Source organism: Malania oleifera, chromosome 1 (genome assembly GCF_029873635.1).
Source record: "Malania oleifera isolate guangnan ecotype guangnan chromosome 1, ASM2987363v1, whole genome shotgun sequence".
NCBI classification, from domain to species: Eukaryota; Viridiplantae; Streptophyta; class Magnoliopsida; order Santalales; family Ximeniaceae; genus Malania; species Malania oleifera.
The window spans coordinates 62453090-62525178 of NC_080417.1; the positions used below are offsets into that span (position 1 = coordinate 62453090).

General features: G+C 35.8%; 1 protein-coding gene across 1 annotated transcript; it reads left to right on the forward strand.

The window, feature by feature from the left end:
- The first annotated feature begins 25365 nt into the window (after positions 1-25365).
- LOC131166904 (UDP-glucuronate:xylan alpha-glucuronosyltransferase 1) lies at positions 25366-49491 on the forward strand. The gene is made up of 5 exons (XM_058125533.1): positions 25366-25546; positions 26038-26142; positions 26880-27086; positions 27202-27830; positions 48198-49491. The coding sequence occupies exons 2-5, from the start codon at positions 26075-26077 to the stop codon at positions 49226-49228; spliced, it is 1935 nt and encodes a 644-aa protein (XP_057981516.1). The 5' UTR covers positions 25366-25546; positions 26038-26074; the 3' UTR covers positions 49229-49491.
- Positions 49492-72089: the final 22598 nt, after the last annotated feature.

Below are 72089 nucleotides of genomic sequence, written 5' to 3' on the forward strand. Positions count from 1 at the left end.
AGTTTAACTATCTCCTAAATATACAACTCTGTCAATTTATTCATGGAGTAGTTAACTTTGATTGGAATAAAATTGTAATAACTTGAACCAGGAAAATAAAATAAATAAAATAAAAAGGGAAAATAAATAAGGAGAAAGAAAAGAAAGGGAAAAGAAATTTAAAAATGGGCATCAAGTAAGGACTTGTCAACGAACTTGTTTTCTTCGTCGACGAATGTCCTTCTTGGTCTCATTGACGAGTACACGTGTCTCGTCGACGAGGAATTATCGAGAGCAAGGAAAATTTAGATTTTTAATGGATTTGACGACAATCCTAATGTTCTTGTTAACGAATTTCCTTCTTTGGTTCATCGACGAACCTTTTAGACTCATCAACGAAGCTTAACATATAAATAGGTCGTAGGTCATTTTCTTCCACGAGTTCTCTCTTCTCTCACTCTCTCTCTAGGGCTTCGGTTCTTCTACCTTATCTATTTGATTCTGGCTCGGATTTAGCCTGATTCGACAATCAGAAACCACCACGAGGTTCCTAGGGCGATTCTTTCCAAGTTAACCGGAGCAGAAACTTGATTTGGAGTTCTTGGGCACCACTTCAAAATTATGGTAAGTAAGATATTTTTAATATTAAATTAATTATTGGGAGTGTGTACGCCTAGGATTTTTTATCAAGGTTCGGCCAAAATTCCTACATCCCTGCCTTGGCACACCCGCTCAAGGATTACACTATAAGCTCACTTAACGAGTGGAGCTTTACAATCAAGTCAATTAGCACAGGGCTGACTTCAACCATTGCAACCTGGTTAATTAGTGGGGCTGACCTCAACCTAACCACACCTTACCAGGATGGTGTACTTAGCTTTCCTAATCCGGTCTAAGCCAATCCGGGACTATTCAACAGGGCTAGTCTCCCTCTTCAAGCCCACACCTGGAATACAACAGATATAAAATTTTGTACACGGAAATATGTTTCTTCAAAAGCATATATGTACACCAGTATAACTCAAGCAATAATGCAAACACAAATGATATGTAAATATGCTTAGTGCTCAAATATGTGTGCTAAACACTCAATCAAGTTTAGATAATCAAGCAAGATCAAGAGTTTATGTCAAAGCAATATTTGAAACACAATATTTGAATATCACAGTATGAGATCAATTTTTCAAATATGCTAACTAGATGTTTCAAACAACCTTAATAAGATGTTCTCAGTGTACTAAGCACAATGGATGTTTGAATGCAAGCTTTGAAAATGATTTTTGCACACAAAAATATAGGCTAAGGTAACTTGCAATGACAATGTAAGAATCACAAACCACTAATTCTTCCCACTAAGATTTATCAAATAAAATTGATGGGAGAACTTAAAGCTTTACTCTCAACAAAAATCAAACAATCAATATAGAAAATGAGAGTATGAGCTAGTGAGATTAAGCATAAGCACTTTTGAAATACTCACGACACTTAAAAGATCAAGAAGAATGAAGTGTATAAGTGTTTGGGAGTAGTATAGGCTAAAAAGGGATTTTTGATTTTGAGAGATTTTTTGCCTTAATCAATTTGCTAATACTCTTTAACTATTGCAAATGAACATGTATATATATATATATATATATATGCAAGGGCTGATTTATGACCATTGGGGACCCAGTGGGAATTATTAGAAAAGTTTAATAAGAGATAAGAAAAATTAACCCAGTTTACCCCATTTTATCTCAGTTAAAATTAATTCAACCCGAGAGTTTTGGGTGCCCGGTCCAAGATTCGGGTGCCCGAATAGACTCAATGCAAAATAGGTATTTTTGAGGTTCAGTCGCCTGAAATATGCTTCGGTTAGCCAAATAGAGGCGATTCCCCAAAAAGACCATAGTTCAAGTGCCTAGAGTACAATTCGGTTAACCAAACTCACAAGTTTTGTCGCCCAAGGCCAAAATGAATGTAAAGGTTCGGGTGCCAGGGATGGTGAAAAGTACACTAACACGGGTTCGGGTGACCAGGTACGATAGTTCAAAAATGTTTCGGTTTGTCGAACACAAGTCAACATGTTGACTTCTCCATGGTTTGGTTGCCCAAGGCATTTTGAACGCTACAAGTTCGGTCGCCTGACCTCTCACAATATTTTCATTTAAAGTCCAATTTGGCTTCATTTAACTCCCTTGATATAATAAGTGATGTTGGGGACTATGTGCACTATGCGTAGGTACCTAAAGTCAAATTAGGGTCGATTTGAGCATATCTACCTATCATGCACAATGCAAATTATTACAAGCCATAGGTGTACAGTCCATAATTAAATTTACATCCCAAAATGAAGAAGATGAATAGAAAATACAAATTAAAACACAGATTTCTTCATTCTTTGGCACGAACACCACACGCCATCATGATATATTGTTTGGTTCGAATACACGCATAAGGTGAACCTGTATGCAAGCCTTAGTACAACCATCAGTACCAAGAGTACTTGTCATGATCAAAATTGGGTGCGACCTATCAGGTCAACAATCTCCCCTTTTTGATGATGACAAATAATTTATACAAAAGTGGGTACAGCTAAGAAAGTCTCCCCTTGACTTTATGCATAAAGACAATTAAAGCTCAAATTAAATAATTTGTCAATGGGTAATTAAAATTAAATTGAAATTTATTAATGTACCCAATTTTGCCTCTTCTCTCCTATTTGGCAATAACAAAAAGGGCTAAGCAATCAAGCATGAAGGCAAAGGACATCATTTAGATACAAAAGGTATATTGGAAGGATTTCTGAAAAAAAAATATTTGGCAGCATACTGTTTGAAAGTAGACAACTCCCAATCATAACTTTGTATCTAAGTGACCTATTTTGAGTTTCAAAACGGTATATAGCACATTTCAACCAATCAACTCAAACTGTACATAAGTCAAAGGCTAATAGTATCATGCAACACAAAAGATTTAGCAATCTAAATTTCCTATTCTCCCCCAATTGATGATTATGCAAAGATGAAGATTAATTTTACATTTGGCTTTCACTCATCCTTTAAAAAAGATTTCAAAATTTAATCTATCATAATCATTTTTGAGTTTCATTTGCTAGCAAAAATATGCATTCCCATAAGATATAAAACAAGAAAAGATATGTGGGATTGATACCATTTGTTACAACTACATGTTATCTTGTTAGAAACCACTAGTTAAAAAAATGATACCACTTGTTATCTTGTTACCACTTGTTAGCTTTTTATAAAAATGATGCCAATTAAAATTTTACGAACGTGCACATTTACGACTTGTTAATGTATTTCCACAAGATATAGGATTAGAGTATAAAATACATTTTTATTTTCTCATAACCGTATGATTTAAAGTGAAGTGGCTCCCCCTAAGAATATGCATTTTCTTTAAAATTATCTTGAGCACAATGCAAGAAAGAACAACTCAAGTTTTAAGATATTCAACACTTAGAAAAGATATAGAATATGTGCAATGATTTTGAAAAATTTCGGCAACATTTTGTTTGAAAATATGACTTATCCCATAAAAGCCTGCCAATTTCAAAGCATTCAGATATATATCCACAAGCAGCTCCACAAGATTTAAGTTTTAAAAGGATCTAAGTGTAGATATTTTAAAATCCAAAACCAAGTTTTACATGCACATATATTTTCAATTTTGAAAAATATTTCAACATTTTTAAGAAAATGTCTACAAAAAAATTCAACACCATGCTGTCTATAAACATGACATTTCCCAAATTATCCTGCCTAAAAGGATTCTTAAACAAACAATATATCAAGAGTTTTGAGCATGCGAAAACCTAATTCTACCAGTAGGCAATTCTCAACCACTGCATCCGTCATGCAGGAGGCTTTCATCACAGACATGCATTTTAGTAGAATAATCAAGTAAATATACAAAACATGCAAGCCAATCATCATCAAATATATCTATATATATAAGTATGATCAAAATTACAATCACCTCATCAGAGTATCAGTATCTATTTGTGTATGTGTGTGGTGAATGTGTACTGCCGAAAAAGTAAAAATAAAAAGTTATTTAAAGTTATTACAACCCTAGATATATATAAATGTATGTGTATATAGATAACACATAAAATAGATAAAGTATAGATAGAGTATGGAGCAGTTGAACCTCACAGCGCATCTATAAGTCTCCCCGTCATCGTGATCATCGTCACTCATCTCCATCTGATCCTCCCCAATATCCTCCTCATCATTCATCTCTTAAGTGCTCACCGAGGATATGAAAGCTCACCTGCACATCGGACTGGAACTCATAGAACTCGCCATAGAGAGCATCAAGTCTAGCCTGGGAGGAGGAGGCCTGCTCTGTCATGGAAGTCCTAAACTCCTGAAATGATGCTGTGAGACCGGTGATGGCCACCATGACCTTGGCATTAGATGGCACATAGGGCAACTCCTATGGGATCTCCTGAGCACCTGGACCTCTCTCAATAACAGTAGGCAACCACATGTTGCCGACGAGCTCATACCCCATTAACTTCAAGGTAGTAGAGGTGAAGATGTCGAAGGGCTTAACCTTCTTAATTATAGCATATGTAGTCCTAGTGACCCTCTCCCTAACAAACAGCCTAGAAAGAATACCACCGTCGGGCAGTATGATCCTCTTTCCCACAGTCTTAATGAACATCCATCGGAGGATCAATCTAGAGAGATCTAACTTCTTCCTCTTGAATAGACACCACATCACGAAGTAATCCAAATAAGACACGTGATCCCTAGATCCCGAATTTTGCAGTATATTGTACGAAATCAGGTGGTGTATCACCTTTACCTCCAAAGTCAGAGATCTCTAACTAGGTGTGTGTGCTAGGTCAACTACAGGATGGGACATAACAAGGTTCAAGAAAGTTCTCATCGTAAAGTCCTACTCATTAATCCAGGTGGAGGTCGAATCAGGATAAACAAAGTTGCCACACTGGATGTCAAACACCTCTGCCAGGTATGCGTCATCAAAGCAGATTTTAGTCTCAAACACCTAAGAATAATTACCCTAGTCATCCTACCCAAGGTTGGCATAGAACAGTCGGACAAGCATAGGATACATGCCCCTAGGCTGGAAAGCGACGAACTCGTACCAACCCTAGTACCTGAACATGTCCAACACATTGTTGAAGTGAGTTTGCATGAATTTGATGTGTAGGATCTTACTGAGGATAGGATCCTTGAGGCAAAAAATTGTATCATATTTGATTCGTCTCTCAAGTGTACGGAGCCATTGATCAAGAAGAATGCCTGCTGCAACGCGTCTTTGGTCTTTAGACATAGTGGGAAGAAGTTTTCCTAAAAGGCACTAGGTTGGAAATGAAAATGGAGTGGTTGGAGTGAGGAAATCGGAGGAGCTCTCAAGGATGGATGAAAAATGACACTATTTACGTGGGTTTTCTATATTTAACAGCGCAGTTTGGGCACCCGTGCAGGGGTTTGGTCACTCGAACTGCAATAATTGCAAGGTCCCTTGTGTTCGCTTGGTTAAACCAACAACGGTTTGGTTGGTTGAGGTTCAAAACACCTTTTTAGAAAACCAAGGCTTGGAAGCTCGAACTCAAAATGAACTGCAGAGTTCGGTCGCCCAAAATTCAGATTCGGTTACCCGAAAAATGAATTTGGTTACCCAAACCAAGTTCGGTAGCCCGAGCGAACAATCATTTACATAATGCACAATCAAATTTGGTATGACCCTTCCATTTACATAATGCACAATAGGTGTGGGTGTATAGACCAGAAGAGGTACTAGCATAATCTTTGGACTCCTTTATAAGGTACCCCATGTCTAGGTTTTTCTTCTTTCTATTTCCTATTTTGTTGTAATATATACCTTCCCTATCTAAGGTCATTTTCTGTGATCCTAACAACTTATCAAAGTTGTCCTTAGCTCCAGTGAAAGTGTAGATGATCTTAGACTAGTCCTCAATTTTCTTTTCTAGCTCTTTCATTTTCAAATTTTTAAAATCCTTGCGTGTCTTGAAGTTTAATGAATTCCTTAGTCATATTGTTTGCTTTTTGTTCAAGTTCTGCAATCAAATGGTCTTTATTACTATCATTAGACATTTTAGATTTCAAGACAATCAATTTTATTTTTTTCTAATGATTTATTCTTGCTAACTAATCTTTAGATTTTCAGGTCATTTTCTCTTTCAATAAGAACTTTAGATTCACATTCTTTTCATGCATGCTTCATACTGTTCACTAAAATAGAATATTTCTTATTAGATTTAACAAGTAACTTATGAGTCCTAACATATTCAATTTTCAATATTTCATAAGTTGGCATACTTTCATCATCAGTACTATCATATGATTCACAATCAGATATATCATTCAAATCAACACATGAATCATCTCCAGATTTATCTACTAAAATAAAAGAAACAGAGATAACCTCATTGTTAGTTAAGGAAACGAAGCACTGGTTACCTCCTTCATGATCATTAGAGCTTGAGTCACATAGAGAGATCACTTTATTTTACATGGATGCTCCATATCTCCTCTCAAGTTCATCTCATATCTCCTTAGCATTGCTACTAGCCATAACCTCACACAAAATATTGGAATCTAAAGCATGTAGTAAGGTATTCATAGAATCAAAGTTTACCTGCACTAAGTTCCTATCATGATCATTTAATCCATATTCAGATTTAGGAACATTAGTACATCCATTGGTTTCACAGGCACACTATCACCCTGATCAGTGACTTTCCAAAATTTCTAATTCAAAGCTTTCACATACACAGTCATTCTAAATTTCCATATAGCATAGTTGTCACCACAGAATACTGGTGGGTGTGTGACCAATCTTCCCTCACATGAAGGGGACGCACTAACAAGAACCATCATGGTCTTTTACTAAATGATGTTTAAGTCTAAGTTACGAGGCTCTGATACCAATTGTTAGCTTTGGTGCAACCCCAAAAGGGGGGTGAATTGAGTATTAAAAAATTATCGCTTAGGTCAACTGGTTTAACAACACTATTATACAACCTATGGTCAGTCTATGCAATCAATAAATAAACATATATGTGTAGTAAAATAAGTTTGGTAAAGTAGGCAATATATGCGATATGTTATCAAGGTTCGGCCAAAATGTCTACGTCCTCACCTTGGCACACCCGCACAAAGATTACACTATAAGCTCACTTAACGGATGGAGCAGCACCATTTACAACCAGGTCAATTAGTACAACGCTGACCTCAACCTTTACAACTAGGTCAATTAGCGGGGCTGACCTCAACCTAACCACACTTTACCAAGATAGTATACCTAACCTTCCTAACTAGGTCTAAGCCAATCCGGGACTATTCAACAAGGATAGTCTCCCGCTTTAGGTCTATGCCTGAAATACAATAGATATGATATTTTGTACACGGAAATACACTTCTTCAAAAGTAGATATGTGCACCAATATAGTTCAAGCAATAATGCAAGCACAAATGATATATAAATATGCTCAATGCTCAAATATGTGTGCTAAACACTCAATCAAGTATAGATAATCAAGCAAGATCAAAAGTGTATATCAAAGCAAGATTTGAAACACAATATTTGAATATCATAGTATCAAATCAAGGATTCAAATATGCTAGATAGATGATTCAAACCACCTTAATAAGATGTTCTCAATGTACTAAGCATAACGGATGTTTGAATGCAAGCTTTGAAAATGATTTTTTAACACAAAAATATAGGCTAAGGTTACTTGCAATGACAATGCAAGAAACACAAACCACTAAGTCTTCCCACACATCATTTATCAAATAAAATTGATGGGAGAACTTAAAGCTTTACTCTCAACAAAAATCAAACAATCAATATAGCAAATGAGAGTATGAGCTAGTGAGATTAAGCACAAGCACTTTTGAAATACTCACGACACTTGAAAGATCATGAAAAATTAAGTGTATAAGTGTTTGGGAGTAGTATAGGCTAAAAAGGGATTTTTGAATTTGAGAGAATTTTGGCCTTAATCAATTTTCTAATACTCTTTAATTATTGCAAATGAACATGTATATATATATATATATATATATATATATATATATATATATATATATGCAAGGGCTGATTTATGACTTTTGGGGGCCCAAAGGGAATTATTAGAAAAGTTTAAGAAGAGATTAGAAAAATTAACCCAATTTACCCCATTTTATCTCAGTTAAAATTAATTCAACCCGAGAGTTTCGGGTGCCTAGTCCAAGATTCAGGTGCCTGAACAGACTCAATGCAAAACAAGTTTTTTTGAGGTTTTGTTGCCTGAAATATGCTTCGGTTAGCCGAAAAGAGGCGATTCCTCAAAAAGACCGCAGTTTTGGTGCCCAGAGTATAATTTGGTTAACCGAGCTCACAAGTTTGGTCGCCCGAGGCCAAAATGAATGCAAAGGTTCAGGCACTTGGGTTGGTGAAAAGTACACTGACACAAGTTTAGGTGACTGAGGACTATACATTCAAAAATGGTTCGGTCTGTCAAACACAAGTCAACATGTTGACTTATCCACGGTTCGATTGCCCGAGGCATTTTGAATGTCACAGGTTTGGTCACCCAACCTCTCACAATATTTTCATTTAAAGTCCAATTTGGCTTCATTTAACTCCGTTGATATAATAAGTGATGTTGGGGACTATGTGCACTATATGTAGGTACCTAAAGTCCAACTAGGGTCGATTTGAGCATACATACCTATCATGCATTATGCAAATTATTACAAGCCATGTATGTACAGTCCGTAATTAAATTTACATCCTAGAATGAAGAAGATGAATAGAAAATACAAATTACAACACATATTTCTTCATTCTTTGGCACGAACACCACACGCCATCATGATATATTGTTTAGTTTGAGTACATGCATAAGGTGACATGCATGCAAGCCTTAGTACAGCCATCAGTACCAATAATATTTGTCATGATCAAAACTAGGTGTGACCTATCAGGTCAACACTACTGCTTTCTTTGAAAATATAAAAATATTACCTGTCATCACACCACCAGCATTTTCTACATCTTTTGGAGTAAGAGAATAGACACATGCTTGGGCGGTGTTCCTCTGATAGTTACCTCAGGGTGCGTGATTGTTTATCTAGTATTGATTAGGAGTGGGTGCATTTTTCGACAGTACATGGCAGTCTCGTGCAATGTGGTCGTGTCTATCGCATCGATAATAGATAATTACTCCAACTTGACATTCACCCCAATGCTTGATATTGCATTTAGAAAAGCATACTTCCAAAATGCATATGATGGAAGAAAGAGGTAGTTATAAACAGCCCCGTCATCCCAAAAAAGGGAATGTGAAAAGGAATTTCAATTATGTCAAGAATCAAAATAAGAAAAATAAAGGTTCACACTTCCATTGTGGAAAACCTAGACACTACAAAAATGAGTGTCATTTTCTCAAGAAAAAGCAAGATGGAACAAATTCTAACAATTTTGTAGCTATGATTTCTAAAATCAATGTTGTTAAAGATGACTGTACATAGGGGATTGACTCAGATGCAACAAGGCATGTTTGCAAAGACAAGAGTTAATTCTCAAAGTATGAATAGGTGGAAGTTGGCAATGTTCTCTACATGGGAAATTCATCCACTATTGTAGTCAAAGGCAAAGGATATGTTACTTTTGAATTTACTTTTGGAAAAAGTTTAATTCTCACTAATGTATAGCATGTACCAGAAATTAGGAATAATTTAGTTTCTGGAGGCCTACTTAATAAGTTTGGCTTTAAGTTAGTGTTTGAATCTGACAAATTTGTACTCTCCAAGGGTGGAGTCTTTTTGGGAAAAAGTTATATGTATGCGATTATGTTTAAGCTTAATATCAATAAAGTGAATGTTTCTATTTATATTGTTGATTTACTTTTTTTATGGCATAATTATTTAGGACATATTAATACTACAAAATTGCATGATATGAATAATAGAAATTAATTCCTAGATATGTAAATGACATGGATGATAAGTGCACTGTATGCATTAAAACCAAAATAACCAGAAAACCTTTTCCTAACAAAACTTCTAAAATTTCCTCGTTATTTCAATTAGTGCATAGTGATGTATGTGACTTGCATGGTAGACCTGCCATAGGAGGCAAAAAATATTTTGTAACATTTATAGATGATTTTCTAGATTTTGTTATGTTTATCTTATGCATACTAAAATGAAGTAATTGACAAATTTAAGGTTTATAAAGTGGAAGTTGAAAACCAATTTGACACTAAGATAAAGTGTCTTAGATCGGATAAAAGAGGTGAATATTACTTCTGCGCCTATTGTGAATCTATAAGTGTGATACATGAAACTTCTGCAACATATTCTCCACAACAAAATGGAGTGGCAAAAAGGAAAAATTGAACATTGGTTGAAATGGTCAATGTCATGATGTCAAATTCATGACTAAGTAGTGGTTATTGGGGTGAAGGCCTACTAACTGCTTGCCATATATTAAAGAGAGTTCTTTTTAAGAGGACTAAGACTTCTCCATATGAGTTATGGGAGAAAAGAAAGTCTAATTTAAAGTATCTTAATATTTGGGGCTGTAGAGCAATTATAAGACTTCCTGAACCTAAAATAAGGAAATTAGGTGAGAGAAGAATAGAATGTGTATTCCTTGGCTATACTGAACATAGCAAAGCTTACAGATTCTTGGTAATTGAACCAAATGATTCTATAGGACATACAAAAGGTTAGTGATCAAAGTAAATTAGTGGAGACATTGAAATCACTTTGTACTAGTGGTGGACGTTCTGAACCTAGTGAACTTAGGAGTAAGAGGAAGAAAACAACAAAGTCTTTTGGACTAGACTTCATAATCTACCTAGTAGAAGGTACTAGAGTATCACACTCTAAACAAACTATAATTTCACTAAGTGTGGAATCAAATCCTCTTACTCATGAAAAGGCAATGAAGTCTCATGATTCTGCATTTCGGAAAGAAGCTATAAACGATGAAATGGATTCTATCATGGGTAACAAAACCTAGAAATTTGGCTGATTTACCACCTAGTTCAAAACCAATAGATTGTAAATGGATCTTCAAAAATAAAATGAAGGTAGATGGAACAATTGACAAGTTCAAAGTAAGGTTAGTAGCTAAAGGCTTTACACAAAAAGAAGGCATAAACTACTTTGGTACTTATGCTCGAGTTGCTAGGATTGCAACTATAAGAGTCTTGCTTGCCTTGGCTTCCATATACAAGCTCGAAATCCATCAAATGGATGTAAAAATTGCATTCTTGAATGGAGAATTGGATGAAAAAATTTACATGGAACAACCTAAAGACTTTATTATGCCTGGAAATAAATCTAAAGTATGTAAGTTGGTTAAGTCTCTTTATGGACTTAAACAAGCCCCAAAACAGTGGCATGAAAATTTTGACCAAACTATTCTTTCTAATGGTTTTAGAATACATGAAACTGATAAATGTGTATATAGTAAGTTCAATAGAAATAAAGGTGTAATTATTTGCTTATATGTTGATGATATGTTAATTTTTGGTACTGATATTGAAAGTGTTGAAAGTGCTAAGAAACTTTTGTCATCTAGTTTTGATATGAAAGATATGGGTGATGCAGATGTGATTATGGATATTAGAATAATTAGAAACAATAATAAATTGATTCTCACCCAATCACACTATATTGAAAAGATACTAAAAAAGTTTAATCATTATGACTACAAACCTATTAGCACACCTTTTGATGCAAATTTGAAATTATATCCTAACACTAGTGGAGCAGCAAATTAGTTAGAATATGCTAGAGTTATTGGTTGCTTGATGTATGCTATGACTTCTACTAGATCTGATATTGCATTTATTGTAGGTAAATTTAGTAGATATACTAGTAATCCTATCAATTCACTGACAAGCTATATATAGAGTCTTAAAGTATTTGAAACATACTATGGATTACGACATACATTATGAAGGATATCCTAATGTTTTAGAAGGATTCACAGATGCCAGTTGGATAACTGATTGTAATGATCATACATCAACTAGTGGATGGATATTCACCCTTGGCGGAGAAGCTATCTCCTGGAGTTCAAAGAATCAAAGCCTTATAAAAGATTCCACTGTGGCATCTGAATTTGTGGCTTTAGCTTCTTATAGCAAATAGGCATAATGGCTTAAGAATTTGCTATTTGAAATTTTAATTTGGCCAAAGCCTATGCCACCTATATCTTTGCATTGTGATAGTGAGCCAACTTTGTCACAGGCATATAGTAATATATATATATATATATATATATATATATAATGGTTTATCCAAACATATTGGCCTAAGGCAGTTATGTGAGGTAGTTAATTACTGATGGTGTAATTACCATAGATTTTGTGAGATCAAATCAAAATTTGGCTGATCCATTAACAAAAGGACTTGCAATAGACATGGTCTGGAAAACATCAAAGAGGATGGGACATCCATAACCCATAGTCACCAATGATGGAAACTCAACTCAATACTTGAAAATTTTAAGCTCTTGAGTTCAATGAGCAAAGTACATTTTATGTAGTGACTGGAAGCACTAAAATGTATATGTGTCACATAATCCATCCCAAGGAAAATAGTACTTTGTACCTGTAATGTGAAAAAAGTGAAGGTTGAGCTTAAGCTTTTAATAGGCTTATAACAGGTTCTGTGAGGTACTTTAATTACAGGGGTACTTTTGATAAACCTAGCTATATGAGTGTTGGAAGTGGTGCCACTTCCTGAGAAATGGATTTATCTCTAGAGCACTTATTAAACTGGGATATAGATGTAAGGCCGATCCACGCGTCGGCTTTCGGTAACACCCAAAGATCTAATAATTTGTGTGTGATATGTATCCGTTTAATCAAAATAGGATTGCTAGTTCAAAGTTCGTCTACTATGTAATTCTGATTAACTTTGATATCTATTCACTAAGTGAAGGTTCAAGTTCTAAAAACACCTTTATTAATGAATAAATTTTCTTTTATTTGAATAAATTATTTTTCATCAATATTTTGAAGATGGTGGGGGAATGTTGAAATATTTTCTAAAATAAGCATTTAAAGCTATGTGGATTTCTCCCACACTGAAAAGAGTGGAAAAGGAAAAGTCATTGATAAATGATAAGGTGGAGTAATCTCTTAAAGTTGGTTAAGAAAAAGTGCTAGAGTGTACTCTAGTACACCCTAGGACGGTGTTTCGCAGCATCCGCACATGCACTCACGCACGTGGCATGGTCCGTAGGGTGCTAATGGGGAATTTAGTTGGCGCACAAGCACTTAGCACTTTGCATGCTTGCATCGTTGCAAGATCATGACTGTTGATCATGATCGAATGATTTAAAATTAATATTATATTTTTTAAGATCAAGTGGCACGACTAGGAGACCAAGTGTAACCTGGTCGACGGTACCATCAACTAAACATTAATAAATAATTGATTTTATAGAATGTCTTGACTAGGGTGAGACCAAGTCGACACCTACCGTGACCAGGTCGATGCCTGGTGTGACCAAGTCAACGCCTGTTGTGACCAGATCGACGTCTGGAGCGACTAGGTCGAATTTGCTTCAAGATTTAAACAAATGCAACCTTTCGAAAAAGGCATAATTCTTTCTATTTAAAGATAGAAGTAACTCCACGAAAGATACATAAAATTCATCATTCTCTCCTTCTCTTTCTTACATAAAGCTTCCACAAATTATATCTTTTTCAAATCTAGATTCTATTTTCTGTAGAAATAGAATTCCAGAAAATTTATTCTTGTGATCAGTTTTTGTTTGTGTATAACGTAAACTGATATCAGATTATATTCTGGGTTTCATTGTATCCCGAAAATGTATTTTTTGACTCAATACACACCAACCTAGTGGGGGCAAATAACGTTTTAAGGAAAACGACATTGTAACGTGCCTTGAACCATTTTCTAATCTACAATATTTTCCTATCTTATTGTTACAATTTTCGAATCTACATGAATTTTTATATCAAGAAGCTTCTCTATGTACTCAAGCTGTTCATATAAAACTTATTACTAAGATCAAGTTTTAAACAATATATCTCAAATATATATTCATGAAGGCGATATACATATCCTACACATATAAAAAAAGATACACTATTTGAAGGATACACAATTATTATGTGAACTCGTAGTAGGCCTGACCAAAACATAAAGGAATCAAATCACTTGTACTATTAATGAGGAGTATAATTGATCGATTGAGCTTTGTTCAAAATAGAAAATTGAGACCTACTCAGGTCGATTGAGTTGAGACCTATTCAGCTCGATGAAGAGGCCAAGTTATGTTTATATTGAGAAAAGAACGAGGATCCTATGTGACGTTGTTGACTTTTTGAGTCCAATCCAAGTTTTGATGCTGACAAAGCACTAGTTTCTTATATGTGTTTTCAAGTGCTTGAATAGGTTTACTATTCAACACACACATAAGACAAAAGGGAAAATGAAGCTAGAAGACTTAAATCTTACTTCAATTAGCGCATTCCATGGAGAGAAGAGCAATGAAGAAGAAGAAGAAGAAGAAGAAGACGACATTTAATTTTAAATTTGTATTGCTTTTAATTTTTAATTATTTGATCTGTAATAATGCATACATCTTGCATGATATGACTTGAATGCTCGATGACCATAGATTGACCTTAGGGATCACCATCGGTCGACCAACGTCGGATTTTTGGGATTAACTCAATGACCATAGATTTACTTTAGGTCCCCATAAACACTTCATGAAAAATCCCCTTAAACTTAAAGGTTATACCATATGTATCAAGTGTAAACTCTAGTAAGAATCAGGACCTAAAATAAAAATTGAAAGTCACTCAGTCAACTAAACCAAGCTAGTTATATTTAGCTCAGTCGACCAAATCATTCAGGGGTCAACAGTTTGACCAAGGCTCAATCGACTAAACATTTTTGAATGCATCTTCCACAGTCGACCAAACTGGCACGTGTCTAACACCCAATTGTTCAGTCGACCGAACTTCTAGTTCATTTATTATTGTGTTGACCGAACCATATGAATAGCAAACTGAATTTCAAATATAGTCGACCAAACCTCAAACGTTTTCAAAATCGCCTTAATTCAGTCGACTATATGTGTAGTTCAAACGTGTCTCAGTCGACCGTACTTATCAATATAGTCGACCGAACTTAAAACACAGTTGACCAAACCTTTTGGGTTGGAAATTTTTTAAGGGTTAAAATGTCATTAATTTTTTAATTAAACTTTTCAAAATACCGAACGTATCCCCAATGGTCATAATTTTTGGAAAAAACTATAAATACCACTTCATTACTCCAGAATAGCAACTTTGACTAGAAAATATTTTCTATCAGATATTTTTAACCTCTTAATAATCAAAGTTCGCCCAACTTATTTTTTATTGCAAAAACTATTTCTTGGGACAAATCTTTTACTCTCCAAAACTCTCTTTCATTTATTTGTAAATCATTTTTACAAAAGAATAATTTTTATAGGCATTTTGTTTTTCATTCAAGGCATTAACTCTCTCATTTTCTTTTCACTTTGAAAATCATTTTGGGAGTTTGCTTTGAGATTTCTCCATATATTTTCATGGTAAATATTATATTGGAGAAATACATTCTTGCTTTGATTTGCACATTGAATATCAAATGTTTGTATTTTTTGTTTTGTGCAAAATTATTTTTAGAAAAACACCCTTACTCTACTGAGCATAACTCATATCATATTAGAGTGCATGTAGTGACCCAGAGAATAATATTATTTTAATAATAAAGAAGGAGGAAAATGGAAACAGGAACAGAAAGAGGCAGTAGACTTCGTTGACGAACGTGGACATCGCATTTTGGAGATAATAATAATAATAATAATTTCAAGGAATTGCCTAGACTCGTCGAAAAATACAGGGGTTCGTCGATGAGTGCATAAGGAAATTCGTCGATGAATACAGGGTTTTTTCGACGAAGGTCTTCAGGTACTCGTCAACGAAGGCAAGATTTCGTCGACGAGAAACTACCGAGCGAAGGATGGGCTGCTCTGAATTTTTTCGACGAATACAAGGTTTCGTCGATGAATTTAATGAAGGACTCGTCGACAAGGTGACGTGTCTCATCGATGAATCTGGCTCTATAAGTAGTGAAGAATCAGATTTTTATCCATTTTCAATGCCGCTCTCTCTCTCTCTACATCCCTCTCTCACTTCTCTCTTTGTTTTCGGGCCTATTCCTCGCCGGATTGAAGATCTGAAGCCACCACGACGTTCCTGACGAAGTTCTCTTCAAGTTTGCTAGGACGGATCGTCGGTGGGATCGAGTTGGAATTCATCCCAAATTCAGGGTAAGGCCTTTTAGCCCATTTTTTTGCCTTCTGACAGTTATAGGAAATGATGTAGGCGAAGAAATACTGATATTCTATTCTGGAAAATGTTGTTTTTAGGGTGTTATGTAGGAGGCCTTGCGGGTGTTAGGCCAGTATACCATAGGGGCTTTCCAGTAGTCAAGTAAGGGAAATATGCTATGCTAGGTATTTTTAAAACATTATATAGTTTATTAAATTATGAAAATTATGTATTAAAGTATGGTGTGGCATGAGAATATGAATATAGTACAGAGTTATGTTTACGACCTTCAGTATCATGATTTTACATATTTTAGTACCATGATTATACGAATTCTAATACCATGATTATACGAATCTCGGTACCATGATTATACGAACTTCAGTATTGTGATTATGCAGTCTTCAATATTATGATAATGCAGTTTTTAGTATTATGATATATGAATTACAGTACAGTTTATGCAATATCATTGTTATTACGATTATTTCAGAATCATGGTAAATCAGATAGTTGTATACAAAAATATATTATATAGTATCAGACTCTGTTGGACTATGCAATTATAAAGCACGGTACCGTTGCTATAGATATTATGTTATGTTATGAGTGCAACCACCTATTTAGATAATACGTAGTAGTAGGTCGATCACCTAAGCCCTTGACATGGACAGGCTCCCCATCAGATATGGGTTGAGGTGGGCAGATCAAACCGATGGAGTATAGTGATTTATTCCTGGTTGGCCTGCCAAGGTAAATCCCGCCTACGGGCCGCACAACCCTGTCATGAGGGGTTAAATCATGACACATAGTTATCCATAGGGAAATTTTTCAGTTACTATTACGTATGTATAGTTTTACAGAAACAGGGAACATATTTATGTACACTAGAAGTATTTTGAATAGTAACCTACAATACTATTATGTTAAGCAACATAGAAAGGGTGGTGTATTTTATTACTTGTACTGTACTTACGTATCTAGTTATACATGATTATATGAAAACAGATTTTCATAATATTGTAACTTATTTTCCACACACTAGTAATAGCATATTTCATCTTACTGAGCGTTGGCTCATCTCAGTGTTGAATTATTTTTCAGGTGATCCAGGTAGGCGAGTAGACCAAGCTCACAGATAGAGGGGTTTTAGTAGTGCCCTATCAGTGAAGTGAGTATTGTGGAGGATTTTTGTATATCCCAGTATAGTTGAGGGTATTTTGGGAAATAGATATATGTGTATATTTTAGGGAAACATGTTAGTACTCTGGTATTGGTATTGTATATATATTTTCATATGGTTATGTCTATGTGATTTCTGCTTCTTGCTACTTAGGTTGATAATTGGGTTTAACTAGTATGGTATCAGAGGATGTTAAATATTATGGTATAAAAAAAAAACCATAGAAATTAAGTAGGTCGTTATAGTTTGGTATCAGAGCCTAGGTTGTTAGGTTCTATAGACTTTAGAGTGCAGCAAAAGCAATACCAGAGTATAGGAAAAGGATTTGAGGTTTGTTTTGTGTCTGGGTACAGAATTACCGTAGTGGTTTCTGTGTTTTTCCTAAGTGACGATTTTAGGAAAACCATAGTAAACTATTGTTGAGTTGTGTGTCTAGGTGACAGAACTAGATATTGGGTTAAGGTCAGGGAAGGTAATTAATTTTGAGTTGGTATAGGATAGGTTCGTATAGGAGATAAAGTGCTTAAGTGTGTTTCTTGTTTTCAGGATGGATCCAGGAAGCAGTGGCACGAATGCTAGGGAGGATAGGTCAGGACCTTCCAGCATAGGTGGAGGAGATACAAATGTTGTACTGCGTAGCATCACTCAGCAGATGATGGCTGAGATGGCCAGGAGCTCTAGGGAGCGTGGCTGTTTGATTGAGCAGTTTATAGGGATGAAGCCCTCATCTTTCACTAGAGGAGATGACCCGATTGTAGCTGAGAATTGGGTCCAGGATATCAAAGAGATGTTGGCAGTACTTCCTTGTACAAATGAGCAAAAGGTAGCATTTGCTGCATTCAAGTTGACAGGGGAGGCGAAGTGCTGGTGGAGAGCAGCGCGTCTGATAGAGGAGCAGAGGCCGGTTCCAGTTATAGTGACGTGAGACCAATTTAAAAATCTGTTCTTTGAGCAGTATTTCTCGACTATCGTTCGGAGTGCGAAGGCAATAGAGTTTCTGCATTTGGTACAGGGGCAGATGACTGTATCCCAGTACGTGGCTCGGTTTGTCGAGTTTTCGCTTTTTGCTCCACATCTCTCTATCTTATTTACTTTCTGCACTTTAATTCCATATGTGTATGCTTGTTTATTTACTGTTATAATTATTTGCATGCACACATTTGAGTTAAATGAGACAGTCGCATGTGTATGTTAAACGTATAACTTCATTATTTTTCACACATGCTATAATATTGAATGGAATATGAACTGTAGTGAATTGACATAAGTGTTTAAATTAGTCAAAAAATTTTAAAACCCAATTCACCCCCTTCTTGGGATCACACCAATTCCAATAAACGTTTAAGAAAAGATATTTGGATCATTGATATAAAATACTCTTAAGTTTGAAAGTAACTTCCAATGTTCAGTAGTGGTGATCGAGATAAAATCAACACCTTTTATATGAGTTGGAGAAGAAATCCAAAGGGCATCTTTAAAACCCATGAAGGTCATTAAATAATAATTATCATTACCCATCAATGCGGGATATTATGAAAGTATATCCAAAAACGTCAAGGGTCATTCCTCATCAATTTGAAATATTTTATCGATCACACAGGATGTAGTAACCCGAAAAATAATGGAATTTAAACAATGAGGGAGGGAAAATAGAAACCGAAATAGAAGGAGGCTGTAGACTTCGTCGATGACATTGCATTTGGAGAATAAAAATAATTTCAGGAAATTGCCCAACTTCGTCGACGAACAGAGGGTCTCGTCGACGAAGGTCTTCAGAATTTCGTCGACAAACACAGGGCTTCGTCGATAAGAAAATACCGAGAGAGGTTTCCGGCTACTCTGAATTTCGTCGACGAACACAGGGCTTCGTCGACGAATTTTATGAAAGTCTCGTCGACAAGGTGACGTGTCTCATCGACAAATCTAGCAGTATAAAAGGAGGGAAACCAGGATATTTTTCATTTCTTGCGCCGCTCTCTCTCTCCTCTCTCTCTCTCTCTCTCTCTCTCTCTCTCTCTCTCTCTACGTTTCCCTCTCCTTTCTCTCTTCGATTCCAGCCCCACCAGTCGCCGGATTGACGATCTTAAGCTACCACGACACTTCTGGCAGAGTTCTCTACACATCTACCAGAGCGGATCGTTAGGAAAACAGAGTTGGATTTCATCCCAAATTCAGGGTAAGACATTTTAGTTAGTTTTTGGCTTTCTGATAGTTATAAAAAATGATATAGACGGAAAAATACTGATATTATGTTCTAGCATATATTGGTTTCAGGGTGTTTTGTAGGAGGCCCTGCGGGTGTTAGGCTTGTATTCCCTAGGGGCTTTCTAGTAGTCAGGTAAGGGAAATATGTTATGCTAGGAAGTTTTAAAAATATTATACAGTTTATTTAAGGATGAAAATTATGTATTAATGTATCGTGTGGCTTTTGAATATAAACGTAGTACGAAGATATGTTCTATGATATTTTGTGTTCTGATTTTACAATATTTCAGTACCTTGAGTATACGATATTTCAGTAGCATAATTTTATGATTCTCAGTACCATGATTATACGAATTTCAATATTATGATCATGCAGCTTTAGTATTATGATTATTCAGTTCTCAGTATTACGTATGAATTACAGTTACAGTTTATGCAGCATCATGATTATTTCAGTACTTCAAAATCATGACAAATCATATATATATATATATTATATGATATCAGACCCTGTTGGACTTGCAGCTACAGAGCACGGTACCGTTGCTACAGATACTATGTTACTTATTTAGTGCAACCACCTATTCAGATAATACGTGATAAGGTCGACCACCTAGGCCCTTGAAGAGGTTAGGCTCCCCATCCAGATATGGGTTGAGGTGGGCATGTCGACTGACAGAGTTCAGTGATTTATTCCTGGTTGGCTAGTCAGGGTAAATCCAGCCTACGGGCCGCACAACCCTGTCATAAGGGGGGCAAGTCATAACACACAGATAGCCACAGGGAACAGTTTCAGTTACTATTACATACGTACAGATTTACAGTAACAGAGACTATACTTATGTATATTAGAAGTATTTGAATTATACCATAATACTGTCATGTTAAGCAATAGGAAAAAAGGGTGGTGTATTCTATCATTTGTACTGTACTTTTGTACTCAGTTATTCATGTGTATATGAAAACAGATTTCATGATATATATATATATATATATAGTTGCTCATCTGCCACACACTAGCAATAGTATATTTCTCCTTACTGAGTGTTGGCTCATCCCAGTGTTGATATATTTTTCAGGTGATCCAAGTAGGCGAGCAGACCAGACTCGCAAATAGAAGGGCTTCAGTAGTGCCCTGCCAGAGAGTGGGTATGTTTTTGGGAGTGTTTTTGTACATCTCAGTATAGTTGAGGGAATTTTTGGGAAAACAGATATATGTGTATATTTTGGGGAAAAACATGGTAGCACTGTGGTATTGATATTGTATGATATGGACATGTTTATTCAATTTATGCTTTTTGCTGTTTAGGTTTATGATTGGGTTTTTCCCCAATATGGTATCAGAGCATGTAAAATATTATAGTGTGAAAAGAAAAAAAAAACCCATTTAATTAAGCAGGTCGTTACACAGGAAGTATGTCTAAGGGACCTAGGGGCCATACAATAGGGCACACTATAAAATTATACGTAAAATAATTATTATCACACTTATTATATATTCTATCCCATATTGACTTGAGCATTGGAGAAGGCTTTTGAAAACCATCGGGGTTCTCACAAGCTCTTTATTCTTTCTTTAATTGCAAGTGATCGTTACAATTTGCGGATGGGGAGTTTGGGATTTGCGAATTTTTTAAGGTTAACACTTCCACTAACAAAATGTGCGAACTAGGAATATGCTTTGCTAGCTTATAAATTTATTATTTTTGAAAAAAAAAATTAGGTAATTTATCTTAGATATTTGTTGGGAAGACACATTAGTGCCAAAGTGGTCCAAAAGTGCATCAGATTAATTAGGGATACATAGGTATGTAAGGTGCCCATTACAGCGCACAAAGGACAGCACGTGGTGTAGATTGGTTAAAGGATACCATCATTGGTTTCCCTAAGAGAGAGATTAACTAGTCATGGCCTTCGATTCGGCCTAGCTAGCTCGCTTAATTAATACATCGTTTTACCAAGTATGTACACACAACTTCATACACGTTTGGGCTTCTCCCATTTTTATCTTCTTTTTTTTTTTTTTTAAACTTATTCCTACTAGTGTACAACTAACTTCTTCAATCTATATGATACATCTAGTTAGTAGCCTTGAGTGGGAAAAAGATTCCAAAAAAGCCACCATAGATTTTTCTTGCCACATCCACACCCTGTTAATTTTCTTTCCAAAAATGTTTAAGATTGATTTAAAGTTCAAATCTTATCCAAAGAAGAAAAGGCTAATTAAAATTACAAAAAACACATCCATCCCACGTTGGAATTTGATTGAAATTCATGCATTAAATTTATATAAAATATTGAAGGGAATTGCGAAATAACCCTAAGATCCGGCTGTAATGCATACGGATAACCAAAATAAAATTGATCATGCAAACCCTAATTACGTGATTAGGATTATACTTGCCAGATCTTTCTAGTTTGATCCCAAATCTGCAAGTACAAAAACGAGCTCTTGAAGATGACCAGGAATCTTCTACTGTATTCCTTGACACGTCTTGCTCCTGAGGGAGTGGCCTCATAAGCGGCTGCTAGGGTTTTTCTCTCTCATGAAAATGTCTACTTCTGTGAGAGTTCGCTTATCTAACCCTAACTGCTAAATGGAGCGTGTGTATATGGGTTACAGCAAGAACCTCTGGGCAAATATGACTAGAGCTTCTCACGTAATTAAGAATTCCTAATTCGACCCGAATTCATCTTTAATTATGTTAATTATAATTCATACCACTAAAGAATTATGATTACACTCCCTGTCATATTCAAAATTAAATTTCGAGCTCCTATTATTAAATGCTCATTTATCTTCCTACGTAAAGATTATAGATATCTGTCTATTAAATTAAATTACTGACAATTTAACTAATTGACATATTAATTTTCTAAGACCTTCCACTTAACTCATTTGATGTGTTGGATTCAAAATCCACCTGCAATGTTTGACACAATTAAAACTTATAAGTTTCCTCGATGGGGTATCATCAATCCCGATACCAGGGCGTGAATTCCATCAATAATTAATATTCACCATACACATAATGTCATCGTCCAACTTATTGAGTTTTTTTGACCCATAAAGAATCTTATTATTCTATGAATCAAAGTAATAAACACTATATGCACGTGTCCAATAATCATATCAGGATTAAGAGTATAAGCACTCATAATAATCATGAGATATTAATTGTTTTATATAGTCAGTATAAAAACAATTACCCCAAGACGATCCTATTCGATATGCACAAAGTGTACTAGCACAAGAAGTTGAAATAGTATAATTTCCAATAGTCAAGATAAACCTATTAAAACCTTGTGCTACAATCTTACCAATGATATGTCCAATTTCATTTAAGATTGTGAACAATAAACTTATATTCTATAAGAATTGATAATCTAATCTTCTGTGTATAAGTCGTATTCTACACACTAAATCACCTATTATATAAAATAAAAGACATACATGCATAATCATTAAATAATGTCAGGCAAACATTACTTGCAAAGATTCTCATTAAAATGAAATAACTGAAGTTATTAATAAATAAATACTAAAACCGATTACATAAAGCATATCTTTCAATGTAAATCTTTAACAAATATAATTTAAAATTGTAATAAATTTTATATTACTAAAAAAATATATAATGAATTTAGTTAAAATAACAGTTCCATCCTCGGTTTTATTATAGTTTTATAATAACGTATTTATTATAACAAATATAAAAATAGAAAATCAAAATGAAAGCAATCTAAGTGAGAAGGCCAGTTTGGGTGTTTGGTTGGTGCGTGCGTGCGTGCGTGTGTGTGTGTGAGAGAGAGAGAGAGAGAGAGGGAGGCATGGGATGCTGGTCCTATAGCTATTGGGCGGCGGGGAGTTGGGGGGAGTTTGGAGGAGTAGAAGGAAGTTCATACGTAGCGATAGGTGCACGGCTTTTATCGTACGAAGGAAAGTTCCATCAAGTCTTTGTTGCACGTTGACTCTGTAGGAACTGTAATGCCACGTGTAAGAGTTGGATTTGGTGATGGAAGTTAAAATTAAAGTTAATATTTGGTGTAAGTCGCCATGATGATTAATTAATAACTTGTCATAATAGTAATAATAATGCCTTGTTTGGCTAATTAAGCACCTTCCATCTCCCTTCGCTTTCTCGTTAATTAATTAACTTAATAACTAAATTTCATTGTTTTATTATTATAGGCCTTTGTTCTTGCGTATAATAGTTAGCGTACCGGCAAAGGAAAAAGGGATGGAGACGCAGGAATCCGGAAAAATGGATCGCTACCCAAAAGATATTATCCTACATATTCAATACTACTTTTTAATTGCATATAATTATTTTATCAAAATAAACAGTTTGAATCAATGATTTTAGTTTCGAAAAGAAAACGGAAAAGAAAATGAGGAAAAAATTCATCTTCCTCTATATTTTCTTTCTATACCTTAAAATGAAAATTTATTCAAATATAACAACTAAGAAAAATAAAGCATTAAAGATGTGTAAAATCAAATTTTTATTTGTTAATTTGGTACATTTTTTATTTTATTTCTCACTTTTCTAAACACCCAAAATGAAAAAAATGGATTCTTTCATATTTTACTTTCCTTTGCCTTGAGTTTTTTGAGTTTCAAATGGGACCTAAATATTTGAGGAAAAAAAGTATAGCAATAAAGGATATATATATAGAGGAATCCAATGCATAATGATCTACATACACTGTTGTTTAGGGAATATTGTAACAGTTTGAGATTGGGTTTTTTATGTTACAATTTCGAATTTGAATTTTGGATGAATGGAAAAAGATATAGGATGGGAGGTAAGCTACTTCTTGCTCTATAGCCTCAACTTACTTGAATCTAAAATAGATTTAAAAAAAGAAAAAAAGGATTCACAATTTACATAACCCAAATATGCGATTAAACTCATGTTAAGTCCGGTTGTATATACGGGGTGTACCTAATATTTCCTTCTATATAATTACATATAAGAAGAATTTAATGTTATATGTAGTTGCAAGTAGATATCATTATTGGGAGTTCGGGGCTTTACATGCATATTTGTACTATATATAACATACGCCGACCCACCTAGTGAGACTTAAGACTTGACTTTGTTGTTTGTTGTATATATATATATATATATATATATATAGTGGATGGCGGATACGAAAAACATAACAAAGGCAATGCAGGAGTAAAGAGAACAAAGTTTTATGGGGCAACTTTAAGACAACAAAAGCAGTTCTTATCTCAACTGGCTTAACTGCTTGTTGATCATCCCTTCTATGAGCTAGATTTTCAGGCATTGGAGGGCAATGGGTTGAAAATAATCACACTGTTTTAATTACCATATTTGGAAAAAAAAAAAAAGTTAAATTGATTGATAAAAGATATGACAGATTATCAGCTAGAAACTTTATACCATATTCTCCATCATCACCTACTTCTTATTTTCATTAACCTAATCTAGCTCGCACTCCCACCCACTATTTTAAAAATTAAGTTTCACATTTCAATTAATTTTATAAAACAAGAACAATAAGAGAAAAAGACTGCTCTATTTTGCATCGTTTTCTTCTTTGGGTAACAGTGAAGTAAGTTAGTTGATGGCACATTAGAATGAAAATTAGGTTTTCATTAAATTTCCTTAACCAAAAAAAATTCAAATAGACGTTACCTTTGTGTATATTGCCTCTGCCTCCTCCTCGTTCTGCCTCCACCCGCCTTCTTCAACCATCATTGCATTCGGAAACAACTCTCGAGAGTTCTTGGGAGGAACCTCTGGGCTGAACAGCCCCGGAAAGAAAGAAACTCAAGCACATACTGAAATCATAAGGTCTGCTCTGCCTTCCATCTCTGTTTTTATCTTTAATTGGGTACGGGGTACCTAAAAACATCCAGTGCACCTTCAATTCAATTTTGCTGTGTGTGTGCGCGTGTAGCATCCAGTGTTGTGTTCATAGGTTCCTTTAGTTTCTCTCTCTGTGCAGTTGCCAGTGTTGTGTTGATTGGTTTGGATTTTTGTGCACCATTCATTCTATGTTTCCTGAACGTTGGAAAATGGAAATAATTTCATTTCCCACATTTAGCTATTTATCACTTAAGCAATTTCCTATTGGATAAGTTATTGAGAGCTTTTTCTTTATCCCTCTGATTTAATTTGTGACATTGTCTTTGAGCCCGAATTGATGTCCTGTAGATGTTCCCATTTTAGTGAATCTGTTCACAATTGTTTCTGGAAAGTTTGTTGAGCACTCCTTTTTGGGGTTTATCTATGATGCTTCCATTGTTTTATGAGTTAGCTTTTGCTTTTTAAAATTTTTGCAGATCAGACGATGCTTCTCCCAGTGGTTTAAACATCAAGATGAGAGGAAGTCCTAATACTTTCACTTGTCCTGCCATAGAGGCAAGACAGCGATTATCGGTATCAATGTGAGTTTGCTTTCAAATTTTTCTGAGGAAATTATACTGCATACAGAATATCTCCAATTTCTATATTGTGAATTGTCTTTACAAAGAACACGTCATCCATGAGGACCATGAATTTAAAGCCAAGCCATGATCCATAAGTTAATTAGAACGCATAGATCATAGAAACTAAAGCTCACAACTGCTGTCGTGTTTAGACTGTATTGCTAACATGTACCAGATTCATGTGTTTGGGCTTTGTTTATCATGTTAGATTGTATATTGTCCTGAAATGTCCTGTGTTTTGGTTTTCCCTCCATCAGTCTCTTGTTAATTGGATCAACTTCCAAGCTTAATTAATTTGGTAACTCATAGTTTCAAAATAAGATCATAAAATTTTGGCGGCTCATAATTTACAATCTAATTTACCTCCATTCGTTCAGAGTTATGCATGGCATCCATCTGTAAATACCTCTTTCAACATTGCTCATGCCCATGAATAGCTGTTTTATTATCTTCCATCCAACTGAATATATATTTGATCTTTTGTATGATTGAAATGTACAAATTTTCTGAAAATTCAAATTGCTAAGCTGACTCATAGAAATGTGATTCCCTAGGTTCAATGACTAACATTTGTAAGTTTTTTTCTCTTTTTCTTTCTGCCCTTGTTCCATGCATATAACTCAGGCCAATTGTTGGTTTCTCAGCTCAGCTATTTGCTGATTTTTTTTTTCTTTAATGTCCCTTGAATCAATCAGTGAAGACATATACAAGAGGAGGTTTCAAAGAAGTAAAGCTAAAAGTGCTGAGAAGCCCCCTTACGGCTCCTTCCAAGATAGAAGTCCAAACTGCAAGTTCCCTCTTTTGAAGCTAGTCCTAGTTATCATTATGTGCGGCACCTTTTTAACGCTCATATACTCTCCAGAGGTCTATGACAACGACCACTTGACGCGATCTGGTTCCGGGTGTGTGTTGTTTCTGTTCTCGATCATGTCACTAGTGATATTTTGGATGATATTTTTTCAGATATCTGCGGACCTTGTTTTAATGATTAATCAGAGTCTGTATCGTTTAATGCAGCCCAGGCTTTGTAAACAGGTGGATATGGGGTGGACCGGATCCACGTTATACATCACATGAAGACATTAATTGGGATGACATCTCAAAAATCGTTGATGAAGTGAATGATGGAAATGAGTATCAGGGAATTGGCCTTCTGAACTTCAACAAAAGTGAAATTGACCACTGGAAGCACATCATTCCTGAGGCCAACCACGTGGCGTTGCATCTGGACACTGTGGCCAAAAATGTGACTTGGGATTCTTTATATCCAGAATGGATTGATGAGGAACAAGAAGAAGAAGTTCCTTTTTGCCCATCACTACCAAAGCTCGAAGTTCCCGGAAAACGCCTTGATCTCATTGCAGTCAAGCTTCCCTGCAGAAATGAGGGGAATTGGTCGAAAGATGTCGCCCGGTTACACTTGCAGCTGGCTGCCGCAGGGCTTGCAGCCGCTGCCAAAGGCTTCTACCCTGTGCATCTGCTTTTCATTTCCAAATGCTTCCCAATACCGAACCTGTTTACTTGCAAGGAACTCGCTGCACGAGAAGGGAGTGCACGCTTGTACAAGCCAAACTTGAATGTGTTGAGAGAAAAGCTCCAGCTTCCAGTTGGCTCATGTGAACTTGCCCTGCCTCTCAAGGTCAAAGGTCAGTGTAATTCAGTTCTTTCTATTTGCTCCCTGTGTTGTTCCTTTTTTAAATCTTACGTCACATATAGAAGAATTTTCTGCTCTTTGTTAACGCGAACACCCATGAACATGCTTATCCCAAGCTCCAAAACTCTCACTTGAAACCCCTGCTTATCTCAATTTAATAATCTATTAATCACCTCATCACAATTTTCCTCTAAAATTTTAAAATAATTCTCTAAAGAATTATGATACGAAGCAATGACAAATTATTTCAAGGTATGTCAAAAACATTGACTGTGCCACCGTGGAAAAAAATTTTTGGAAGTGAGCAATAGGAAAACCGGAAATAGTGGCAGCAGGAAGGTATTTGATAGCAATATAGCTGTGTGTCCCAACATTTATTGCCTCTTTTCAAAGAAGTAGCATATGAATATTTCATTGCCTTTTTGAAGGTGTTGTGCTCAAATTCAAGTACCATGACAGTACGAATTAGTGGAATTATATACGAACTAGTACCTTTTACTATGAACATATAAAATCTTCAGTCCATAGAATTTGGGTACTCCAATTCTTACTAGGTTTAAGAACTAGAAACTTTTTGGGATGTTCTTATCTCATGTTTGATTTGCTAATAGAATGAGACAGAAAGGGGATTGAATGAATATATGAATAGAAAGCATAATGAAATCAAAACATAAATTCGATTCTATTCTACTCGATTCCAATCCATTCCTATGTACCAAACGTATAGTTAGTTCAATGCTAAACTCCTTAAGAATTTTGATTAGAGTGAAGAAGAAAAATATGTATATTTTTTAATAAACGATAGCATCTCTATAGTCAATCACCTTATTTATTGCAAATCAATCTTTAGGTTCTATAACCATGAATGTTTATGCCGTTGTATGTGTGTATATCCAAGAACAATGCACTCCATTTCCTTCCCGCCCCCAAATTTTCTCCTTTAGGGTGCTTTAATTTAACTACAAGTCCTAAACCTTCAAGTGCGCCTATGATTTGGCTTCTTTTTTCTTTTTAGTTTCGTGCGGTGCTTTAGAGTTTTCTTTATTAGAGACTATTAAACATATGGCAAGGTTTTAGTAATGCTTCATCCCAAAAACCAAATGTTAGGCTTGCATTAGAAAGCATAGAATTACCACAAGTCATAATATTTCTTTCGGTTAAGATGATTTGTTGTTTTCTAAAAGGATGAAAAACGTCTTGTATTATTATAGTGGAATCAAAACATGAAATATTATAATATTTTTATTCTTTATCGGATCTAAACACTTAATTAAAAATATACAAGTTGTATTCCAGATGCATGGAAAACTTTTATCAAATTAAAAATCTAGAAGATAATTTACAAAATCATTCTTAACAAATCATTAAGCAGTAAATATTTAATTATCAATAAAATGCCTCTGTGCATCAAAATCAAATGAATAGTTATGAAATATTAGAAAATTAATATTTAAGAGTGTTACGTTAAATATTATGTCTTAAAATATTTATTATAATGTACATAACCTTGTTATACAGTACTATAAATTACTTAATACTACTGCATTATTAGGCATGTAAGTAAAATCTTTATGAGTTTAGTATTCAATTAATAGCTTTTGCTACTTATCATGAGTCAACGTGATAAGCCTAATGAACCTCTAGTTATGAAATTTTAGCATAAAATATCATTCTTTATATGTATGTGCACGACACTATACCCATGTATTTAAGTGGTTGGAAACAACAAAAGAGAATCAATTTGAAGGCCAATCATATTAGATTTTCTTAAAAATATTTGAAAAAAATTAAGAACTTCAGATATAAACTTCTTTTCTTTACAATGTTCATTAAAATAACTAAATAATGCATTAGTTTAAGAAGTCAATAGAAAATTTAAATACCTATGTTTATTTTCTTGAATTTTGGAATGAAGTGTTTATCCATGAATTCAAGTCAAGAAGGTATGCATAAAGAAAGAACTACAAAAATAATGTACGTCAAAATGAGAAAAGAACACCAAGTCATAGAGGGAAAGTGGTGGACACAATTTAACAATAGCAATCTGCATGGCAAATTCTAGTGCCTACAAAGGCCACATGGCAACCATACATACTGTGGATTTTACTTTTATTTAACATTATTGATACATGCTTAGATATCCCACCATACATTTAGCCTTTCTTTAATTAAAAAAAATGATCACCTTTTGAAAGTACAAAGCCATTCAAAAACTAACATAAAGCCCTACTTACTAAGCAAGCTATCAAACACTAAATTTCTCCGAACCTTGGGTACAAAATATACATAATTCAAATAAAATTTCTTTTGAAAGTGACCACAAATTTCATATTCCTCGTGCCTTGATTTGAAGCATTAGCATAGAGAATGTTCGCTTCTTAATTTAGATTCAACATATTCTATAGACTCTTGTTACTGTATATATGCCTTGTTGCAATAGAGTTATCCACCAATTTTTTTTTTTAAAGATATTAACCTTGAACGTCATTATGCAAAACTTTTTTTGTCAAGCATTTTTCTATTTCCTCTTCTAAAACCAATATTGTTTCCTATAATGTCTTTGTTTGCTAAAATAATTTTTTTAATGACCTATCACTAATTGGATGAGTGAACCTTTCCTAGTTCTCTTTTCTTAGTACAAGTCATATTTTCTCCTTTGCAATTAAGACTTTAGGCTTCTCATTACACAAGTCATTTTTGTCCTCTTCGTGTTGATGTCATTCCTCAATTTTTAGGTGGTTTCCCAACTCTTTAGCAGTGCTAGAAAAACATAGTTTGGAAATAATGAATGACTAAATGATTGTTTGTCTTTTGAATGATTGTTTTCTCTTGGCCCTAAAGGGCTCAATTTATACAACGATACTTACACACATGGATCACATGATTTAATCCATGGAAGATAGGTATTTACACACATATATCACATGGGTTAATTCATACAAGGTGGGTATATATGTCACATGGGTAAAATTATATAAGGTAGAGTATTTATACATGAATGTATTTACACACACAATTGCATCTTGCTAACATCCCCCCCCCCCCTCAAATTCAAATAAATAAAGAGACCAACTTGAGTTTAAAAACTTAGTGCTGAAAATGATCGAAGTAGGGCACTTTGGAGAAGATTTAAGCTGGTTGTTTAGAGGAGGGAAGACGACTTAGGGAGAAATAGTGCAAAGAGGAGCATGGGCGTTTGTGGTCATGACAGTCCATATATTTGAGGAGGTGCATGCAGAGCTAGGCAACCTATGAGTATATTAGAGCCTAGAGAGGGGAGCAAGTAGCTAGGAGCATATTTGAGCTCGAAGAGGTTAGTTAGGAGCTAGGAGCTAGGAGAAAATTAATTTGAAGGAGGAGAGGGAGCAAGGAGTATATCTAGGCCCAAAAAGATGAGTAAAGAGTTAGGGCCAAATTTGAGTGAAGAGTGGGGAACATATATGGAACTCAGTGCAGATTTGAGCTCAAGGAGATGTGTAAGGAGCTAGGCAACTTATGATGACATATGTGAGCAATGATGTGGGGTCATGAAAGGTGGTGTTGGTGTGCACGTGTGGTGGTTAAAAGAAAGGTCTTGTCGATGATGGGAGATATCTTATGGTGGTAGGAGATATTCATTGGTAGTGGAGTGCCAACGAAGACAGAGAACCAATGATGACAAGTGATGACATGGGGGAACACCAACCATGTTGGAGGATTGGCAACCATGAATTTGATACAACGTTAGTAAAACACAGTTTGAAAAGAATGAATAAATGATTGTTTGTTTGTATTCTAAATGATTATTTTCTCGTGGCCCTAAAGGATTCAATTTACACAATGTGCTTACACACATAGATCACATAGGTTAATTCATACAAGATAGACATTTATAGACATGGGATCACATATCGAGGGAATCTATTTATAATAGAGGTTACAACAATGGACTCATCTATATTTTTTTTGTTTAAGATGATGAAGAGTACTTTTTTGTATTTTACAAATTTATTCCCTTAATCACCAGCCCAAAAGTCAATCGACTTGTAATAAGTAAGTTTACTTACATAGAACTTCTTGCTTATGATAGTTTAGATAATGAGATTTTCTTCCAACACATCCCAAAATTCCTTTGTGGTAGCCTTTCCAGTAACCATGTATTAAAAGGTGTTTAAGAGCTAATTTGTTATAGAGTTTCTCATAATAATAGCAATAATTTAGACCATAATTTTCCCATTTGTTCCTTGTACAAATAGCTTCCGAAATATTTTATTAAAATTTAGTCTATTTAGATGTGATGAGAATATGAATTGAAGGTGCATTCTTTCTTAATAGGTTCTTAAAGTTGGGTCTATTGTACTACTATAATTTGATAAGATCAATGCCCTTTTTCAGGGTTGTTTTTACAATCTTTTTGCATCTTAAGGGAATATGAAAAAGAACTCAAGGTTTACTGATTGGCAGTAAAAGGTAGTGCAAGTTTAGGGCCAATTGTGCATCGACTCATATAGGCGACGACAATATTGTCCATGATGCTTGTCACCAAGCAAAGAAAAAAAACTACCCCATGCTGTTGTTGCCTAGATAAGTACCATGCATGGCTACTAATCACCCGTATACAAGAGATTTTTCTTGATTGCAATAAAGCGGATCAATTGGAGAAGTCAAACAAGCTAACATTCTAAAGAAAAGAGGATGCTCTTCGATAAAAATATTAAAATATCAAATGTAATAACTTGTGGAATGTTGGGTATCCAACCACTTAGGAAGGCATTTTTTAGACTTGCATTAGTTAAGGAAACTGAAATTAATCAAAGGGATAGTGCATTCTCTAAGATTAAAGTGGAGGTTGATCTAGAATAGATATAAATAACTAGCCTAATAAGTTGAAGAAAGAGCCCCATCTCTTCATATGTACACACACACACGCAGTGTGACCACTTAATTGACATATTTTACTATACTTCTTCTTCTTGTTCCTCTTTATTTAACTGCAACTCTCTCTCTCTCTCTCTCTCTCTCTCTCTCTCTCTCTCTCTCTCTCTCTCTCTCTCTCTCTCTCTCTCTCTTCTCTTTCTTACCTCTTATAAACTATTTCCTACCACATCTCTCCTTTCCCCTTCCTACAAATTCTAAATTCTACAATCCCAAATCCCTATTACACTTACTAAGTGAGGTACTCCCCTTTTTTGTAGGATGCCTCGCACCAGTAAGGGGTGTGCATGCATAAGATCCCAATTCACCATTACACTATTACCCTCATCACCTATCTACTTTTTTTAAAAGGTGTTTGGTTAAACAAAGGTTGTAAGTGTCATCTTCTTTTTAGCCAATGAAACAAAACTCATAAAGATAAAGAGGATTAAATGAAGTGATAGAAAGTGACTTTATAGGACACTACTAACATCATTTTCCTTAAATTTTTTTCGTCTCCATTGTGATCAGTGTGCATTTAGTTTAGAAAAATGTTACTTAGGAGAAAAAAAAATCCATTGTCTACCTATGTTTACACAAATTAAGTTGGATCTTAGAGGACTTACAAGAGAATCAAGATTGCAATTTCAAAAGAATTACCCTTACACGAGACAAAACTTTGAATGTGTCTAAAAAAAGAAAATAAAAAGAATTATTATGAGAAGGAAGACATTTTCTTCTAATGTTTTTCTATGAGCAACAATCACATTCATATTGCTAGATTTTACTATACCTTTTCAAGGGATTGTAGCATTAGGTCTCTCAAGTGGATCTAGCACCTAGTTACATCCAACTATCTAGTCACCACACTTATGAAGTATGAAGTTCAACACCAAATAACCATGTTGCACCATGTGGCACACATGTGTGTTGTGTGCTAGGCCCATCCTTGTAGGATTGCGCCAATGTGAGGCCAAACTTTGTTGGAAGGCAAAGGTATATAGTATTTGGTATATAAGGTAAGTAAATTAAATTTCCTTTTCAAATGTGAGACAAATACCACTACCTTCATCTTCTTTCCTTCTAAAACATTTTCCAATTCGTACTGATCCATTCATTTGTATTTTTTTTCATATTATTGAGCATATATTAAACTCTCTAATCTTGTCCACCATTCATTTTCCATTACTTGAGGTTTTCCATCTTTCTTTTTCCCTTTATTGAGGCCTTTCCTCTTTTTTTCTATTTGTTCAGCTTTGGTCCTAATTTTTTATATTATATTATAAGCTTGAGCCTTACTTGTAACTTTCAAGGTCCTAGAAACCCTAGTGCCAATGCTTGTCATTTAATTTTTAATTATTTTCATTTGAAAAATATGAATAAAAAAACTTAATGGAGAGAGAAAAGTTGGGAAGCTTTGTGCCACCATTGCGGGGCTCAAGCCATCATGTATGGTGGCAAAGGTTGAAGTTGGGTCTATAGATTCCATTGGTTTTTTAACTTTAAGGGGATTAGAGACATTTCACAAGGGGAATGCAGAAAAGCCTACCCTCCCACCATCGTTGTTCAACTAATCGATGTTGTCTAATTATCTTTATCTTTCTCGTTTTCTTTTTCATTTGTTGACTAAGACAATGAAAAGTCTTTAAGGCAAATACAATTTTCTCAAAACTACAAAAGAACGAAAAAATTTAGAAAATTGATAACGCTTTTCGAAAAGTTTATAATATCACATAAAATTGAAAAAAAAAAAATAGCAAGCAGAAAAGCTACATTAAAATCTAAATATTTCATTTTTTTTTTCAATTTTCTTTTAAAAAATCAAGAATAAAGGAATGTCACTATTTTGTACATTTTTTGTCAAATTTAGGTGCATGCTTTTTAATATCTCCATTTCAAACTTAATTTTTTGTTTAAATATAAATTTGCATATTTTATTCGAGAAATAGTTCCGATGGTTCCCAAATGTAGGATATGAAACCCTACTAGTCATAAGATGTTATACTAATATTTGGACTTGCACATGCATGGAACCCACTTTGTTGATATTGAATAATGACTTGCCACTCTAAAGACTCATTTGGTGTGTGGTTAATGGGACTTGTTCCAGCTTTTGAAATCTGTAAGATAAAAATAGAATCTTAGGAAGTCCCAATGCCCCCCCCCCCAAAGGGATCTCTTCAGTGCAAAAGTTAGTGGGTTATTTTGAAAGATCAATTGAAATTAGAGGAAGGGAGAGAGAGAGAGAGAGAGAGGAGAATAGGTTCGGATTGGTGCTTAACTTATGAGATAATGCCTCTCACCTTTCTTATAACACTTTCCCAAAAAATTACCACGTGGGAAGCTTTTATAGGTATTGATTTGAATGTGCAATGGAAACACACACAACTCAAATCCGGACAAGTAATGCAAGCACTCAACGATCAATATATAGAAAAAGTAATCACAATGAGAATAAAGGAAAGCAATAAAATCAATGACACAAGAAATTACCTGGTTCGACAATGTGTCTACATCCACGGGAGCAAACAACTGATTTTCACTATTAGATTGTTAAGCTTACATCCAGGGTTACAAAATATAGCTTATATATCTAACCCTATGCGTACAGAAGACATACTACATCTAAAACGCTTATATAGAAATTCCTAGAGGAAAAACCTATGAATCACCCATTCTTATGATCTCAAAAATCAAAAATTCGTAACTTGCTTCGAACAAATTGTTGACGGTTAAATACCGAGAGTTGTTCATGCTACAGACTAAAACCATCGACGATTTGATACCGAGAGCAAACCATCACTCATATCGTCGACCAAACCATTGATGGTTTGATCGTGCAAGCTTCCTTGTTCTTTGCATCACTATGCTTCCCGGCACATGCGTTCCACTTAAATATGAACCACATCTCCAACAATATCTACCTTAGTGAAGATTCACCACTTAGGGGAAATATGGAAGCATAACCCGCTGCTTCACCTGAGACAATAGATTAGGACCGTCTCCCATCTAGCACTTGGAGAAGTTGATAAAGTCCGCACAAAGCTTGAGCTTGTCTATTGTGATAAGCTTTGTCAACATATCAACTTCATTACTAGACATGTGAACCTTCTCAGGTAGAAGTTTTCCTAAAGTAGTCAGTTCCCCGATCTTGTGAAACTGCACGTCAATGTGCCTCGTTCTGACATGATAAACCTGATTCTTCACCAAATAGATGGCACTCTGACTGTCACATTGCAGCCGAACTCCACCTTGCTAGACGCCGAACTCCTTGAACAATTCTGCGAGCCAAAATACTTCCTTACCAGCCTCAGCTACTGCTATGTACTTTGACTTAATAGTAGATAAAGCAACAAGTAACTGCATCATAGGTCCTCCCACAAGGGTGAATACGTACCCTATGGTAGACCTCTTAACATGGATGGATTACTCTATTGTCTACTTAACAAAATGTCATATCCGGTTGTACCCATCAAGTACTTCAGAATCCACTTGACTGCATTTCAATGTCATCGACCTGTATTCAAAAAGAACTTGTTCACCACGCTAACAACATGCTAGATCTGGCCTTGTACACAACATGACATATATCAGACACCCCACTGCACTAGCATAGGAGACATTTGGCATGTCACGAACCTCATCATCCTTTGTTGGGCACTGGGCAGTAGACATCCTAAAATGACTCACTAATGGTGTACACATAAGTTTAGCATTACTCATTCTAAACCTCTCTAACACCTTCTCCACATAGCCACCTTAAGATAACCACAATCTCCCTGTAGCTCTGTCATTGCAAATATCCATGCCAAGAATCTACTTGGCTGCACCCATGTCTTTCATGTCAAACTCTTTATCCAATAGGGTCTTCAATTGATTCACCTAAGTTATGTCTTTCTCAGCAATCATCATGTCATCGATATAAAGCAACAAAAATAAAAGAGAATCATCCTCAAGACTCGTCACATAGATGCAACAATCGTACTCACACCTCCTTCAGCTGATATAGGTCATATAGGTGTCAAACCGTTTATACCACTGTCTTGGAGATTGCTTCAGCCTGTAAAGTGACTTCTTTAGTTTACAAACTAAGTGCTCCTATCCAAGCTGAAAAACCCTTCTAGCTGTGTCATGTAAATCAGCTCCTCCAAACCACCATGGAGGAATGCCATCTTTATGTCCATTAGCTCTAGATTCATGTCGTATTGCCCTACCAGTCTCAACACTACCCCGATGGAAGTGTGTCTGACCACAAAGGAGAAGATTGCATCATAATCAACTCCCTTCCTTTGCGAGTATCCTTTTGATACCAAGTGAGCTTTGTACTTCTCTATTTTGTTTTTTGAACTGCTTCTTTCTTCCTCTACACTCACTTGCATCCAATCACCCTCTTCCTACTTGGAAACTCCACCAAGTCCCATGTCTGGTTCTTATGTAGTGATTCCATCTCCGTCACCATCACGCCCATCCAACTACATTTTTTCTGACTATGCACGGCCTCTTGAAAGGTAATAGGATCCTCGCTACTGGTGATAAGTGCATAAGACACTAGGTTATCAAATCAATACCTAGGCGGTGGCGTGACGATGCATCTAGGTCGGTTTACAACTATACTGCAATGTGGCCGCTAGTCATTCGAGCTAGAACTCCCTATGTTTTGAAGATCTTAATCTCCACCCTGAGTTTCTGACTCCACCTGCACCGCCTGCTGATCTCTCAAGTTAGAACTCCCTGCATTTTTGTCGTAAGTCCATAACTCCACCTGCACAACTTGCTTGTTATTGCTACAGTTTTCTAGCATATGTTTCTCTTCTTCTTTTTGAGTATGTTGCAACATGGCTTTCTCATCAAAAACCACGTCCCTATTGATCACCACCTCGTTTGCCACTGGATCCCACAGTTTGAACCCTTTCTCACCTTTCTAATATCCCAAAAAAGATGCATCGTTTAGACTTCGCCTCAAGCTTTGATCTCTCCTTACCAAGAATGTGCGCATAGGTCGGACACCCAAATACTCTCAATTCGGAGTAGTCTACCTTGTTACCTGTCCACACCTCCTCATCAACTTTACCATCTTGTGATGCTCTTGGTGATCTATTAACCAAAAAACCAGTCATACTCATCGCCTCGACCTAGAAATTCATAATGAGCCCAAGCCTAACATTCAACCTGAGACACTGAGCCCTTTAAGTTAGAGTTCTATTCATCCATTTTTCCACACCATTTTTTTGTGGTATCTTGCATACTATAAAATGTCTCCTTATGCCATGACGCTTGTAAAACTCTCTGAAACTTGAGTTTGTGTACTGAGTTCCATTGTCTGTCCTGAGGAAGTTATATTTCTCAAGGTCTTGTTTTTCACCTCACCTTTCAACAATTTAAACTTGGCAAAGACCTTTCATGAGTAATCATCTATGAAACTCACGAAGTACACTTGTCTCCCTCGTGATGCCACTCTTATTGGCCCCCAAACGTTCGAATGAATGTAGTCTAGTATTTCCTCCATCTTGGGCCCTATTCTGCTTCCCAAGCATACAGTACTTGTAGAAATCCAACTTACATAATTTGACCAATTTAAAAAGATCTCTCTTGTGAAGTTCCTTCATTCCACGCTCACCCATATGCCACAAAATGGCACAGTCAAACTCAAACTCTACGGTTGCAACTCCACCTATAACTGTAGTACCCAGTAGTGTATATATGTTCCCTGGCACTCTCAACTCCTTCATCATGGTCAGAACACCCTTGTTCACCTTCATTACCCTACCTTCAGACTTGTAATTAAACCCATTGCAATATAAGGTGCCTAACAAAACTTCCTCAACTCCGATATGTGCCTAACATCAAATAATGTCCTCAGTACACCATCATACTTCTTGTTTCTAATATTCCCAGCCCGACAAATTTACAGGCATCATCATTTCCCATTAGAACAGAACCATAACTCACCAATCTGTAAGTGGTGAACCAGTTTTTGTTGGGCATCATATGATAAGAGCATACCAAGTCTAAGATGCAAGAATCTGCGAACTCGTCTAACTTGGATGAAACCGAGAGCATGTCACCTTCAATGCTCCTAGAGTCTCCTTCTTCCACTACATTCGCGCGTGTTTGATGAACCTTCTTTGTTTTCAACATTCCCCTTCTTCCTCTCTGGAAAATCGGGTTTTATATGCCCCTTTTTCCCACAATTAAATCACCGAACATCCTTTCTCTTCCTAGAATTGGACCGAGCTCTATTGTTACTCAGTCCACCCCAAAACTTGCTCCTTCCACGATCCTGGTTTCCCTTAGCCATGAGCCCTTCACCTTGAGTATTTTCATCGCAGACCTTCTTCATTTGATGGAAACTCAAAAAGGGACTCGTGATATCCTCCAACTTCAGAGTCTCTTTCCCCTATGTCAGAGTTGTAACCAGGTTCTCAAATGTAGAAGACATAGGTAGGGAATTCAGCAGCATCAATGCTTTGTATTCATCCTTAAACTTCACATTAACCCGATTCAGATCGCTAATGATCTGATTAAATACATTGATGTGTTGATTCAAACCCGAACCCTCTGCCATATTAAGCCCATAGAGTCTTTGCTTAAGATACAACTTGTTCAATAAAAATTTGGACATGTACTAGTTCTCCAGTTTCAGCCAAACTGCCACTGTTGATTCCTTATCCATGACATGATACATCACGTCATCGACCAGACACAGTCTGATAGTAGCCACAACTTTCGCTTCCAACTCCTTCCAACTCGTGTCATCTATGCCCTCCAGTTATTTTCCGTATAGTGCCTTCATCATACCTTGCTGCACCAACACGTCCTTGACCCTCCTTTGCCATAGTCCAAAATTTCCCATTCCATCGAACTTACCAATCTCGAACTTCGCCGAAGAAATCCCAACCATTGCAACCAATAGCTTTGATACCAATTTTTAATTCGAATGTGTAGCGGAGACGCACACAACTCGAATGCGGACAAGTAATGCAAGAACTATACGATAAATATACGGAACAAGCAATGACAATGATAATATGAAAAATTAGGTGTATTCCCAAGAAAGGGGGGGGGTGTGAATTGGGTTTTTTAAATTTTCTTTGAAATCCCTTTGTTTTACAAGTTCCTTTAGTTAAGAGTTAACCTCTTTTTTAATTAGAGTTAATTTGCAATCACACTCTTCAAACACAACAACTTCACAAGTACAATTGGTATTCAATCCAATCAATGAATTTAGCTTGATATCACAAAAATAGAAAATTCAACCAAGGTTCCAAAATTCAAATATCGATATCAAAGAAGTATCTTGATTTTAAGTATGTAACCAACCAATATATTAAAGGGCTTTGGTATTAATCAATCAACGTACTCCTTTGTGGTTTCCGCAATAATATTAATTAATCAACGTACTCCCTTACGGTTTCCGCAATTCCCAAAAGCAAATTAATATCGATCAATTCAAATAAGCATCCACGTAGTTTATATGTGCTATAATTCAAAAATAATAGGGAAGAGAGTGACAGCAAGATTTTTACGACATTTGACTATACCCGTCTACGTCCTTGTCTTAGGCAACACACCTAAGGATTCCACTATACTACTCCTTTACGGGCGGAGCAAACCTTTTTAACACTTCTTCAATAAGATAGAGCACTCCTCTCCAAGCAATACCCCACGTTCGGTACAACGATTCAACAACCGGAACCATAAAAAACAACAAGAACAAGAACGAATTCTTGTGTACAAAGACAATTTCAAAACATAACTGATTAGTACAAGTTTGAGCACTAATATACTTTAAATCAAATATCAATAAAGAATAAATTTGAAGCTCAAGAAGTTAATCGCCGGGGGTTCTTTCTTATATTTGAGAAACTCAGTAATTACTCAAAGAACCGTAGGCTTTGTTTAGCAAAATCTAAATAGAAATCTTTAGCAAGAGTTTGAGCAAGAGAGAGCTTTTGAAGAGTTTACAATATCAATGCTTGAATGTTGATTGTATTGCTTGGTGTGTGAAAATTCTTGGGTTTAGGGAGTATTTATAGAGTTTAGAATGTAATTTCGTGTTTCCCATGTCACTTGGAGTGTTTCCCAAGTTTTTACAACGTTACAAATTCAAAAACTTAATTTTGGAAATTTCCCTTTATTGTTTAAAATTTGAAATTTTTGCAGGTCAGTCGACTGAACCTATTCTGTTTGGGGTTAGTCGATTGGGTCAGTTGACTAGGCCTATTCAGTTTCAGCGAAAAATTGGAATAAAATATGTCAATCGACTGGGCCTTTTGGGTCAGTCGGCTGAGCTGTCAATTTTTAATAATATTTTTTTTAAGACTTTGATGCTTTAATTTTTGAAAAACTCAAATGTAACTTTAGAAATTATTTTTCGGGATTTTCAAAAATTGGTCTCTAAGTCTATAATGAAACCTAAAGAGTTTTATATATCCATATTGATGTCGAATGAAGTACTTACATGAGACTTGTTAAACTTAAACGCTCTAAGCACTAAGTCTTCATACTTTTCCATTTCTTTTGAGTCCATTTTGAATTCATGCTTCAAGCTTTACTAGATTTGTCTATCTTTGAAACCAAGCTTCAATATTCATTTGAGCTTTCATCCAAGCTTCAATATCCGTTAAGCTTTCATTTGATTGTCTTTGAAGTATAAGCTTTCTCTTATAATAAGGCTTGTGAGCATTTTGAGCACTTGATCTTGAACTTGTATGCTTGTTTCCTAAAACAGTATCACTTTAACCAAAACATATCAAATTTCCTTGATTTTTTATCATCAAAATAAGATTCGTAAGCCTTGTTAGGCCAATAGAATAAATGATGTAGGAAGGGATGGAGCGACCTATGTCCTACAATTAAACCCTCACAAGCACATACACTCAATACATTATGGATTAAGAATTTAATTATTCGAAAATAAACACTATGAATCATGCTATATTTCACATGTTGTGAGATTTTTGAAAGGGTGTATGATGTTGTCCAGAAATAGGTCCCAAGAGTTCTTTCACAAAGGAATCAAGTTATATGCACTTCGAAAATGTAAGTTCTATTGTTAGCATGGCAATATTCCCACAATTGATTTTAAACTAGCAAGTATCAATATCGCAATCTATGGATTCAAAGGCTTATCAAATATGAAATTTCAAGTTTTCAAGCAAAGGCTTTAATAATATTAAATACAGGTTCAAACAATTATTGAGTTTACCAATAGATACGTTGGATGACTTGATGCTTTTCAACACATGTTAGTCCACACCTTAGGTTCTTCGTACGAGTTTCGAATCACCAAGACAAATGCAGTAATGGAGTGGGGAAATAGAGGTCATGTGGGGGGTATTTTGGTGATGGCCGTGTGGTTGAGTGGGGAAGATGAAGATAGAGTCGCTGGATATAATAGTGGTCTCTCACCACCTAATCTTTGAAGAGAACGTGTAGTCTCATACTACACAATTGAAATGATTGGACAAAGCTATCAAGTTTCACAAAGGAATTTCCTTTCATTATTTCAATATTCAAACTTAGTCAAATTAACTTTTGTTTTTACAATGAAGGGATACATATTCTAGCATGGGGGGGACAAAGCAACAAAGAACTAGCAATCCCCACATAAGCATGGGAGACAAAGGAAATAAATACACAACTTACTAACAAAATTAAATATTAACACAACTTACTAACACACGCATTAAACACTCTCACATGCAAACAAGCTTGGTTTTCTTGCAACATTACAAATTAAACACAAAACATAAGTAAAAGGGAGGCCCAATCAGTGTGGGGCCCTCAAGACCGTGTGGGAGCCCACATGGGTCTTCTTGCTTCAACACTTCACTTTGAGTCTTCAAGCACCTAATAACCTTGAAATAACATATCCAAGAAAATACAAATCCAAGAAAAATAATAATAAAGTCTTCAAACAAAGTCTTTAAATAATCTATGCAAAACCTACAAAATAATCATAAACTGAAGTGGACATTAGGAGGTCATCCACGTGTCATCATGTCGGTAAAGGAATGGACATCAGAAGGTCGTCCACGTGTCACCAAATCAGCGCACAAAAGAAAGAGGTATGATATGTTGATCCCCATTAGTAAAGGAAAGCAATAAAATCAATGATACAAGAAATTACATGGTTTGGAAATGTGCCTACGTCCACGGGAGCACACGATTGATTTTCACTATCAGATTGTCAAGCTTACATCAAAGGTTAGAAAATATAGTTTATATATCTAACCCTCTGTGCATAGAAGACTTAGACTACATGTCGCGACGTCCCGGGAGCGCGTGTGCCCCGAGCGGCGAAATTAAAAATCAATTTAATATTTTCAGGAAAAATATGGTGTAGGAGTCGCCACTAACCTTTAGTGCGGTTAGAACACATGATTACTACCCCGTTAGGGGTAGAATCGGTCTACATTACCAGAGTTAGGTTCGGGAGTTCGGTTACGCGAGGGGAAGGTACAAGCACCCCCTACGCGCCCGTTCTTACGAACGGTACCTAATTAATTTGAAATTATCCCTAAGTTAATTTAATAAGTCTTTACATTACTCCTTTTTTATGAATTTATAATTATACATGAAAATAAATAAATAAATAAATATATACATATATTCCCTCAGAGCTTAGGGTACGTGATGCCCAAAGGCTCATACCCCCGCAATAAAATCATAGGGATAAAAAAAATCGAGAAAATACTGATAAAAATAATAATTAAGTTAATACAAATATACCATACTAAATATAACACCCCATATGGTATAACCAAAATAGTAATTATAATGATAAATATTAATACCCTAATAAGTAATGTTATACATACTAAAAATACTAGGAAAATATTAGCAATAATAATATACATGATTCTATATATACTAAAAAAAAACTACACAATATTAAGTACTAAACATATGTAATACTAAACATTTAGAGATAAATAATACTAGATATACTAATGTACTAAGAATAGTTAATACGAAATATGTGACTAAAATACTAATATATACTAAATATATAATATCAACTAAACACTAAGTCAGTAAATATGTGTTACAGCACTATAAAAAGTACGAGAATACTAAACATATAATTTTTGCTAAAATGCTATATATATATAAATACACACGTAGCTAAAAATGTTAATTTGCTAAATATAATATATGAATAAAACACTAAGTTATTAAGTATGCAATACAATATTGCCAAAATAATAAGTATTCTACATTATTAAAATATTAACGCCAATATAATAATATGACAAAAAATATCAATAAACAATCTACAACAATATTATATATGTAGTAAAAATCTGAACTTTAAACAAATTTCTATAATAAGAACTTTACAATAAAAAAAAAATATGAACACAAATATTAACCACATAAACAAATATTATAACATGAAAATAAAAATATTTATTATTTAATATGCATAATAAAAAAAAAACAAAGGGAATTTAAACATGCATGAATATTATGACCTCAAAAACCCTCCGCAAAAAAAATAAAAAAAAAATCCTACCACAATGAGAGCAAACCGGTTAATATTTACAATAATAAAAAAAAATGAAACAAGATGATAATAAAATTAAATAAATATGTGGATAACTAAACAAATAAAAAAAAAAAACATTTTTACATATATTTGCTGGTGTTTCTGTGTGTGTGTGTTGGTGTGTAAGTGTGTTTAAGTGTGTGATGTGTGTGTAGAGTCAGGGAGTTCACCATGGAACGGCAGCGGCATGGGGTGGTGCTCGGTTGCAGCGAAGGGTGACTGGTGGCGGCTTGCAGGGGCTGTTTGGAGATCAGAGGCAAGCTGGAGACCACCGGAGGTTCGGGTTTGGCTGGAGACCTGCTGTGGCTGCCGGGGTCCAGGTGGTGTGGCCGTGGGAGATGGAGATGCTGCAGTGGTGGGGTCGTCGGCGACAGCACCGGTTGCAGGAACAGGGACTGGCCAAGGAGCTGCTGGTTCGCCGGAGTTGCAGGGGGAGTTCACGGCTGCTGCAAGAGTGGCTCTGCTGGGTGGTGGCTGGCCGTGGCTGCTGGAGTCTCCTCGGATGGCAGCAAGGGGGTGTTGGCGATGGAAGGAGAGTTGCAGAGGAGGTCTGAGGCTGCGGCTATGGTGTTCGGGTGGTTGGATATTGCAGAGGTTGTGATGCTGGTGGGCCGAAAAGGCGGCTGGAGTAGAGGTTGATGAGATGGAAGCGAAAAGAGAGATGGGAGATGAGATGAAAAGTGGGAGACGGAGGAGGATCAGCGGGTGATGGGGTGGCCGGAGAAGAAGAAGAAGAAGCGGAAATTTTTTTTTTTTTAGGGCCTGCTGTGCGCTGCCGTCCCCTGTGTGTGCAGTGCAGCGCCCCCGGCTCTCTTCTTATAAAAATAATTTTGAAGAAACCCTAAAAACATTTCCTTTTCGGTTTATGGTATTTTTCTTTTTTTTTTGGAAATAATATATACCACTATTATGTAAATAAGGAAATAATAATAATAAGGTAAAAATAATAATAATAATAATAATAATAATAAAATAATAATAATAATAATAATAGTAATAATAAAGATAAATAAATAAATAAAATAATAATAATAATAGTAATAATAAAGGTAAAAATACTGATAATAATAATAATTAAAAATAATGTCAATAATAATGAAAATAATTATTAATAATAATAATAAACAATATAAATAAAAATAAAAATAAAGGTAATAATAATAATAATAATAATAATAATAATAATAACAAATAAAATAATAGTAATAATAGTAATAAAAATACTGACAATAATGATAATTAAAAATAATATCAATAATAATGAAAATAATTAATAATAATAATAATAAACAATATAAATAAAAATAAAAATAAAAGTAATAATAATATTAAAATAATAATAATAATAATAATAATAATAAATAAAATAATAGTAATAATAGTAATAAAAAATACTAATAATAATGATAATAAAAATTAAAAATAATAATGAAAATAATAAATAATAATAATAATAAAATAGATGTAAAAAAAATAAAGATAAAAGTAATATTAATAATACTAATGAAAAATAATAATAATAATAATAAAGAAAATAAAAATAATAATAAAAATAATAATAATAATAAGATTAGTGAAAATTAATAATAATAATAATAATAATAATAATAAGAATAAATAAAATAATAATAATAATAATAATAATAATAATAATAATAATAAAATAACAATAATAATAATAATAGTAATACATATATTGGGCCTGGGTAAAAATGGGGTGTCTACACTACATATAAAACACTATGTAGAAATCCCCAAAGGAAAAACCTCTGAATCCCTTAATCTTCTAATCTCCAAATTCAAAAATCTATAACTTACGCCAAATAAAATTATCGACGGTTTCAGGAAAACCGTCGACGGTTAAATATAGAGAGCTGTTTGTGCTACAAACTGAAATCGTTGACGGTTTGATCCTACAACTAGCTTCCTTATTCTTAACATCATTATGCTTCCTAACGCATGTGCTCCACTCAAATATGACCCACATCTCCAACAATGGGGATTGTAATCTTCCTTTAGCACATGATTTTCCCTAGGTCTCTAGGTGGTAGTCACTAGTGTAGGCCTACTCATATCGGTGGAACTATCTTAATTATGGCCTATAGGTGTTTTGGGAAAGTGCCTCCCACTTTTCTTATAACCTTTTCTCTTATGGGGGATTTTAATCGTCCTCTAACACATGATTTTCCTTGCATCCTATGTGGGTAGTTTCAACACTCTAGGTGGTACCACTTGTGTAGGCCACTTGTGAAGGCCTACTCACCCTCTTAATTGTGGTTTGTAGGTGGTTTCTTCATGTTTAATTTTTGGATAGTTACATGGTTTCTCCTTTGGTTGAACTAGCCTGCTTTAGATCTCCTAACATGTACATGATCGACTTGACTTTGTTTATCCTCTACTCTTGGTATGCCTTTGTCATATGACTAGAGTAACATGCATATAACCAACCTAACCTAGTCTAGCCATGTAACCTACACATGGTTGACCTAACCTAACCTAACCTAGTCATGTGACCTTCACTTGGACAACTTGACCTTGTTTGCCCTTGTGACTCGCATGTGGCCAACTCTCCCTCCCTTTTGAGACCAAGTTGGGGTTATGCTAATATTATGACATCTTACAATTTGTGAGTTTCAAATCCTATGCGAAGGAGTCATCACTCACAAATACCATTTTATTTATGGAATCTTTCTTTGTTTCTATCCCTAGTGTTCAATAAATACTGTTAGGGTTGGCCAATGATGGCATGGGAGCAAGGAGAGACATATCTTGGATAGGGTTCTTTAACTTCTCTCTCCCCCTAACTTAAGTTGTGGAAAGTCCATCAACCCATACATCTAGGAATGGTAAAACAGGTCAAGACCCAACAAGTGACCTATTACTCGCCCGTTTAGACTGCATTTGGGTTTCAGAGGAGATGACCCATTTATAAATAGGTCAACCCGAACCCAACCCATTTAATAAACATGTTAGATGGGTTTGGGTTGGGTACCCATTAGATCACTTGTCTACATTAAAAAAATAATATTTTATACTTTTTATTTTTGCTTTCAGACTTTTACGTAAATAATATTATATAGTTACAAGTTATATAACTAGATTTGTTGAAAATTTGAAGAGGAAAAAATGATACACAACACGAGTTATAGATTGTATTTGTATTGGTGTTGTTCTTAAAATTTTAAATTATATTTTTTCAAAAAAATCAAAGAGATGTACTATTTAATAAAAATAAATAAATGACCAAATGAGTGTCATTTTTTTTTAAAGTAAATTTTGGTGAAATGTTTGAGAAAAAAATTAAAGAAATAAATTATATATATAAGCGGGTGCTTAATGGGTACCGGTTTATAACCCATCTGACAAATGGATGGATTTGAATTTATAGGTTATTTACCAGTTAAAAAATGAGTTAACCCGAATCCGAATCCATTTAATCCTCACCAATTTATGATCCCCCAAATCCGACCCATGAACTGGTTTTGCCACTCGTGCATATATTAGATAGATAACTCATCAAATGCCTTTTTAATGGATCCATACTTAATGCCCATCTCCATCTATTTTCCGTGAAGTTTATTGCTCATTTGTTCTTCAGAAATTTTGAATTCTGCTCTTAAATAATTTAGTAAATTTGCTCTTTCAAGTTCATTTCCGCACCGTTTCAGAATTTCTCCGCTTCTGTCAAAATAAGGTCTTTTTTATATCGCCATTTCCTATTAAAAAAAAATATTTTTTTTTGGCTCAGAGAAAAAAACAGCCAAATAAATTTTTTTGTTTGACAAGATTCATTAATCTAATAGGTGATTATATACACGCACGTATCAATGTTCATTTGAAAAATGGCCTGTAGTTGAATGTTAAGCTTGTGTTGCAAACTGTTAATAGCCCGCTGCCCTGTTCTTTCAATAGAGCTTGCCTACGCTGGCAACGAACGCAGAGAAGCATATGCAACAATCCTTCACTCTGCCCATGTCTATGTTTGCGGAGCCATAGCTGCTGCTCAGAGTATCCGCATGGCTGGTTCCACCCGAGACTTGGTTATTCTTGTGGATGAGACTATTAGCGCATACCACCGCAGTGGACTCCAGGCTGCCGGGTGGAAGCTTCGGACTATCCAAAGAATCAGGAACCCAAAAGCTGAGAAGGATGCTTACAACGAATGGAATTACAGCAAGTTCCGACTGTGGCAACTCACAGATTATGACAAGATCATTTTCATCGATGCCGATTTGCTTATGCTCAGGAACATTGATTTCTTGTTCGGAATGCCAGAAATTTCTGCCACAGGCAATAATGGGTCAATGTTCAATTCTGGGGTCATGGTGATCGAACCGTCTAATTGCACCTTCCAGCTTCTGATGGATCACATCAACGAGATCGAATCGTACAATGGCGGAGACCAGGGGTACTTGAACGAGATTTTTACGTGGTGGCATCGGATTCCGAGGCACATGAACTTCTTGAAGCACTTCTGGATTGGTGATGAGGAAGAGAAGAAGCAAATGAAGACTAGGCTGTTTGGGGCGGAGCCTCCGGTTCTGTATGTGCTGCACTATCTGGGGTTAAAACCATGGCTGTGCTTCCGGGACTACGATTGTAATTGGAATGTGGATATATTACAGGAGTTTGCGAGCGATGTCGCTCACGAAAGGTGGTGGAGAGTGCACGATGCTATGCCGGAGCAGCTGCAGCAGTTTTGCCTGTTGAGGTCGAAGCAGAAGGCTGGGCTGGAGTGGGACAGGATGCAGGCCGAGAAAGAAAATTTCACAGATGGGCATTGGAGAATTAAAATTAAGGACCCTCGTTTGAAGAAATGTACTGACAATTTGTGCTCCTGGAAGAGTATGCTGAGGCATTGGGGCGAGACGAATTGGACCGACAATGAAGCCTTCACTCCAACGCCACCAGCAATTACCACAGCATCTCTCAAAAGATTATGAGTTGCAGTTCCAAATTCCATTCTTCTGTGTGCACGACACTTTTCGTAAAGTGAGAATAAAACCGAATATAACACATGGATTAGGACTCATTTCATGATCTGATTATAAGTTTTGATTATATTGCCTCGATCTGATTCATTTGCAAATTTGTGACGGATTCTCTAGATGTCACACGAGAAAAATATTCTTGCTTCTCGCACATTTTGTATGTTTATTGACAATAATTTATTCAATAAGAAATGAAAATTCTATGTTATGCAGCCCAGAACTTCTATATACTTTGAGAAAATGGGTGGTTTACTAGCTTCCACTGTACATAAATTAACTTCTCAGCATAAACTGGGATAAAATGATGAACTCAATGAAGAAACATAGCACATTGTTTTCCACGTCTAAAAACATAGTCCTATTAATAGACTATGTATGCTATAATAAATAATATTTTGATTCACTGTACATCGAATATATAGGTGTGGAAGAAGAATATGAGTATCCATCTTGACTTAGCTGACATGCAGTTACAGCTGACATCTACCCTGCTGTGGCCTCTGCTGAAGTCTACTAATATATTTGCTTCTTGCTGCCTGCACTTTCTCATTCTATTGGTCAAGGTGTTGCAGTAATCAGCCTATGCGCCGGTGGTCAAGATACAATCAAAACGTGATACTTGAGCTGCCATAGATAAAGGATTTAAGTAGAACTCTCACATACACGTAGTACTATTTGCACATGCAGGAAACACATGACACACACACACGTCCAATTTGTTGAGTGGAGAAGCTCCACTCATCAATGAGCTGCTTGAAATTGAAAGTGTACAGAGGCAAAAATCAGTGTTGGATCCATTCTGCAAATCTCTAATGGCAAAGTGTTAGGGTGTGACAATGTAATGGGGAAAAGGGGGAGTGAGATACTTGCTATAATTGTATTTTTCAGGGATTTAGAATGAATATATGAATATCTGTGTTATCGCTTGTATGGTGATTCTCTTGTAGATGAATAATACAAGTAGTTCTTTTCATTGTGGTGTTCTGTTGCCTTGAATTATGATGTCTCTGATTGTTATAGTCTTATTCGGTGTATAAGAATATATTACTCATGTGAAATCCTATTGTTCCTTGTTTTCCTTGAGTATTGAGACTCACCTGGTGCTCGTGCTTGCAGGCTTGAACAGGTGAGAGTTGGCTGACTTGTCGAGGGGGAGCTCTCAACGAGTGCCACACGGCCCTTACTTGAGTCCCATTTTGGGGGTCCGTGACAGTTGGTATCAGAGCACAGTGTGTGCGAGCACCTTGCGTGGAATTATGAGAAATAAGTCAGGAAGAGTGAAGCGCATTGAGGCGCTTGAGACAAAACTTGCAACCCTGGAGACAATGTGCGGTGACCTAAAAGGGTTGGTGGCAACATTGATAAAAGAGAAAGGCATGTCAACAGAGCTTGAGACCGCCAAAGAAAACCCTAGAGAAAATCTCTATGGAGTATCAAAAGTCGTAGAGAGACTTGAGGAACTTGAAAAATTCATTCCAAGTGTGAAATCCCTAGAGAAACGGCCAAGAGAGGTTGAGGCCTTCCAGAAGAGTGTCGAGCAGTTGGAAGCCTTTGAGAGCAGGCTACAACATATTGAGGGCATATTGCCATCTCTTTCGTCCCAACGGGGAGAGCCAATAGAGCTTGAGGCCTCCTTACGGGAACTAACGGATAATCTTGATTTCCTTACAGAAGATGTTAAAGTGTCCATTACTGCGTTGAAGGAAGATTTGAAGGAGATGGGCAATGTCCAAAGTGCGGTGGTCCAAGTCCAGAGGGATTTACAAGAGATCACTATGAAAGTGAATGCAGTGGCATAGTTAGCCCGATGGCCAGTTGCACATCCAAATGAGAGTTCTCGATGGAAGGTACCGGAACCTAAAAGTTTTGGGGGTACACGAGATGCAAAGGAGCTAGACAATTTCTTTTTTGATATGGAACACTACTTCACGTGCTCCCGAGTGGATTTAGAAGTGGACCGGGTTAATATGGCAACGGTATACTTGGTTGGGGATGCAAAATTGTGGTGGAGAACTAAATGGAATGATATTCAGCACAATAGATGTGTCATTAACACATGGGAGGGGTTGAAACAGGCGTTGAAGGCCCAATTCTATCCAGAAAATGTGGAGTATATAGCAAAGTGCAAAGTAATGGAATTGTAACAGACGGTCTCATTAAGGAGTTATGTAAGGGAATACCAAGCCTTGATGTTGGACATTGTAGACATGACTGAATCGGATAAACTGATTCATTTTCTTCGGGGTTTGAAGACATGGCTAAGAAATGAAATATGTCGGCAAGGTGCTGGTGATCTCTCTTCTGCCCTCACTGCTGCTGAACGGTTGGATGATTTTTCAGATAATTCTGGGAAGCGAAATTTCCCTACATCCGCCAATAATGATTCCCGTCCCAACAAAGTGTATAAGCCCACGAATGGGGGAAGGGATAGGGAGACAAATAGTTCTTGGAAAGATAAAAGAGCGCCCATGAATAGGGAGTGGAGGGGCGGACGAACAGGGGGTGGAGAGCGTCGACCGATCTCTTGTTTTCTTTGCATGGGACCACATCGAGTGGCGGAGTGCCCCGATCGTAAGGCTTTGAATGCTATAAAGGCCCTTCGAGGGGAAACCGAAACCTCAACAGCAATTCCAGAAGAACAACCGAATATGGTGGGAGCCTTGAGATTTTTGGGGGCATTAGAGCGTCAAGTAATTAACAACAAGTCTCAGGAGAAGGGACTAATGTATGTATATCTACTTTTGAATGGAAAGAAAATCAGGACCATGATTGATACAAGGGCCACCCATAATTTCATTGCTGATTCTGAAGCTCAACGGTTAGAATTGCAAGTAGATAAAGATGTGGGCAAGATAAAAGCAGTGAATTCTCCAGCATTAACCACGGTGGGGGTGGTACCTAAAGTGGTATGCCAAATGGGATCATGGTCTAGAACAGTTGATTTCACTGTGGCACCCCTTGACGACTTTGATGTGGTATTGGGGATGGATTTTCTTAAAGTGACACGCTCAATGCCGATCCCAGTTGCGGATTGTCTTGTGATAATGGGAAGTGCACCTTGTGTGGTCCCCGCAGCCTACAACAATTTCGATGAGAGGAAGTTGCTTTCAGCCCTCCAATTCAAAAAGGGAGTAAAAAGGGGAGAATCTTCTTTCGTGATTCTACCAATAGTCTCAGAAGATGTAGAAGAAGGGAAATATCCCCTTGAGATTAAGGAAGTTTTAGAAGAGTTCAAGGAGGTGATCCCAGAACAGCTACCGAGGGTTTTACCACCTCGACGACAGATTGACCACGAAATTGAACTTGTGCCAGGAGTAAAGCCGCCAGCACGTGCCCCTTATCGAATGACGCCGCCTGAGTTAGCTGAACTTAGAAGGCAACTGAATGATCTTATTGCAGCAGGGTTCATCCGGCCTTCAAAAGCACCTTTTGGGGCCCCAGTGTTATTTCAGAAGAAACAAGATGGTAGTTTGTGCTTGTGTATAGATTATCGGGCTCTTAATAAGGTGGCCGTGCGCAACAAGTATCCTATTCCACTGATTGTTGATATTTTTGACCAGTTAAGTACAGCTAGATATTTCACAAAACTGGACTTGAGGTCGGGATATCATCAAGTGCGCATTGTTGAGGGAGATGAACCGAAGACCACTTGTGTCACACGGTACGGAGCATTTGAATTCCTTGTCATGCCTTTTGGGCTAACAAATGCACCCGCTACCTTTTGTTCTCTAATGAATCAAGTTTTTCGAGACTACCTTGATCAGTTTGTTGTTGTTTACCTTGATGACATACTAGTTTTCAGCGCATCCTTAGAAGAACATAAAGATCATCTTCGAAAGGTTTTTCAAAAACTCAAAGAAAATCAGTTATATGTAAAAGGGGAGAAGTGTGCTTTCGCTCAAAAGCGTATTAAATTCTTGGGGCATATCATTGACGAGGGCCAGATTCGGATGGATTCAGCTAAAGTAAAAACTATCAAGGAGTGGCGAGCACCTACATCCGTTAGAGAACTGCGATCTTTCTTGGGTCTAGCCAACTACTACCGAAAGTTTATAGAGGGGTACTCTAGAAGAGTTGTATCGTTAACGAATTTACTGAGGAAGGGGGTACCATGGGGGTGGTTAGAAGAGTGCCAATCAGCATTTGTTGAATTAAAGGAAAAGATTGTAGGAGATCCTGTGCTAATCTTTCCTGATGTGACAAAACCGTTTGAAGTGCAAGTAGATGCCTCAGACTTTGCATTAGGGGGAGTTCTCTTGCAGGAAGGGCATCCAGTTGCTTTTGAAAGTAGAAAATTGTCGGGTGCCGAACGAAACTATACAGCACAAGAAAAAGAGCTTCTCGCAGTGGTACACTGTCTTCGAGTGTGGAGGCACTATCTCTTGGGGTCCAAATTTGTGGTAAAAATCGATAATGTAGCAGTTACTCATTTTTTGTCACAACCTGGACTAACGTCAAAACAAGCCCATTGGCAAGAGAAGCTAGCTGAATTTGATTTTGCTTTTGAATATAAAGTGGGGAAGACGAATGAAGTGGAGGACGCTTTAAGTAGAAAAACTGATTTGGCAGCATTGAAAATCATCAGTCATCTATCAACTAGTAGGGTGGCGCTACCTTTGAAGAATCTTATCAAGGAACATTTAAGTACAGACTAGCAGGCGCAGTCACTAAGCAAACTAATAGACGAAGGGAAGACACGACAATTCTGGGTAGAAGATGGACTGATAATGACTAAAGGCAGGAGAGTCTATGTGCCTAAAGCTGGAAACTTGAGGAAAACCTTACTGAAAGAGTGTCATGATACGTTGTGGGCTGGTCATCCGGGATGGAGAAGAACTCATGCTTTGATTACACAGGGGTACTATTGGCTGAATATGCAAGATGATGTGATGAGTTATACTAAAACGTGCTTGATCTGTCAACAAGACAAGGTAGAAATAAAGAAGACCTCAGGTTTATTGGAGCCATTGCTAGTTCCTGCTAGGCCATGGGAGAGTGTCTCTTTGGATTTCATTTCCTCGTTGCCAAAAGTAGAGGAGTTTGATACAATTTTTGTGGTGATTGACCGGTTCTCAAAGTATACAACTTTCGTACCAGTCTCGAAGCCGTGTTCAGCAGAGAAGACAGCTCAATTATTCTTCAAGCATGTGGTGAAATATTGGGGTGTTCCAGAATGCTTAATTAGTGATAGGGATGTAAGATTCACGGGGGGATTTTGGGGTGAACTCTTTCGCTTGATGGGTTCAAACCTTAATCTTTCCACGAGCTATCACCCACAGACAGATGGTCAAACTAAACGTTTTAATGGGATGCTGGAAGAATACTTGCGACATTTTGTTCACTCCAATCAGAAGAATTGGGTTACTTTACTGGACACGGCACAATTCTATTTTAACTCTATGAAATCTTCTGCAACTAATAAAAGCCCTTTTGAGATTGTGACAGGTCAACAACCGACTCTCCCACACACTCTGAATGGCCCATACAAAGGAAATTGCCCAAAAGCCTACCAATTCAAGAAAAATTGGTTGCAAAACATCGAAGTCACCTGAGCTCAGTTAGAAAAAGCATCAAAGCGCATGAAGAAATGGGTTGACAAAGGGAGACGACCACAACAATTTGAAGCTGGAGATCTAGTTCTTGTAAAAGTGCCGCCGGAGACATTTTGCTTTCTTCGTGGCAAGGATAAAAGGCTGTTACGTCATTACGAAGGTCCAATCAGAGTAATCGAAAAGGTGGGACATGCATCTTATCGGCTTGAGCAACCCGAGTGGATGAAAAGCCACAGACGTCCAGTCCATCCCGTGTTTCATGTAAGCAATTTAAAGCCATTCCACACAGATAAAGCAGATCCGCACCGACAAAAATTAAGGAGATCAACAATTTCGAGAAGGCATCCTGTCACCAAAGAAGTCCAGGAGATCATTGCAGACAGAGTCGTCAATCTAGAAGGTCGTCAACAACAACAGTTTCTGGTTCAGTGGTTAGGACTGGGGGAAGAAGAGAATAGCTGGGAAACAGCAAACAACCTTCAGCATGCCATACATAAGATTGAAGATTTCAGAAATTCGTAGTCAACGACATCTACATCGACATCAGAAGAGTGAGAAGGCCGCCTACAACACATCGACGAGGACGTCGATAAATTGAGTGAGGGAGGATGTTAGGATGTGACAATGTAATGGGGAAAAGGGGGAGTGAGATACTTGCTATAATTGTATTCTTCAGGGATTTAGAATGAATATATGAATATCTGTGTTATCGCTTGTATGGTGATTCTCTTGTAGATGAATAATACAAGTAGTTCTTTTCATTGTGGTGTTCTGTTGCCTTGGATTATGATGTCTCTGATTGTTATAGTCTTATTCGGTGTATAAGAATATATTGCTCATGTGAAATCCTATTGTTCCTTGTTTTCCTTGAGTATTGAGACTCACCTGGTGCTCGTGCTTGCAGGCTTGAACAGGTGAGAGTTGGCTGACTTGTCGAGGGGGAGCTCTCAACGAGTGCCACACGGCCCTTACTTGAGTCCCATTTTGGGGGTCCATGACACAAAGCATATCATTTTTAATGCTGTTGAGGCTGACACATTTCCCACTCGCATTCCATCTTGGTAAGAAGGCACAGTCCTAGTTTTTCCTATTGATGGTAAGATACTTGTTGGTATCAGGAACGGCTGTAAGCCACAATATGCAGAGCCCAAATGGAAGATATTGTGTAATTAGAACAAAGTTGTGGAATTTAAGAGGATAAGATCTTGATTGTAGAAGTGGTGTGGCATATTAATACACTACAGGTAGTGGAGCTGTGGAAGTGCCACTAAGCATATGCTGCAGATGTGGGTCTGTACATTTTCTGGCTTAGCATTCTAGAAATTCCACTGTAAAACCAAACGTAGCAAAGCCCACTTGAATATTTTCTATAGTATATGTTTTTCTTTCCCTTCCCTAACTTTTGTTTTTTTCTCCTATCACAAATTGTAATGTTTAATTAGCTCTAATACAATCCCATGTGTCATAGGCGAACACTTCACATCTTGTGAAGGAGCTCGTGGCACTAGTTACTGTACTTTTGTTTAACTAGTTGCCCAAAAGTATGATACAATTTCACTACATGAACGAATTGACAACCATTGAATACAAATAAAGTAGAAACAACAAACAAGCATGTATATAAACACAAGTCACACGGTAAATTGTAAAGTAACACAATTTACTATTCACACGTCCATAAGTAGAATGAGTTTTACAAGCGAGTAAGAAAGTAGGTTAAATGCATTTACAAATAGCTAGTGAGTTTTACAATAATTGATCCTTAACATCCCCCTAAAGATATTTTCATGTTATTCTAACTCTATCACTATGAAACACTAAAGTGACTGAGTAGTCGTGCTTACTAATTCCACCAAGGTATTGCCTTACTCAAAGAATAAAACTTTATGCTAGTATTTACATGATGGTTACCCATCCCATGTACACAAGACAAGTAGTCACAAGCAAGCATAATGCTCTGAATAAGCAAGGCTCGTGACATTCTCCCTTACTGATGCAGCCCATGCCTTTGTAGAATTTAATGCTAAGTGCTTTTCAACTTTGTCCACTAATGGTTCTATATTTTCCACACAATTAGCTGATTTTGATTTTGTTTTTTTAATCTCCAAAGCCCTTCCACTTCACTGAGAACTTGTACCACTTTTTCCTTAATGATGTGAACTCTCTGTTTGTAAAGATAATTTCAACTTCTTGTCAATGGTGCTTTTACTAACTGATTTTTGTTAGATCTTCATTGTTTGTGATGAATGGCTTGAGGTAACTTATGTGAAAAACAATATGCAACTCCATCCAAGTTTGAGGATCAATATAGTAAGAGTCCTTCTTAACTTTGGCAAAGATGGGGGTTGGTCCTTCATATCTGCAAAGTAATCTCCTATCCTGACCTTATAGTAACTTTATATGTTCTGGATGGAGCTTAACAAACACCAAGTCACCCATGTTGAAGGACAACAATCTTCTTGCTTGATTTTTCCCACTTCTTTAATTACATGGAAGCATTCTTGAAGTTAGCTCACGCAATTGTCATGTTTAGTCTCCATTCTTTGGTCAAGATGTATGCTTTCAATCTCTCTCCTTTGTACAACTCATGTGAGGTAACAACAACTGATGGCATGCTACAATTTCACAACATATCTTATTTGTTATTGAACTCTTTTGGTCATTGGAGTATAATGAAAGTTGAGGTGTAATCCTAGGAGGGGGGTGAATTGGATATTTTAAAATTTTATGCGTGGAAGCTGAAACAATTTTAAAGCTGATTTTACACATGCTCTAACTTCTTTAACAGCAGCAGTATTCTCAATATAAAATTTGATATATATATATATATATATATATATATATATATATATCCTTAAATTCTAAATAGTATGAACTAAGATTTAAATATAAAACCAAACTTTAAGATATTAAATTTTGGCCCAAAAGTTGTGTCTAGAGAGGGGCCGGGTGAATAGACTTTTTTGCGTATTTTCACTTTCCTCTACAAAATAATAATTCTTGGCAAGATGTAAGCAATTATATCACAATATAAATTGTAAAAACCCCAAAAAAGAGATATAAAAGATTGGAGGATTGATTTCCAAAAAAAAAAAAAAAAAAAAGAAATCAGATTAGTGGATTGATTTCAAAATAAATAAATTATTATTATTATTATTATTATTAATTAATTAATTAATTAATCGAAGTTAAAAGAAAAAGGAAACAAAAATTTAATTAATTAAAATTTATTTTTATTTTTTTAATAAAATATATTATTAATATTAATTAAATATATTATTATTATATTAATATATATATATATATATATATATATATATATATATATATATATATATATGTCAAACCACCTGAAGCTAAGCTTCAGGTGGATTCTATTTTAAATTCAACCCCCCCCCGGATCATTTTTCTTCTTCTTCTTCTTCTTCTTCTCCATTCTTTTCTTTTCTTTTCTTTCTCTGTAACTCTCTGAGCTCTCTCTCTCTCCTCACGTTCTCTCTCCCTCTCTCCTTGATTTCTCGACGGATTTTCGCCCGATCGAAAATCCGAAGATACCACTGGACTCCATTCGCTGCTGCCGTCATTTCTACCGAAGCGGATCGGTGATAGGAGCGGCGTAGGCATATTCCCTGGGGTAAGCCATTTCCCCCTTTTTCTTTAATTTCTTGCAAAATATAAGCCCAATTGACGAACGGACACCACCACGAGAATCTAGGGATGATTCTCTACAAGTCTAGTGGGACGGAATTCTCATGGGGGTGTTGGGCCAAAACTCCAAATTTGGGGTGCGGCGATTATTAAGGGGCTTATTTTTAATTAATTAGCATTAATTTAGAAATGCTAAAATATTAAGCATCTGCGACTGAAATAGGCTTTCTGAAATTTAGGGCTCGGGTGAGCGCCGCGGGTGTAATTTTGGGACCTACAGGCAAAATTTGAAAAATTAAGTAGGGATATTAAATAATAGTTTAAATATTAATTTGAGGTATATGGAGCCTAAGGAAGGCTAGATGAATATTATTTTGGAGAAATAGATTAATTAATCTGGGGAAAAATGTAAATTGCAGGAATTAAATTTCGGGCGCCAAGGGCGTGAAATTTTGGGTCCTAAGGAATTTCTTAATAGTCAGGTAAGGGAATAAACTAAAGCAGTAATTTTTCATACAAATTATTATTGATTATGAGTAAATTTATTTTCAGAAAAGCATATGTTATATTGTGTATTACGCATGAAATGTACGATTGAGAAAAATACTGCTATGATGATTAAAATGTATATGTATGTATGAGATGTAAATAATTCACGTTTTTAGAATATGAAGTATGACTTTTAACAGCATATGTGTGGCATGAATATTATTTTATGTGAAATGTATTATGATGTGAAAGATTTTACGAACCAAGCATTTATGGAAATATGAGTTATGTTGTGATAAATGAGGTATTTTCAGTATATATATACCTGAAATAATTTTGGCGCGAGGCCATATATTTATGTTATCGGCACGAGGCCGTATTTATGTTTTTGGCGCGAGGCCATATATTTATGTTATCGGCACGAGGCCGTATTTATGTTATCGGCACGAGGCCGTATTTATGTTATTGGCGCGAGGCCACGTATTTATATTTTCGGCACGAGGCCGTATCTATGTTTTCGGCACGAGGCCGTAATGATGTTACGTATGATCATGTATTATATGTTTTCACAACCAGGATGTTAGTTTAGTTCAGACCAGGAGCTCGGTATCGTAGCTATGGGTTCATTTTGGCACGAGGCCTTATTAGTGCTACCGTCCCACGAGGGGATGGGAGATGGATAGTCGATGTGGCTTTCAGTAGAGTGTGGACGTCCACCTGGCAGTCCGGACCAGGGTGTGGCGGGCTCATCGTACTTACAGACATATTTGATTCGGCAGTGGTCGGCCAGCCATTGTCGGGTCCCGCCTTCGGGCTGCACAACCCGTCATGGGGGGTAATACATGACACCAGCTAGCTAGTCATCCTGTGTTTATTTTTAGTACTACAGTTATAACAAATGATTTTATGTATGATATGAATTATTAACAGATGTGAAAATATATGTTTACCCAGTACGATATGATGATGTTTATGGAATTATGAAATGTACTATATACGTATAAATGCATTAAATATTCATGTTGCCACACAGCTGTATTTAGTTTATTTTCCCTTACTGAGAAGTGTCTCACCCCCAAACTTAATTAATTTTTCAGGAGCTCCTGAGAGACTGGTGGGTCAGGGCCGCCGTTGAGCTAGTGAGATTACCCTGTGAGAAGGGTAAGATTTTGTAATAGTGTCAAAGTTATTTTGTGTTTGACCCTAGAGATATTTGGATGTATGTGAGGATGTATAGAATGCTTTGGTATTATATTTTATGACTGGATGTTTGAGATTTTATGTGTACTGCTGCTAGGTTTTCTGCTGTGTATGACAGGTGTCCCCGCTACCCACGGGTTCGGGTTGACCATTTTATTTATTATGTGATATTTTATGTTAAGAAATTGAGGGACGTTACATAAATAATGTAAATCATGCACAAGATATAAATGAAAGAGTATAGGGAAGAGAAGCTTGACAAACGATATTAACGTGGTTCAGCCTCTTGCCTACTTCCACGCCTTGAGACACACTCAAAGATTCTACAATCAACTATAAACCTCCTTCACCGACGGTGAGGCCTTTTACAACCGGGAACAAATCCCTTTCGCTCACCAAGAGCCTTTCCAAGGGAACCAATCTCTTTCGCTCACCAAGAACCTCAAGGTTCACCAAGAATCCTTGCAATTCAGTTCACCAAGAACCTTCAACCACAGTTCACCAAGAACCCTTTGCAACAAGAAGATGAAATACACAGACAATGCTCCTTGAATGAGCTGATATTTAATACAAAAAAAAAAAAAAAAATTCCTAATCCCTTAAGAAATGAATCAACACAAGATTTAGAGAGCAAAAGAGAGATTGAGCACAAAAATGATGAACTAAAATATAGTGTGCTTGGGAATGATAATCACTAAATGTTAATCACTAATAATCAATATTTAAACAAGTCTTTGGACTTATATTTATAGGCAAAGTGGAGTACTAGCCGTTTTATGATTGTTGGGCTTTTAATATAATTGTTCACTTTGAAAACTGGCCATTTATAGTCATTGGGGCTTGAATCCCAACCCAAACTGTTGATTTTTTTTAACCTAATCAGTCGTCTGTTTACCCCAATGAGTCGACTGAAAACCCTAACCAGTCGACCGTTTCATCTAGGCCACATTTTTCCTAAAACCTTCGACTGATTACCACAATAATTCAATTGATTACCCAAATCAGCGAAAGTCTTCAACATTAAAGTGGTGGTATTTTTTCTTAGCTTTTCATAGATATCAAGATCGCCCTTTTTGGAGGTTTCTAACAAAAGTTATGTTCCAAATACTCAAGGGTGCTCAAAAAATTTGAGTGGTGCATAAATGAGGTTTTAAGCCTAACTAGGACCAAATTTTTAAAAGATCATAACACTAATATGATTAAAAACTTTACCCATATAAAAATACATTTGAGTAAAGGATATTTTTATAAAACTCTTGTTTTGACTTTGAAAACTCATAATGTGATACCCCGTGGAAGAAAGGCTTAAAAGGATTTGATGTTACTACTCATATCAACAAGGTGTACCTTTCTTTTCGAGAGTCTTCCCATAAGAACTCCATAGTTAAGGAGCTTGACTTGGAGTATTCTTGGGATGGGTGACCTTCAGGGAAGTTTTCTTAGGAAATGTGTGAGTAAGGACAAAACACACTGAAAATGACACATGGTTTATGGGGCCAGTCATTAGTCTGATAAGGCCCACCCTCTATTGTCTGGTCCAGGTAGAGGAGGAAATATGCAGTGCTTCCTGAAAGTCCCAGGTTGGGGTGTTACAAAATGGTATCAGGGCAATTACCCAGCCGAAAGTGTGATGGGATTCACATCGCCTGGGTTTAGAAATGTGGGTTCAAAATAAGGATGTTGTGTTCTGTAAGTGAGGGAGAATGTGATACCTTGTGGAAGAAAGACTTAAAAAGACTTGATGTTACTACCCATATCAACAAAGTGTACATTTCTTTTCGAGAGCCTTCATATAAGAACTCCATAATTAAGCGTGCTTGATTTGGAGTAATCTTGGGATGAGTGACCTTCTGAGAAGTTTTCTTAGGAAGTGCATGAATGAGGAAAAAACACACTGAAAATGACACGTGTTGGTCCATGGGGCCAGTGATTAATTTGATAAGGCCTACCCCCTGTTGTCTGGTCCAGGTGGAAGAGGAAGGACGCAGTGCTCCCTAGCAGACCCAAGTTGGGATGTTACATATAAGTACTAAACTTATGATTTGGTGATATCCTTTATACTTTTATGTCCTAGTATGCATATCTAATTTGCTCAAATTTTACAGAATAAATTTGCTCGAATCAGAACTACAGGAGTTACAATAAACACTACCTCAAACACTCCCAATTACATATGTTTCTACAATCAACTTCCATTGGTATGTGCTTGAACTCTTCCGATTGAGTGTCCTCTTGATCTTTGCCTATTTGATTGTCCACTTGATCTTTGCCTATGAGAATGTTTGCTCGATCTTTGCAAAAAACTTGTATTTGTGTGATTTTGCCACTTATACCTGCCACAACTTAGTATACAAATATTAGTTTAACAAAGAACCACTAATAGGTCGTTATCATCAAAATATGATAATTAGTGTCATGTAGCCACTTAGGCTAACAATCTCATCCTTTTTTATGATGGAAAACCATTGGTATTCTCATAGGATATAATTGTAAGATCCCCCTTAATCTATGCATATTGTTAAATAAGATGAAATTTTTCTCCCTCTTACTATATGCATATAAGTTATAATTAAAACATTTAACTAGATGCTTTATATCCATTGGAGTTTTAGCATACAATTATACAAACTAGAAAGTTCATTTTATATTATAAAAAATAAAAAAAATAAACTGAACTTTCATTAAAATAGATTAATTAACAAATATGAATTTTCATTAATTAAAAACATTTTAAACATCACTACGGATTTGTACTTAACACACCTATCTATAATACCCAACCTATAACACCAACCTACTTCTCCCCCTTTGAACATCATCAAAAAGAGAGGAACTATTGTTTTAGCTAAAAAATGCTTTTGGTTATAGGAGACAAGTTTTCCCGATTAACCACTAATGGGAAGATTAATCTCCCCAAGACTTAATTTTATGCAAAAAATATGCTGACTATGCATATTCACAAGTTTTACCATCATATGTTCATACGGCAAAGGAAGACATCTTTTGTCTATAAGAGGTGGGTTACTTGGGCATGCTTATGAGATTTTAATCAAATGTGGATGACCTAAGTTGTTCATCTTAGAAATACAAGGTTTTTCTATTATCACCGATAAATTTATTCCTAAAGAACAAGTTTGAATAAAGAGCTTGTAAGGGTGTGCATGCTACTTCATCTCATAAATTGTAACCAATACTTTTAAAATAAATCAACCAATCAATAAGGATATACACAGTTAAAAGATCATATTGGTTTTAACATTTGAACTCATCAATATTGGTTTGATTTTCTAAAGTTCTCAGTGTAGTAATCAACCAATTATTATGCATAAACTGGGTTTTTACACTTTGAGCTCTATCCACAAAAAATTTGATAAGTGTCTCTAATTTAGCACTACATAAACTTATTTAGTCAACACTCATCCCTTTTTACCTAGATATGATTGAATCTACCTAATTCCAATCAAATCCTAGGTTTTAAGGAGGCAAAAAGTCTAAGATTTAGGTAGTTCGTTTGGGTACCCATTCTTCTTTGGGTCCTAAGGGGTTGGTCTTTTTAACCACCCATTCTATCTTTCTTTCTTTGCTTCTTGAACCTCTAAAAGGGTGAGAATAACGAATGTGACCTTTCCTTTAAAAATACAAGCAAATTTTGTTTGCATGTGAAGGTTTTGTCTAATTAACCCTATTTTTACTTGATAAAGCATTATTATGGGATTTAAAGGAGGAACCATAAATATAGTTCTTTTTTTAAATTCTATTTTGCTGGCCTAACATGACTTTCGAATCTCATTTTGATGATAACAAATGAAGGTTGATTTAACATATTGTTGTTAAGTGATGATGTTTTCAGGAATGCTTAGTTGACAAAAGTTCAAAATATCAAAGGAAATGCAAGTTCAAGTTAGAGTTAGAGTGGCTCAAGCTCAAGTTAAAGAGGATTCAAAGCATTACTCATATGAAGACTTCAAAGCTTAGAGTGTTTAAAGCTTTAGGATGAACTTTGTAAGTACTTCATATTCAAATATAATATGAAATGGTTTGAAACTCATTAGGGTTGTCTTACACTTAGAGACCTTGTTTTTAAAATCCTGGAAAATGATTTTGTAAAGTAACAAAGCAAGAGAGCTAATTTCTATTCAGGCGATTGAAGTCAAAGCTCAAGCACCTGAAGAATTACCTCAAGCAACTAAAGAATAAGTTCAGGTGCTTGAAGAATTTCTTGATGAATTCCTGAAGAGGTAGTGTGCCCTTAAATGACTGACCCTTGTCACCTTGGGTGCTTGACCCTATTTCCAGTTCAAAATTTCATGTTTTAAAGAACCTTAGGCGACTATCCTTGACTCCTTAGGCAATTGAACACTATTAACGACTATATTTTTTTAAAAGTTTTAAAATTCAAAATTAAGTTTCTTGTACTCCAAATTTTGTAAAAACTTGGGAAATACTCCAAGTAAACTTGGGCAACATGAATTAAGCTTTATGAGCCTATAAATACATGTTTTCATGAATTAAACAAATACCAAGTATTGAAGAATCTGCTCGAAAGTTGAAAGCACTTTTATTCTCTCAAAGTTCTCTCTTGTTCAATCAATCATTCTAAATTGCTGAGATATTCTGAAGCACTGATCACTCTTCTCTCAACTATACATTCTGAAATAGTCATCTCCATCTAGAGAAGTAGTCCGGTGATATTGTTCTTGAACTTTAACTTTATTTCATTTGGTATTTGTTATTGAAGTATATAGATTTCAATTGTACTAACCAGCTCTATCTGAGAGCGATCTTTGTACAAAAGAAATTTTTTTCTTGTTCTTGCTTCTTTGATGATTCAAGTTTTTGGATCGTTGTAACCAACCGTGGGGTATTGCTTGGAGAGGGGGCTCTACCCTAAAGGAAGATTGTAATCAATATGTTCTGCTCGGAAAGGAACGAGTTAGTGGAATCCTTAGGTTGTTTTACCTAAGACGAGGATGTAGGCTGGGGATAAGCTGAACCTTCTAAAAAATCTCAGTCTCACTCTCTCTACCCTTTTCTATTTAAATTTCAGCATATATGCAAATTGTGTTTCAAAGTGCAGGGTTGCTGAAAATATGAGATTGAGAAGACCTTTTAATCTAAGAAAGTACGTTGGTTAATATTTTGCGAAAACTTTCAAGGGAGTACGTTGATTAACCACTTGCGGAAATCTTGATTAAAAGAAGTGCTTAAAAAATCATACATATAGGGCTATAAGCTAAACACTGAAAAAAAAAAAAAAAAAAATTTGTTGCAAGCTTTCACAAATGATTAAGCATTTAATGAATGGTTGATTGTTTACTGGTTGGTTTGTGATTGGTATTTGGTTTATGTTTGGATTGTGATTGATTCAAACTTAAGTCATTCTTGTGTGTTTTCTTAAATATATAAAAAGCTAAAAATCTGTAAAAACACTTAAAGGAATTTTTGTAAACCCAATTCACCCCCACTCTTGGGATAACACCTTTAACTTTCAATTGGTATCAAAGCCAGGTTATAGCAAATCTTAAATAGAAGTTATATAAAGGTCTAAATGGCACACCTAGGCGTTTCCCCTTTCGCTGAAGGCCAATCATCTACTAGATCGCCTATCTTTTATGGTTTAAATTATACATTTTGGAAACAAAGAATGAGGATATATATTCAAACCAAGAATTGGAAAGCATGGAAGGTTGTCACACATGGTGACTACATTCCTACTAAACTAGTAGATGGCAAAGAAGTTCCTAAAAAAGAAAGAGACTTAACCGAAAATGATTGTAAAATGATGCAAGTAAACTCTAGTGCCATGAATGCACTATATTGTGCTTTAGATGTTAATGAGTTTAATAGGATCATGGCATGTAAGTTAGCCAAAGAAATTTGGGAAAAATTAGAAGTAACCTATGAAGGAACTATAGATGTTAGATATAGTAGAATTGACATGCTCACAAGCAAGTATGAGGCTTTTAAGATGAACTCGGATGAAACCATCACCAATATGTATACTAGGTTCACTCATATAATAAACTCCCTCAATGCGTTAGGGAAAAATTACTCAACGGGAAAAATTACTCAACTTATGAAATAATCCGAAAAATCCTTAGAGGACTACCACCAATTTGGGAACCTAAGGCTGCTGCCATTACGGAAGGAAGAAACTTGAAAAACACCTCCTTATATGAATTGATAAGTTCTTTACTCATATATGAAATGGCAATGAACGAGAGAAATTCAGAGAATAATAATAAAAACAAGAAATCAATAGCCCTTAAGGCTAATAAAGAAAACTCTAGTGATGAGGATGAAGACAATGAATTAGATGATGAAGAATTAGCCTTTATCACTAAAAGACTTGGAAAATTTTCAAGAAGAATAGAAAATTGCCTCGAAAGTTTAAAGGATAAAAAAAACAAAGAAGAAACAAATACAAAGCAAACTAAGAACGATCCACTAACATGTTATAATTGTAACAAGGTTGGACTCATTAAACCCGATTTTCCACAGCTGAAGAAGGACAAGAAGAAGAAAAAGAAGGCAATGAAAGTTACGTGGGACGACACAAACTCAAAGGAATCAGAGGATGACTCAAGTGAACAAGAAGTTGCCAACATGTACTTTATGACACACAATGCTGAGGTAAATTCTTATTATAGTTCTTTGGAAGAATCTTGTAATAATTCATGTGAAAGTATGTGCTAACCTTATAGGTCACACCTGGTTTTGATAATAACAAATACTTAGGTATTTGATGGTTTCCAAGTGTTTGTGTAGGCTTAGATAAGCATCTCAAGGAATGACACTTGAAACAAGACATGAAGACCCTGAAAATTTTAATTCATATTGTAAATTCAATTAATGTAATATGGGTCTATAATAGTATTAGGTATATGGTCTGTATTAATTACCTGCATATTATGCATATAGGATATATGGTAAGCTCAGTAAGACCTTAGTATGACTATAGGTCCTAACACTCATGCACATATATCATACAAAATACAGGAGTGTTAAAAATGCACTTAATTGAATATTTTTAGGGAATTTGAGAGAGTTCGAGCGACCGAACCCCAGGAGTTCAAAACTCCTCTGGTGCCTGAACTGTTGAGAAGTCAATAGTTGACTTAGGCTCTTGGGAAAACGACCAAAATTGTGCATACCGTCTACAGGCGCCCGAACCACCTAACAAGGACATTTCACCAACTTGGGCTACTGAATGATTTAGTTCAAATTAAGCCCCGGGCGACCGAACATATGAGTTTGGGCTACCGAACCGGACTGGGCACCCGAAAATCCAAAGAAATGTTTCTGACTTTGATTCGGCCCACCAAACTGTAACTCAGGCTACCAAACCACTTTAAAGACCTTTTATTATTTTGTCTGTTCAGGCGACCGAACCACAGGTTAGCCACCCGAACCTCGTCGGGTTAAAAATATTTTAACTTTGGTAAATACAGGTTATTTTGGGTTAATTAAATTTAAACATTTTGGAACTTTTCTAAGAATTCCCAACAAGTCCCAAATGGTTATATTTTTACCCTTGCCTATAAATGTAGGCTCATTTGTGAGGATTAGCAATTAATTAGCAATTTCATTAGCCAAAAATCCTCTCTTTTGAAAACACTCACTTTGTCCAAATACTCTCAAATTTCCATTCCCTTGATACATTTTGATATTGTGAGAGCATATTTAGAGTGCTTGTGATTGATAGATTTTACTAGAAACTCCCATTTGTGTGTTTGATTGTAATATTATTTTTGGGGAAATTGGCTTAGTCTAATCCCACTGATTTCACATTATAAATCATTGTTGGGATAGACTAGCAAGCTTTGGGGTCTTTGCATAATTGTTGCAAGACTTTCATTGCTTTGATTTTTGTTGTGCAAAAATATTTTCAACAAGCAAAAATATTCTCAAACTAGTAGTGTGCTTATTTCATTGAAAAAAATCTTCTTGAACTAGTTTAAATTTCTGATTGATATCTTCAGAATATTGATTTTCTATTGAAATGTACTTTTCTTAAATTCCAAAATATTGCTTGTATTGAACACTTTTGAGCATTTCATTGATTATACGATATTGAGTGTTGTTAGCACAATTATTTGCATCACTGAACTTACACTATATCCATATAATTGATGTGTATGTGATTGTGCGTATTGGGTACATATCTGCTTTACATGAAAGCATAATCACTGTACTAGTTGATTGAGAAAATACTGTTATATTCTAGGCATGGCCTGAGGAGGCGGTAATCCAATCCAGTAAAGATTGTGTGTAAAGGTTGAGGTCAGCCCTGTGCTAATTGACCTGGTTGTTTAGATGTCACTACACTCATTTAAGCGTGCATTATAGTCGTAATCCTTGTACTTGTTAGCTAAAGCGGGGACGTAGGCAATTGGCCGAACCTCGATAACACTTCTGGGTGTCACTTATTTTTACTAGTTTTTGGTGCATGCCTAGTTGATTAAATTGCGCTATTTAATTTCTGCTTCATACTAAAATTGATTTATTTTACTTGCACTAGATTGACTTTAGGGTTGTGAAAATACTGCTGTTAGGATATTGACCTAGGGCATTAATTTTAAAAAATACCAATTCACCCCTCCTCTTGGGATCACAGTAAAGCTAACAATTGGTATGAGAGTCACGTAGCATAGACTCATAGTTATTTTACAAAAGATCTTAGATGACTCATACCTTCATGACCTCTTTCCCTGAGGGACCATCTTCCATATGACCTCCAGTTTTCAGTGGTGTTAATTACACTTTCTGGAAATAGAGAATGCACATTTACCTTCAAAATACAGATTGGAAGGTGTGAAGGATCGTTTCTAAAGGAAATTATATTCCTATGAAAATAGAGGGTACAACTAGAGTTCCTAAAAATTATGTAATGGAGTCGCCACTAACTTTTTAGTGTGGTTAGAACACATGATTACTACCCAATTAAGGGTAGATTCGGTCTACGTTACCAAAGTTGGGGTCGGGAGTTCAGTTACGCGAGGGAACGTACGAGCACCCCTTATGCGCCCGTTCTTATGAACGGTACCTAATTAATTTGGAATTATCCCTAAGTTAATTTAAAAAGTATTTAAAATTACTCCCTTTTAGTGGATTTTTGAAATACACACACACACACACACACACACACACACACACACACACACATATATATATATATATATATATATATGTAAATTCCCTCTGAATCAGGGTACGTGAAGCCTGAAAGCTCATACCCTTGCGTTTCAGTCATAGGGATAAAAATCAAGAAAATACTTTATAAAAATAAATACCATAGTACATATAAGGTCAAATAATGAAAATACTAAAAATAGTGATAATAATATTAATAAGGATAATAATGATAATATTAATAAATAATAATAATAGTAATAATAATACTAATATTATTAGTAATAATAATAACTACCATAATGATAGCAATAATAAAAATGATGATAATAATAATAATAATAAATAATAATAATAATAGTAATAATAATGATGATAATAGTATTAGTAATAATAATAAATAATAATAATAATAATATTAATATTAATAGTAATAATAATAAATACCATAATGATAATAATAATAATAGTAATAAATAATGATAGTAATAATAATAATAACATTAATAGTAATAATAATAATATTATTATTAAAAATCGTAATAAAGATAATTTGCATATTTTAATAAAAAGACACTTACCTTAGTATGAACACACACAATCAATGATATACTTAATACATATAGAAACAAGATTACCAAAATTAAGGAAACAATCTATTAATCAAATTATGGAAACCAAGTAAACATAAGATTAGCAGGTAATTATACAACGGCGAGAAGTTAGTGAAATTATGGAAACGAATTCAAATTATTAATAATACGTTAAATGATCAATATGGCAACCCCCTACTAAATTATGGTAATAAATCATATCAGAAATCAATATACCATCCTAAATATTTGATGTGTTAAATATGGTGATACAACACAATAATAACCTTACACATGATATGATGACAATAAAAACCTTATCTTGATAATACTTAATAGACACAATTTAAATAAATATATGACAACAAGAAAACGAGAACTTTAACAATAATATTCAATCAACCATAATACTACTTTTTTAACATATATACAATTCAAAATTTAAAAATTGAAATCAGCCCCAACAAATAAAAAGGAAACCTACAAAAATGAGAGAAAACCAATTAGTATTTACAGTAATAAAAAAAACAAAGAGGGTACTAAAAGAACAGAGTACGTGCATGTGTGTGTAAGGTCGGAGTGAGAACTTCACCTGACTATCGCCGGGTTCTGGGGACTGCACGGGCTGCCGGAGTTGAGGGAGATTGCTGTTGTTGTTGCTGTGTGAGAGAAGTCCTGGGAGTGGCTCTTGGCTGCTTTGCTGTGGCCGGAGATGAGGGAGATTGCTGCTGTTGTGGTTGCTGGGGATGTGGTCTGGTGTTGAAGCAGGGGCTGTCTAGGCTGGTGCCGTGGAGCTGCTGCTGCTGCAGGATGGCTGGAGCTGCTTCGGCAACTTGCTGTGGTGGCTCACGGCCGTGGGCAGTTCTGTGCAGCAAGGAGAGCAGAGGGTGGTTCGTGGCTGGGTCTGATGCACGGGAGTGGCTGCAGCAGCGTCTGGAACAGCTGGTTGGTTTCGTGGTTCTGTGGAGAGTTACAGAGGGCTGAGTGCTCGGGTTTGCTGGCGGCTGAGATAGAACCAGGTTGCTAGAGTTGGGATGAGGCTGTGGAGGCTCCGGGTGCTGTTGTGGAAGCTGGTGCTCGGGGCTGTTCTGGCGGCGATGGCAATCTGGTGTGACGGTGGCGGTGGAGATGGAACGACGAGGTTGCTTAGAACGTCTGGAAGAGGAGGGTCAAGCTGCTGCGCGGCCAGTTGCCAGAGATGAGAGATGAGAACGAGAGAGAGAGAGAGAGAGAGAGAGAGGGAGAATGGAGGAGCTGCCGCCTAGGTTTTTTTTTTGTCTCCTCTTCCCCTCGGCTCCCCCTCAGTTGCCCTGTGCGAACCTGCTTTTATAAAACAATTTCCAAAACCCTAAAGAGCCCCCTTTTCTTGTTTTTTATCTTTTATTTTGCACATTTTCTTTTTTCTTTTTTTGTACCTTTACGGTAATAATAATAATAATAATAATAATAATAATAATAATAACACAAGGATAATAGTAATAATAATAATAATAATAATAATAATAATAATAATAATAATAATAATAATAATATTAATATTAATATTAATAATAATAATAATAAATATTAGCAATGTAATAATAATATTTAAAAATAATGATAATACAAATAATAATAATAATAAATAGGAATAGTAAAAATAATAATTATAGTAAAGTAATAATAAAATAGAAATAATAAGAATGATAAATAATAAAAATAATAATAGTAAAGTAGTAATAATAATAATAATAATAATAATAATAATAATAATAATAATAATAATAATATAGTAATCCCTTTGTTATATTTGGCTCGGGCAAAAATAGAGTATCTACAATGATGATGATATGAAAGCTGTTAGTTTGAATGTCACTGCTATGAATATCCTGTATTGTGGTCTTGATGTGAATGAGTTTAATAGAGTAATGACATATGCTACTGTAAAAGAAATCGGGGATAAGTTAGAAGTCACATATGAGGGTACTGGGGATGTGAAAGATAGTAGGATAGATATGCAGACTAGTGAATATGAGACCTTTAGGATGAATGTAGGTGAATCCATTCAGAGCATGTACACTAGATTCACACACATTATAAACTCACTGCATGCATTAGGTAAGACATATCCTACATATGAGATGATTAGGAAGATCCTTAGGCTTGCTTCCTATTTGGGAAGTTAAGGCTACTGCCATTTCTGAGGGTAGAGACCTTAAG

What these genes read in the sequence shown, in the direction of transcription:
- LOC131166904 (XM_058125533.1), top strand. Translation starts at nt 26,075, where the DNA reads ATGAGAGGAAGTCCTAATACTTTCACTTGTCCTGCCATAGAGGCAAGA. An exon ending in CAGCGATTATCGGTATCAAT is followed by an intron (nt 26,143 to 26,879) that starts GTGAGTTTGCTT and finishes TGAATCAATCAG; the next exon opens with TGAAGACATATACAAGAGGA. An exon ending in TTGACGCGATCTGGTTCCGG is followed by an intron (nt 27,087 to 27,201) that starts GTGTGTGTTGTT and finishes CGTTTAATGCAG; the next exon opens with CCCAGGCTTTGTAAACAGGT.